Source organism: Marmota marmota, unplaced genomic scaffold, assembly GCF_001458135.2.
Source record: "Marmota marmota marmota unplaced genomic scaffold, marMar, whole genome shotgun sequence".
Lineage (NCBI taxonomy): Eukaryota > Metazoa > Chordata > Mammalia > Rodentia > Sciuridae > Marmota > Marmota marmota.
This window is the reverse complement of record NW_026000005.1, coordinates 23668553-23740641: the sequence shown is the minus strand read 5'-3', so window position 1 is coordinate 23740641 and position 72089 is coordinate 23668553.

The window sequence follows — 72089 nt, the reverse complement described above, 5'->3', positions numbered from 1 at the left end:
ATCTGTATAGATGTGGCTTTTGCTTTTTATAGTTTATGCAATACCATGAGTATTTCTCCATGTCACCAATAGTATTTAAAAATACTATTTATTTAAATGGCTATGCAGATTTCCATCCTTTGGACACATCGATTTATGTAAACAGTCCATTAATACTAACATTTAGATTAATTCACGTTTATTTATTACTGTACCACAATATTGGAATTAGTACTGTCATATGTCAATCTGATTATTTTCAAAAGGGAAAGTCTTAGGAGTGGGAATACTTTGCATAACATTCCATAAATATTTCAGGGCCCTTTACATACAGTATTGCCAAATTACTCCTGCTGACAGTATTTAGGCGTCCCATCTCCCCAAGCTATATCATCTTCTTCCTTTATTTATTATTGTATTTATCTTTATGTACATTTTTTGTTGTTTCTTTTTTGTCATATATATAATCAATATGATTCATTTTGATAAATTTTTTAAATGGAATATAATTTGCTCAAATTCAGTCCCTAGTTCTTCCTCTTTCCCTCCCTTCCTCCCTCTCCCTGTTCCCTTCCTCGGTTCTACTGATATTTCTGATATTTACTTTTAGATTTTTTGATTTTTGTTAGTGTCTTCTAGGTATACATGATGGTGAAATTCACTATGCTATACTCATATATGTACATAGAAAAGTTAGGTCAGAATCATTCCTCTGTTCTTCCCTTATTTCTCTCCCTGAAGCCCCTTCATCTAGCTCACTGGTCTTCCTTCTTTTTTTTATGTAAACTATCCCCGCCCCCAAACACACACACTTTTTCCTTTGTCTCTCTTTCTTGTTTTTTCTCTCCTTATTTTGGACTAGTTTGTACATACCAGAGAAAACCTTTGACCTTTGGTTTTCTGAGTCTGGAGTTTTCACTTACTATACTCCCCATTTCTATCCATTTACCACCAAATGCCATAATTTCATTCTTCTTTATGGCTCAGTAATACTCCATTATGGATGCATACAGCATTTTCTTTATCAATTCATCTGTTGAAGGGCACCTTTGTTGGTTCCGTAGCCAAGCTCTCATCTGAAGAGAGTCAGTCCAGCATCTAACTTTGCTTGTTACTGCTATGTAGAATAATGGTGTTAAACTATCAAACGGTAAAAAGATATAATATGATAGAGCAAGCAACATAAGGAAAGAGTGGTTATGGGGGTGTGCAGAAAAGAGTCAAGGGCACATATGTTTTAATTTTGTAACTCTAGGATCTGTCACATTCTCTAGCATGAAGAAAATGCTCGTTAAGATTGTTAAACCAAGGAGTACAGTTTCTAGCCTGAACACAGGCTGGTAGGGATGCTCTAAATTGGAATGAAATCCACCCTGGCTCTGTCCCGTAAACAAAGCCAGTCCTTCCTTGACCTGTGGACATTGAGCACTCATAAATCAGTCCTGATTACAGTGGGCCCATACACAATTCAGGATAATCTCTTCATCTCAAGCTCCTTCACTTAATCACATGTGCAAAGTCCCTTTAGCCATGGAAGGTAAGGTAACATATTCACAGGTTCTGGAGATTAGGACTTGGACATCATAGGAGGCCATTGTTTTGATTACCTAAACACCTCATATGATTGCCATAAAATCATAAAAGTTATTAAATAATTATCTATGTAACTTAATGCTCAACATATAAGAAATATGCAGTACATGTTGGCTACAATTTTTACTAACCTTTCTCCCTCCTCTTTCCCTACTCCCCATGCAAAAGACTCTCGATGTACTCATTTGGCCCAATCTTCTTCCCTCTATCCCTTCTTGGAAAGAATTTTACAAACAAAAGTGAAGGATCTGATGTAGATCTATTTCAAATGTGGTGCATTTGAAATGCTCCCAGGGAAAATTGATGAAAATGTTTAGCAGGCAATTGGGGAAAATTGGCTCAGGGCAGAGATTGAGGTGAGATATAGATTTTGGAATCATGGGTATTATTAAATTTATAGGAGTTGATGTAACTGATGAGTGTATAAAACAAGAGGAAAGACTGAAGTTGGATCCTGGGAAGCCTCAACATGAAAAGCAAGGAGGGAGGAATAGGGTTTCCAAGGAGACTGAATAAGGGATAGAGAGGTACCAGAAGATGTGGAAAAGAAGGATGCAACCGAGACTAATGTGGGAGGAGATTCCAATGAGGAGGCGTTGGGTGGCAAAGTCTAACAGGAATGAGGAAAATGAAGACTGAATATGGTAGATACGTCAGTCGTCTTTTAGGATAGAGTTTTAATTGAGTGGTAGATGCATTGTTTCTTGTGTCAATGAATTGCAGGAGTAAAGAGTTGGTGTGGAATTAGGAAAGGGAGGCACCATAAAATGTGGTTGTTAAAGAAAGAAAAAGATGTGGTTGCAGCTTAAGTGATCATTAGAAAAGAAATATTCATTTTAGAGTGAAATAAACTTACATTTACAGGCCCTGGGGAAGGATCCAGTAGAAAATCAGATACTGATACTACAAGCTAACGGTGTAATCATGGGGCAAGTTTGTCAGAGTTGGAAGGAGTTTGGATTAGGCAAATGGCAGAAAGAGGTAAGGACAGTAAAATAATGCGAAAGTCTGAATATAAAAAGGAATAATTTTAAAGAAGTCCCCAACTGATTGTTTCTATTTTTCTGTGAGGTTGGAGGTAAAGTTGTCTGTTGAGAATAAGGTTGGCAGCATGGAGGGCGGATAGCATTGGGTTTGAAATATATATAGTTGTGAATCAGAAGGTGAACCAACTAGGATCATCTAAGAGTGGTGGGCATGGTAAGGGTCTACATGGAGTTTGAGAACCATAAATTTCCAAGATTGTCCATGAAGTGGTGATACAGTTTTCTCTAACAGTAATCTAGGGATAAGTGTGGTGAGAGGGAGAGTTAGGGGGAAGACCAGAGAACAGAAGATTTGGAGAAGTGTGTAGCTGGTGTGATTAGTAATAGGATTTTGTTTCTTCACTATCAGTATTCATTGAGCTGCCCGTAACATTCCCAAATTTCTGAATTACTAGTGGCCTTCAAAACTTGAACTCACACCTCAGCTCAGTCATCCATACACTCAACCTCCATATCATTTAAAATCACTGCCCCTTAAAGCTTTTGTTTCTGAAATTACTCTCTATGATTCATGGGTTTAATATTCTTCCTGTTTCTTCTTTCTACTAATTTTCCCTTTGTCCTCTCCTTGACCAAAATTCAATCTCCAGTCTCCTAACCCACTCCTTTTCTTTTGAGATAATTTACTTTACTTTCCAGTTTATTATCTGCATTTAGACTTCACACACCTCCACTCGTGCATCTATATAAATACCAAGAAGAAATTGATATCCCTTACTTCCCCACATCTCTTTCCTAGAGGAATATAGTTTAAGAGTGAATATCAGGCTTTCAGTTATTCTGCAAGATTCATACTATTTGAAATAATTCTGGTCCTGCAAGAATGATTAAATTTCATGGTAATTCCCAGGGTTTAAGTCTATTTTTGAGTGGATCCAGCTTGGGTGAGCCAACATGTGAAATGAAGATCCTGGTTCTGATTAGCATCACACCTACTCATTCCTAGCCCTGGACTTCCAGAAGGTTCACATCCTCTCCCTGACTTTTATGTATTACTCTTCTCCATTGGGAGAACAGAAGCACTTCCTGTCAGCTGAAAGACAGGCTGTTATTTCACTGGGACTTAGTATTAAGTCAATTGTGGGAGTGAGATTCAAATTTTGCACTCTGAGTTCCTATCAGCTGTGAGATTACAATGGATCCTAATCTGGAAAAAGAGTACTTGGGAAATCTGGACCTTCATTTGTAAAATTCATCTAACATAAACCCACTTATTCTCATATACTTTGTTTTATATAATAGAAAATATTAGTTCTTATGTTAACAGTAATTTGCAGGATTCTTAAAATAAAAGGGAGCTGGTCTTTCATAATTCACAGGAGAAGGGATGTTATGATAGAAAGCTTGACAAATGTGAGTTCATACCTTGTCTCTTTATATGACTCTGAATAAGTAACTACATTTCTCTGACCCCAGTTTCCTACATCTCTTTCATCCCAATAAAATGGCAATAAAAATACTTACTCCGTATGATTCCTGCTAGCATTGTGTATAACAGTGTCATAAAGGGCCAAGGACAGTGGCTGGTGGTACTTCTGCTGTGCTGTCTGTTGTCAACTCATCACCACCAGCACCATACCCTCCTGAGTCTGGGAACTATATTTCCCAGAATCCTTTCCCTGGAGCAATTCTGAGTCACAGTTTGTTAATGAGCATCAGACATAACAGGAGCTCCCTCTATGTGACCCTTTGAAGAACTCTTTGCCATCCTTTACTGGAGTCCTGGTTTCTGGTTTTACTTTTTTGGGTAGATTCTGTGGCTTCTAGACCCTCCTGCAAGTTCTGATTATGCTATCCATGCTGGTGCTTTGTTTTAGTTACCTTTTCCACTGTTGTGACTAAATCACCCGACCAGCACAACTGTAGAGGAGGAAAAGTTTATTTGAGGGCTCATGATTTCAGAGGTCTAATCCATTCCATAGAATGTACTAAGGCTGGCTCCATTCCTTGGGGCTCGAGGTGAGGCAAGAAATCATGATGGAAGAGTGTGGCAGAAGGAAGCAGCTCATGTGGTGATCAGAACGCAGAGAGAGGGATCTCCAGATACAAAATATATACCCAAAGCCACACCCCAATTCCCACCTCCTCCAGCCACACCCTACCACTTCCACTCAGTTAATTCCATCAGGAATCAATCCACTGATTAAGGTAAGGCTATAACCCAATCATTTCTCCTCTAAACCTTCTTGCATTGTCTCACACTTGAGCTTTTGGAAGATACCACATCTAAACCATAACATACTTCAAAAGAGTGGTTTGAGACTGTTTCTCCCAAGAAGGGTCATTTTATGCATTAACTTGTCTGGGTTAAGGAATTCTCAAATAGTTGGTAAAACATCACTCTAGGTATGTCTATGAGGTGTTTCTGGAAGAGATTAACATTTGAATCAGTAGACTGAGTAAAGCATGCCACATTCACCAATGTGAATAGGCATCATTCCATCTGCTAAGGGCTCTGACCCAGCATAAAGGTGGAGGAAGGGCAAATCCTTGCATTCTTCTTGAGCTGGGACATTGTCTTCTCTGGTTCTCAGGTCTTCAGACTCCAGGACTTAGCCCAGCAGTCTTCCCAGTCTTGGGCTTTTGCCCCAGATTGTGGACTACCCTTTGACCTTCACTGGTTCTTGGGTCTTCAGACACAGAAAGAATATACCACCAGCTCTCCTGGTGGAAATACCCTGACCTCTCTCTCTTCTGAAATCTGGACTGCCTGTTAAATGAACCCAAGCAAGTCTCACTGATGCTCAGTTGAACTCCCACAGCAGAGAAGAAAAGAGTATGACCTTTGTTTAGTGGTGAGAGCCAAAAGGAGAATAATCAACATTACTTTATAGTTTCCAGATAGCAGATTGTGTACTTCTTGGTATCTCTAATTGCATGAGTCAATTTCCAAAATAAATCTCCTCTTACATATTACATCCTATTGGTTCCGTTTCTCTGGACAACCCTGACTGATGACACATTCCAGTTCTGCAGTTTTAGGCTTGCAGCCCCAGTTCCCCCAGCTTGAATCAATTATTCTCTTAGTCAATCCTAGATTGGTATGGTACCCAAAATGTCCCTGGGAAAGTCATTCCTACAATTATGCAACTCTAGGTTTGGAAATAATCTCCCTAAAGCATTCATTCTTTGCTTTAAAAAAATTTAAAGCTATTGGCTCTATTTTTTCTTATACCATTCCAAACTTCTTTACTAACTTTCAAAGGCAGATTTTACACTCTGTCAAAAAATCAGAGTTTAAATTTATTTAGCCATTTCTGTAAAACTTCAAATATGTATAATTGTCTTAAAATGAGACTTTATTGATATTTTATTTGCTTCTGCAATTAATGTGACAAACTGAAATTTGCTGTGATTGCCTTTGCTAATCTATGATATTATTCCAGTTCATTCTTCCCTTCATAATATACTGAGGATTCATCTCCTGTTCAGAGGTTAACTATTAGCTTTTCATCTATTTCTCTTTAAATTATCATGCTGCATACATATTCTAAAGCTATAATTCATGGATGAGAGTTAATAATGTGGCCACTCAGTGTATTTTCTCATTGTGAGGGCAATCGTTTTAGATTGGTTTTGTTTAACAGTGGAATGTTTAATTTTGTACAAACTCCCTACTAGTAATAATTAGAAAATCAGGATCTCAGAAGCTGGGCTTGGGTGGTAGTGGGAGGAGGGGAGACATAAGTCAGATAGAGATGATTGTTTATCTCTAGGCTGAGATGGAAGGCAACTCAGAAAACCAGGGCTTCAATGATGGGAGAGAGCAAGATGACAATGACTGATGTTTACCAAGCACTGATGTCTCAGTCCTTGTTCTAAGTGATCTCCCCATAATATTTGCTTAATCCTCAATTGACAAGGAAATACAGATTATTATTAAGCTCCTGTACCAGTCAGGGTCCTAATAGAATACCAAAAGCACATGCTGATGAATCATGAGAACAATTTAGTGAAAAGACTATTTGCAGGTGTGTTGGTAGGGTTAGGGAAACCAATAGGAATGGGCAGATATCAGGGATAGCAGAAGAGTGGGCTGCCCTAGAGTAAAGGGAAAAGGGCAGGAAGAGTGCTCTGGAGTCCAGAGATTGCTAAAACCATGGAGGAAGAGCTACCACCAGGGCTGGTCTCATAGGACTGTGACCAGGGGCAGCTCTGCAGTATGGAAGAGGCAGGGAGAAGATTAAAAAAATACCCTGACTTCTCTCTCTTCTGCACCTGGACTGCCCATTGACTGAACCCAAACAAGTTTCACTGATGCTCTTGTTAGGGGTTGGACTCCAAGGGCAGTGAAAGAAGGCATATGACCTTTATTTAGTGGTGGGAGCCCAAAGGAAAATAACCCACATTACAGATAAAGAATTGAGGCTCTAAGATTTAAGTATTTTTTTTAAGGTTGCGTAACTACAAAGTGATGGGGCCAGGATTCATACCACCATATCTCATTATCTGAAAGGATTGCTTCTGCAGTATTCTGCAAGAAAGCAGATTGATGGGGTAGGCATATGCCAAAATCTTTTTATTTAACAGGACAAAAAAGGCAGAATCCAGATAGGGGAAGCTTATGTCTGAAGGTATAGCTGAATTCATCAAAAAGAGCAGTTAAGTTGAGAGGAACTGAGAAATATTCTTTTTCTGACTAAAATTTACTTCACTTGCAGAGGAATGTATTTGCACAGATTTTTTTTTTAAAGATTCCTATGGATGTGCTTGTATGATGCCAAACATGTAGATTTAAAAAATAAATTTAACTCAAATCTTTCTCAAAAATCTAAATTTTTGGCAGCAAAATATTTTAATGTTACAGTGAATTCATTAGCTAGTTCTTAAAATACTTAGATTGGAGGTCTTTTTGTTTTTTTACAAAAACTCATGTGCATTATCCCACTTAGTCCACACAACAATCTTGCCCTCAGCATTACTATTCCAATTTCGTAGATGTAGAAGTGGAAGTTCAGAAAAACCTAATGACTTGCCCAATTTCCAAAAGCTAGTCTATGGCAGGTTCAGTTATCAAAACTCTGATCTTTTGGTTGAAAGTCCCATGTTATTTTTAATTCATTAAGCAATATCCTCAGCAGAGAGATATTATAAGTCTTTAACAAACTGAAAATACACACATACACACAAAAACAATCCTGCTATCATGCTTTTCCAGGAATTCAAGGGACTATATTTTCTTTTCATTTGATATTTCCATATATTCCATATATGGACAGGATCATGAGGAAGTGGAAACCCAGTAGGGGCCACAGCAGAATCCAATGGCATAAAGAGGACCCAGGTCCATTCACAGCTCTGCACACCTCATACTGAACCCTGAGTTTGAACAATAGCAATGGTTGGTGCTATAATTAGGCCAGGTCTCCTTCTCACCAAGGAAATGGTCTAAAATCCAGAGCTAGGTAAACACAGGGAATGGGCTTCAAGAGGAAATAAACCCTTTCACAACTAGCGTAAAACCTGGCACATAGTAGACTTTCAATATGTATTACTAAAATAAGTGAATAAAACATTCCAACTACAACTACATATGAACCACCAGACCACGTATAAACCAAGATGTGGTCATTCCCAAAGCAACCAAACACCTCGTAGTTTGTCCATCTATTGGGGCCAATGTGATATGTGTGTAAAACCTTTTGAAGTTTAAAGTATTCTATGAAATTAAGATGATATCACTGAAATTATTGCAGTCAACGCTACTGCTGTGGTCTTATTTGTTCTCTTCATCATTATTTTTTATAATCACCGTCATGTACACTCAAGTAAAAAAAAAAAAAAAAACTAGGTGAGCATATTACACATTACACATGTGCCCTTCTAGTCTATGCTCTGCACTTCTATGGCCAATAGACGACGTCAGTTTCCTTACTTTCTGGCTTCCTGTTAGGTTTGGCCAATGGGAGGCCCAGCAGGAGATTAGAGATCATGAGGAGAGAGAGGTCAGTGCACTACTTCCTCCATTATATCTCAGCTTCTTTCCTTTGGGTCAATCTAGTTTGGCTTTGTGGCTCTAACAAAGACCACTGCTATTATTAGGGGCTGACTCCTACAGCTACAGGTTTCTCCACCTTGAGTTGCTGCTCCTTCCTCTGCTTTCTTTAAGAAAGGATGGTAATGGCTACCTGCTTACTAGCTCCCGAGTGCTTCACTACTCCTTGTTGAGTTCCCTGAACCACATCTATACTTTAGTAGCCAGTCCCTTCACTAAACTCTTTTCCTTTTCTCTCCAGGAGTCCAACTCCTGCCAAGAACTTCAGTGAGACTTGCTTGGGTTCAGCCAATGGGAGGTCAGGTTGCAGAAGAGAGAGGGGGTATTTTATTTCTTAATCCTCTCCCTGCCTCTTCATACTGAAGAGCTGTCCATAGTCACAGCCCTCCAAGACCAGTCTTAAGGTGGTCCTTCCTCCATTGTGGTTCATTCCTCCATAGCAATCACTGTGCTCTGCTGAGATTTGCCATCTGTTTCCTGCAGGACCATGACTGAATACAGACAGTATAGGAAGAGAAAAATGAAAGAATCTGGGAAGATGTTTCCCTCCCTATACATCAACCTCTCTGCCTCTTCTCTCTGAAAAGCTCCTGGAAACATTACTGTCCTATACAATGGAGCTACCCACTCCCGTCTTATGGCATAGACTGCAGCCTCTGTCCCAGTGTCTATGCCAGTGGCAAGGACTCAGATGACAAGACACACAAATTAGCAGTCTGCCCTATCATTGGAAGACAACTCTAGAGAGAAAATCACTTACTCTGTGTCACCACCAGGGAAAAGGACCATGGAAAGTGGATGAGTAAAGAGATGCAGACCTGAGAAAGAGACAGAGGTTGAAAAGAGAGAAGAAAAATTGGTAAAAGGAGGGTAAAGAGTGGAGAAGACAGCAAGACCATCTATTGACATTAAAATACAAGCCATTAAAAAACAAAGGGAATGTAGGACTAAAACATCTTCACTAGGAAAAGCACTTGAGATGCAAGTCTGCTTGATGCACAGGTGTAAACTGTGCCCATAAACAAGCCAAGAAAGGTGAGGCTTGGTTGAATTGGGCCATCATCGTAGCATGAGTCCAAGCAATAAAATGTAGTCTATTCATTCCAGGCAGAAATCAAATATTGGATTCCTAATAGATGATTAAACTCACTATTCAACTAATCTATGTGAATTTTCCACTTTCCATACAGATACTAACATCACGTTGACATAAGTAGTAGCTGGATAGTTTTGCAAAATGACCTTGAAATTATTGAAATAGCAAGAAACAACTCGGCTCTCTGCCCCCAAATGCTGCATCCTATTTAAGCTCTTCTGATGGAATGCAAGGAAGGAAAGTGAGATCTGCACAGGAGACCCCCAGGTGATCTGTCTATAAGAGCTCTTTCATGTGCAGCAGCACAGTTGGGAGTGCACTTCAGAGGCTGATGACATTATTTAATTATGCTGCTGTTTCCCTGGGTTCTGTGTGTTCACTGAATGGTAAGTTAATACCTTGCCAGGTGGATGGGCAGGAGGGATGTACAGAGGGAGGGGTTTCCTGCAAACATTTGTACTATATTTAGCCAGCTCATGTAGAAGACAAAATTGATGAAAAATGATTCAATATCCTCCCAAATTACATCATGCTAATTGAGGTTTAGGAAATCAAAAAGGATTTTCAAAAAAAGTTTAGAGATCTCTTTTATATCTGGATACTTTTGTTACCAGAATTTCAACCTTGGGTTTGGGTTTTCCTATACATGTTAGTGAATGAAAAGTTTACAATAACATTAAATGTAGCTTGAGAAAAAGGAATCTAAATATAAGCATTCCATATCTTGCCATCCTTTTAAACTTGTCTTTCAAGGGGTGTCTTTGCTTATTTCTCAGTTCCCTAATCTCTAGTTTATTACTGTGCTCCTATCTTGTTGGGCTGTCTGGTGCCAATTAAGGAAATTTATGCTGCAAGATGGGCTCCAATTTTTAATATAATTGTTCTTATATCACAAACTCTTCTTGATATTTTTCATCATTTTAAAGCCAAAATGGAGTCTAAACATTTTAAGAGCATTTAATTCTAACACATACATATTCTTCATTTGAAATTGGAATTGATTTCCATTTTGTGCTATTAAAATAAATGTACTATTCCCAGACATTTAAGGGCCTTATGGTTGCTTGATTTCTCTTCTATATCATCTTTAGTTCATCAACCCAAACATAGCTTCTCAATCATTTTAGGACATAATCCATTTTTTGCACATTGTTATGAATATGAAATCAGATGCCAGAGTGACATTTATTTCTCTATCCTTAAACTCCCGAGTATCTGGGATGAAAGTAAAACCTCAATGGAATCAGTTTTTATAATAATCTCCTCTGTTGTTACCTTCAATCTCTTTAATTTGAGGTGCTGGGGGAGTCATTTAATTCTCACTTGTACAATTAATGGAACATTAATAACAATAGTATAAATAATATTGAAATAATAACAATACAAATAGAAGTTAATATTTACTGAGGGCTGTGACAAGAACTGCGAGTTGTCTCCAATATCGATTTCTCTTTTCTTTCCTTAGTAATAAGTCTTCTGGTTTTCAATTGACAGCTGCTCACAGTAAAAACATTTCCAATGTCCATCTTGACCCATGATGACCTTGGGAAAGGCAACCACCCAGCACACAGTGACAAAATGGGAAAGCCTCGAAGTCCCCACCCGAGTAGGCCATACAACCCTGTTTTGACACCTGTTCACTTCTTAAATACTGGCTTTTTTAAAGCCTCTGCTTTTTAGGATATTTCAGTTACTTGTACTTAAAATTGACCCTAAATAGTATAAATAGTTCCTCTAACATTCACACTTAGCTGATGCTTTACTTCTTTTAATTTTAATATCTCTAGGATATAGTTTGTCCCATGTATGTGGGCAAATGATTTGCCCATGATCCTATTGTTGTTGAGTGAAATAAGCTCTCTCTGTTCTAGTCTGTGCTCTTAATCACGTTGTCTCTATGGAGCTAGAAGGATCCTTGAGAATTGATGCCCCATTTTTATAAATGAGGAAATCAACTTTTAGAAAATGAATGTAACTTGCTGACAGTTTCTCATTGAGTAAGTATCAGTGCTAAGACTGGAAGCCAGGTTCTGGCTCAAGTGCTCTTTCCTTCACCCGACTGTTTCTGGACAGTCTTACCTTGGCTTCTGGGACAGGGTTCCTACCCAAGCAAGAAAAGGATCAGCTTTGGAAACTTAGCATGGAAATTTGCTCTGCTCTGCCTTTCCACTACCTGCACTATCTGCATTGTCTTCCCTCGCCCAAATATTCACCTGTCCACATTTCTAGTAATTCAGCCCAAACTTTCCCCCTCTACCTTATGCCTGAATTTTCCCTAGAGGAGAACCTAGAGGTTGTTCCAGACCCTGGCTGAATGCCCTATTCTCTGACTTTGCTGGGCATCCATCCCTATTGTGCCTGGTGCTGGACCTCATCTCTTCAGTGGATCTCTACCTGCTACCTAATGTCACACTATCTTGCTCTTGACCCACATGGGATGAAGGGCCCCAGGGAATAAAAGAGCATTAACAGCCCCAGCTTTGAAGGTGTTACTGCATTTGGGTCATTTCCTTTAAAACTCTCAGAATTTTAATGAAGTAGTGATAGGGCCATCATAATATTTATTGTCCAAATTAGAACCCTTTGAGAGAACAACAGGAAGCTGGGACAGATAGCCACTTGGGGTGGTGGTGATGATGAGGCTGATGCTGATACAAAACATTGGTCACACTCTTCTCCGGGCTGTGTATGCATCATCCCATTTGATCTTCCCAACAATCCTATAGCAAAGGAATTTTATTCATCCTAGTTGGCAGATGAAAAAAATTAGATACCTAAAATAAGTCCCTTGCCTAAGATCAACCAGTTAGCCATTCGGAGTGCCAGAGTTTGAGCTCAGGCTGCCTGGACTGGGTTCTAGCTCTTAGTCACATGATACTGACTCTTTGCTATCTATTCCTAGAGCTCTCAGTCAATCCTCACAGCAGGTTAATCCTGTAGAGAGACACTCTACTTTTTACATTTTGCCTACTACTCTCTTCTGAAAAAAAAAATTGAAGCCTATATAAAAGCTTTTTTTTTTTCAATGTGCAATGAGCATTTCTATATCATTATCTACATTCACCAATGATTGAAATTTTGTCATATTTGCTTTTCTGCATGTGTATTTTAAAAAATTTCAAAGCAAGTTGTAGACATCATTCCACTTTACTTCTAAACACTTCCGCATATGTTTACAAAGAATAAAGATCTTCTCCTAGTCACCAAAAGATCATTACCATGCTCAATAACTATATTGTTTTTTAATACCTTTATTTTGTTTATTTATTTTTATGTGGTGCTGAGGATTGAACCCAGTGCCTCACATTTGCTACACAAGTGCTCTAACACTGTGTTACAACCCCAGCCCAAGAACTATATTATTGACATAAAAATGTTACCTATATGAAGGTCATATTCAAATTTCTTCATTCATCCCAATGTATTTATAAACTGTATTTTTAAAATCTTGAATCAATGAAAAATAATGCATTACATGTAGTTATTTGTAACATCTCTTATATAGATTTTATTTTGTCCTAATTACAGAAAAAAAAGCGGGGGAGAGGGTGCCTAGAGGTGTGGCAAACATTGCTAACGCCCTGCCTCACAACACCTTGGCACCTGCCGCTTCAAGTGGACACTTAGTAATGTGAAGACAGCCTCTGGCCTCTGGCCTCTGTGCCTCTGATCTCTCAGCCTCAGGGCCTTCTCTGGTGCAGGGGAGCTTGCTCAGCTTTCTCACAGGGCAGTCTGAAGAGCTGGGATTTCAACCGCCCCAGGGACAATTCTCAATCAATGAAGTTCACAGGTTGATGCACAAATACCCCAGCTTTGTCCTCCTTGAGATCTGCCTGATTTTCCGAACACTACCTAAGAGGGACCTGAACCCCAGTTCTCTCCATATGGAACTTGCCCTTCGACATAGTTTTTAGGTCTTTAGCCCCCTCCCCTGTTCCTCGCCTACTCACATGTGCTTCTTCAGATTACTCCCCAAATATACTGCCTGCACCCAAATCCTTGTTGTAAGATCTGCTGTTGTGGGGAACCTAAACCTTGGTTGTCTGTCATCACACCACTCTAGCAACAGGATTTGTACCCAGGTGGCCTGGCTGCAGAACTGATGCTCTTAACACCTAAATCAAGCATCATTTCACACACAAATTTCCGTAGTAGGTTAACTCATTTTCGTAAAGTCTCAAGCTGAAATGGAAATGTAAACTCATGTTTGACTCATTCCAAAACTCCCAACAACAACAACATCTTATAACCCAATAGAGCTTCAAAAATATACAACATGCCATAAGGTTAGCAGAGACTAGATTACTTTCTTTCAAATGATAAATTTTAAACTTGTCTTTATTAAAGTGAAGATTTTCTTCACTAAAATCTATAATGCAACAATTATTCACCAAACCATGATTGAGACCTCATGGCTATGTTGGTTAGGAAGTAGTCTTTAATCTTTACCCTAAAGCAAATTACAGTATGGTGATTGCAATTAATTACTATAGTAATAACACGTTCATAAAACAACAACAACAACGTTCATAAAAATAAAACATTAATAATACCCACACACATGCACACAATACTTCTCTCAATAGAGAAAATTAATTTGTTAATTTTCTCTCTTTTTTCCCAAAATTTCTTTATAAATGTTCTTACTAAGACCCTTCTTATGCTTTATTATAGTTGTCTATTTATTATAGTTATGTATCCCACTAGACTCTGAATTCCTCAGGGACAGGCATCCTGTTTTATACACGGTACCTAGTGTCAGTTTTAGCAAACAGTTGATAATTTATCTATTTCTTCCATGTGACCAGGGACTATGCAAAGCATATTTAGTCTGCAAAAAATCCTATGGCATAGGACCTATTATTATATTCATGTTGCATATTCTTTAATAGAGGCTGGTGAGAAGGTGCTATGTTTGCATAGCTAGTAAATGGCAGAACTGGGATTCAATCCTGAAATTTGATGTGACCCTTTGCTCCTTTCTACACCGTGTGTGACCCTGTAACTGAACTCTTCTAAAACCAGAGATCACTGAAAATGCTTCTGATCATTTTAAAGTCATGAAAAATATTGCCATTGCCAAGCCTCTCTGTGTGGGATGCACCCCCCAGCAGATGAGACAGCTGCCTTGTCTCAATTAACCTTTACCGCGATTGAGTTGGGTTGACATTAGCTCCCTAAGCACCTCTTCAATCACTCATTCATTCATTCATGCATTCATGGGTTTTCATTTCAAATCACTCCTTTGTGAACCAAGTTGGGAAATTCTCATTTTCACACATCACCTATTTTGATGGATTCTGCTCGGTTATTTTCTATTTTCATGATTGACCAGCAGCCGTTTATACATTTTTCCAACCATCATCTCCTTTGCAGCAGTGGGCCTTTGACCTGTGATTGCTTTCGAGGAGGTATATTACCAGTTGTTTTCCCTTTTTATTTTTTTTTTCCACCGTGGTTCCTTGGTAGCTTCAGTTTTCAAATGAAATTGAACAAAATGAATCTTTGTCACTTCCAAACCAATGAAATTTCAGAATACACACACACACACACATCTGTATATATTTGTATATACAAATCCATATATGTCTAGTATGTGTGTATATACAGAAGAATACTTGTATACTACACATACATACTATATATATGTACATAATACATAGCATATATGTATATGTAGTGCATGTATATATATTGTTACAATATATAGTATATAAAAATATGTACATGATGTGTGTGTATGTATATATATATATATATATATATATATATATATATATATATATACATCACATAAAATTTTACCTTAATATTNTATATATATATATATATATATATATATATATATATATATATATATATCCAAACATTCAGCATCTTCATTAGTACTGATGGGCAAAATGTTAGCCATTGACTGACTTTAGGGACATGCCAATCATAAATCATAGACATTCATGGTAGGGTAGCAAAGATGTTTTTGTAAATAAAGTTTTATTGAAACACAGCCATACCCATTCATTTATGTATTATCTGTGATTATTTTGTGCTACAATGACAGTGTCAAGTAGTCACAACAAGAGATCATATATCCTGCCAATCTAAAATGATTATCTGTTGTTGTTGTTGTTTTAACAGAAAAAACTTTGAATAGAGAAAGGGGCATAGTTATATACTCTGAACCCTAATTCTGCCATTTAATAACTTGGACAAATTCAGATATATCACAATTTTTCTGAATGAGAGTTTTCTGATTTGCAAATTTGTTAATAATGAAAGAGGAAATACAATGAAACTTATTTGTAATGTATAAACTTTTATCAGAACAACTGTAAAATATTTGTGGAGAGAACAGCATTGTTGACATTATTATTTAGCTATTATGGCACAAATTACCCCCCAAATTTGTAGTTGAACCAATTAATAATTTATTCTTTTTCACAATTATTCGGGTGAATTAGTCAGCTTTCATCACTGGGACCAAAATAACTTATAGGAAGAAAAGTTTATTTTGAGCTCCTGGTTTCAGAGGTTCAGAACATGGTTAAGGGACTCCATTTCTCTGAGCTTGAGGGGAGGCAGAACATCATGACAAAAGGGTGTGGCAGAGGAAAGCTTCTCAGTTTATGGAAGCCATGGAGCATAGAGTGTGACCAAGACGCCAGGGACAAAATTCAAACCCAAAGGCACAACCCCAGTAACGTATTTCCTCCAACCACACTCTACATGCCTGATTACCACTCCATACATTAGTCCTTTCAAATTATTAATCCATCAAATGGATTAACCCACTGATTAGGTTACAGCTCTCCAAATCTAACCATTTTAGTTCTGAACATTTCTGCATTAACACATGAGTTTATTTTTGGTTTTGTTTTTGTTTTTGAAGGACACTTCATATTTAAACCATAACATCGTGTCAACACCATGAGTGCTGATTGATCTTGACTGAACTCAAACAATGAATTTTCTGGGCTCTGATGGACTCAGCCACACATTTTGTGGCCAATTGGAGGGTGGAATATTTTGTGCTTGCCTTTCTCCTCTGCCTGGAAACAATAGGCTAATCTAGACAATAACAGGGGCCCCAGAGAGCAAGCCCAATTGCATAAGCACTTTTAACAATTCTCCATGAATCACAACTGACTAACCTGTTGACCAAAATAAGCTCACAAGGTCAGGAGCAAACACAACAGAAAACCACTTACTACAAGACCACATGGCAAAGGGGTATGGACACGGGGAATAATGAAGACTTGAGATCCTAATGAAATGTATTGAAGCTATTATTTGAGGAAATGAGATTTCTCAGACTATGATGGTGAGAGTAACAATTGGCACAACCTGTTTGGGCAACAGTTTGGTAGCATGTAATAGAAGCATTATACATATGTGTAGCATTTGACTTGGGGTCCTTATTTCTTAGAATTTGTGCTAGGCAAACAAATCATCCTGTATATAAATAAAGATTTCTCAATAAAGATGCTTACTATGACATTACTCATACTGGAAACAAATGTTCAAAAAGTGAAATCATGGTGAATAAATTATTGTCTATCCACATCATATAATAACATGAAGCCATTAAAAACAAGGATAAAGAGGAATTATGCTGTGGGAAAATAGTCATACTATTTAACACATCATGTAGTGAAAATGATATGAAAGTTTCTATATATATAATGCATAGAAGAATAATATTAATAATATTAAACCAGTAATAGTTTCTAAATGTGCGAAATAACAATAGCATTGGAGTTTTATTTTTTTCTTTGTAATATTTTGGGGTTGCTCAAATTTCCCAGTGTTCAATATTACTTTTGTCATAAAATTATTTTACACAAAACAAAGTAAATCTTCTTAAAAAAAAAGGCATGGGAAAGAAGTATAGCAGAACAATCAGCATATATGCCATGGGTTGCCAATTCTTGCTTTCAGATTTTTTCTCCCAGAGGCATTATAAGATAATGTGCACTTCATCTATTGATTGAAAATGCATTTTATTTCAAATGAGTAACTTGTTGGACAAGAATCATTTATAGCTGTGTAGCTATGCATCAATTGTATTGCTCTTGTTTAAGTTATTTATTGTGAATTAGAATTATGATTATTCTCTCTCTGCCTAAACATTTTTTATGTATAACTATTCCCTTGCCACTTAAAAGCTTATGTTTTAACTTTGAAACACCTAAGTGAATGCAGTTTGCAATACTATTGTCAGTTTTTATACTGAAAGTATTAAAAGTAGTATAATTGCAGTGTTGGATGTATTAGAAGCACACTAGATTTAGACTACATATATGACTCATCTAGATTCTTTTCTCCTCAATATTTTATCTACTTCTCTATTATATTTCATGTTGTTGAGCCTAAGAAGGTTTATATCATGGAAAGAAAGTTTTCCCCTCCATAGCCATCTTTGCTCAATAGAAATGTATCCAACAAAGCTTTAATTGTATTTTCAACTGAACACTACTATGAATGTTCATAGATGCAATACAGCACTGAAATAGTTGTTAAGAATGTATGGAAGAATAAGGCAGTGCCACTCATCTTGACAGTCATATAGTCCACCTGTTTAGAACTCAATGATGATATTTATGACAATAAATCTGATCATCATATATGCTTAAATCTTTATACTTGCATATGATTAAAAATTGACAGTTGTGTTTGTTTAGCAAAATAAGTGGCATATCCACATTCAACCCTTGAAGCATATGTGTTTCAGAGTCTTCCATGGAGAAAAGCATCCTAGAAATACTATGCTCTCTTTTTAATGCACACCAAAAATTACAAAAATTTGGATAATCACAAATGGTTTTATAGGAAACATGTTTAGGGAACTGGCTACATAAATTTTGGTATTATCATATGGTGCTATGCAATGGTGAAAATAAACTAACTAGAGCCACAGTATCAACAAGGATAAATTTCATAAACAGAATGTTACAAAAAAGCAAGTTGCAAAAGCATATTTACAATACCCTTAAATGATTCAATCCATGTGAAGTTTAAAACATGCAAAATAATAGTGAGTATTACTTAGAGATATACATTTAGTATATACACATAGCATGTCTATATATTACTACTCATGGTCTATACATTAGGATTTAGGAATGATAACCCCTAAACTGAGCAGAAGGATTATTTTTAAGGGCAGAGGGTAGACTGCATTTGAGGAAGTGTTTATATGGGGCTTCAAACACACTGGAAATATTTTAAATTCGTTACTTGGTGAGTGAAATGGAATTTATTGTGTTACTTGTAGGCCTTTCTATATGTCTCAAATATGTTATAATCAATTAAAGAATAAATGTTCTGGATGGCCCACATAGATGCTACTAAATATAAGCATGACTGTAAGACAGAAAATACTTTCATCAATAGTAGATTCAAAGGTAACAAATGGATTTAAAAGAATTTACACCGTCTGTTGAAACAAAATGCTTTATGGTAAAAACTTAAACAGAGTTTTTAAGAATATGAACTCAGTTTGACTATGTAGACCAAAGGAGATTTGTCCATCTAGAAACCTATTTATGCTGACACAAATATTCATACTTGAAGGCCCTAAAATTCAAAATACTGCTTTGTGAATATTGGGGAAAGTTTCCACAGAGAATTTAGTGCTGTTAATCTCCTGCCACATTTGTGCCAGGTCCATTAGACCATTTCAGGTCTTGTCTGTTTTTATTACTTGTTATATTTCTAGTAAAGTTAAAGCTTTTAACACTGCTTGGGTGCCTATGAAGTTGATGAATTCCTCTGCTACTGATGGTGTCTCATGCTGATCCTCTAATGGGTGCATTGAAATATAATCTGCTGGGTTATTTTCTTTCCCTGGCCCATGCACAATTTTATAATCATCACCATGTAGATAGTGTAAACCCCATCACTCAGAGCACATTGCTGCCTTGAACTGTGAACTGCCAAATATTGTCATGAGTACCTGATGATCTGTTACGACAGTAAATGCTGAGCCATAAATGAATGAGAGACAGTATATGAAAACTGGGATCGCTGGCAGGCCTCAGTTAAACCCCCAAGGAGAGTTGGGACACTCTTAAAATCAGTCTTGCATTGAAGAGAGTAAGTGCACTTTCACCTAGGTGGAACACGAGATATATTTTCATAGATTTAAGAAAGCCTTCATAAATCTGATGATTGAGACTTTTTTTTTAACTGTTAGGTAATGGCCTGTGAGTTTGAATATTGCAAAGCATGCAAGAGTTATTACCTTCATTTTCATTTGTCAAGTGGCTGAGAATACACAAAAATTATTTTACAGTGCTTGACATTGACAGCTTCCCAGTCAACACAACAGCAGAAAAGCCATATTTCTGACTGACTGCCCCTTTCTAATTTCCTAAGAAACTAAGCCTTGCTTGGTCTTTGTGACTCAGCTTCTCTATCTATAAAATGGATATGGTACTATTTTCTGTGTCCTGGATGTTCTAAGGAGTAGTTCATGAGCTTAAAAGGAATTTTTAAAATGCAAAGAATTGAATGGAAGCCTTGCAAACAAACTATAAAATATCTAAATTTTGATTTTTTCTTTTTGACAGTAAAGCTCAATTATATGTTTATTTTATTCAATGCTTTTATTTATATTTTTCATGTTGAAAATGAAAACTAAACTTACTCTACCAAATGTTCCATAAACCTTAGGGATTAAAGCAGCTTTTATGTATCTTAATGAGTGCTAAAGATAATAAAACACTTGTCATTTCTAAAAAATTTATCTTATTTGTGAAGCTCTTTGATGTGGTTTAAAAACATGAATGACTTTTCAATATTCTTCTCTTTCAAAGATAATTTTTTTTCAGTGAAAAATTTAAAGGACTCAAGATTTTAAAAAAATTACTTAGTGCACACAAAATGTTCTCAGTGTGTTCACTCAGCATGTACCCTTGTGCCTAGCTCTCATCCCTTTTATGTCATGTCTCAATCTTAATTACAAAGTTTCTGGTCTGTTTATTTCTAGTGCTTTGGTACATACAGCTAGAGTCACACATTTTTGTATCCATGACCTTCTAAGGTTCATGGCAAGGTGGTCCTTTGAATCACAATGTTCTGTTCTTTCAGCATCTCTAACAATTAGTTAAGTGAATATATACAGCAGTTTAGTGAACACCTATTATATTCCAGACATTGTACTAGGTATTTACATATTTCATCTGATTTAGCTTCTCCTACAACTCAATGAAGTAGACACTGTATTCATTATTGTTTCCTAGTTGAAGAAAGAAACTCAGAAAAGTTAGTAATTTTTCCAAATTTACTAATAAGTGGAAGAGGCAAGATTCAAATTTATGCCTGTTTAGTAATTTTTGACTCCTCCTATTTTTAATATGTCTATAAATCAACTATTGTGGTTTTAAATATATCGGCAATTCTTTGACAGTTCTTCTTTCAAAAGGTGGAGTTAATTCCCTCCACACAACTTGACAGAAGTGACTATGTGGCTTCTAAGACACCTCAAAGACATTACAGACAGCTTTCTCCTTGCTCTTGCTCTGGGTTCAAGCACTGGGGGAAGTCAGCTGTAATTTTGGAGGATTCTCCACAAGGAGCACGAGCTTACCTGTTATGTGAATGCGCCATCTTGAAGTGGATGTTCCAGCTCAGAAAAGTCCTTGGATAACTAAATCCTTGAATGGCTATTGACCATGGCCTTATGAAGCATCCCTCTGAGCTAGGTACCTCTGAGCTAAGCTACCTAGCTAGGCTACTCTCAAATTCTTCACTCACAGAATCTGTGTGAGGCTATAAATATTAATTGCTTTAAATTGCTAAGATTTGGGGTAATTTCTTATGCAATGATATACTAGCTCATAGAACAGATAGCAGAACTAAATATGTGAAGTGATCATAACAATTTGGAATCCTAGAAAAATTTTAAAACAGTTACTCTTCCAAACACTTAGAATCAATTGTGCAATTTCAACTCCTAATATGGGACCAGTTAATTTTGAAATAAGTGGAATTGATCAAAACTTCATATGGAGCAAACAGTATGATTCTTTAAAAAAGAATCAATGTTTGTGTAGTGTTGGGGTATATTAATGGAAACAGAGTCCCACTTTCTCTGCTGTTATATATATTATGGTCAGACCACAGCTGGAAATCCAGTTTTATTCTGGGGACTCTGTTTTGAGAAGCACCTTGACAGCCACATTTCCTGGGGATGTGCCCAGGATCATGGGAGGCTGGAAACCATGTCCAGTGAAGTACTGCTTAAGAATCTGAGGCTCTTTGTTTCAGAGAAGAGACAATGAATAGGATTTTGCTGGCTTCAACTCTTTGAAGTATTAGAACACAGAGTTGGAGAGAGTTTGTTTTTCCCCTTGAGACAGACCTAGAGCCATGGGAAAGCAGGCCTGGGATGTCCCTGCACAGCAAGACTGGAATATCCAGGAGGAGATGGTGCTCACACTCAGTGAGGTTCTGGAAGGGATGACTACTCTCGCTGGGAAGTTAGTCTAAAAAAACCCAAGAGCTCCAGACATAGTGGCACATGCCTGTTATCCCAGGAACTAGAGAAGCTGAGGCAGGAGAATTGCAAGCTCAAGGCCAGCCTTGACAATTTAGCAAGACCCTGCCTTAAAATAAAATGAAAAGGACTAGGGGTATAGATAAGTGAGAGAGCACTTGCCTAGCATGTGATAAGGCCCTGGGTTCAATCCACAGCATTGCAAAAATATAGATGGATGGCTGGAGAGAGAGAAAGGAAGGAAAAGAGAGGGGGAAAAGAAAGATATGCAGACATAAATATTAGTAAAAAAATTAAATTAAACAAGCAAACAAAAATGAAAGCCCTTTATGACTGCAATTCAGGGACATTCGAATCCATTTTGGCTGTTAGTCGGGGTGGTAGAAGTTATCCTGTACTATTCATACACTCCCTCCATATTTCCAACTTGGTCCAAGGACTTTATGATTTTTATACAATGCAGGTAAAGGACTATCTCGTTACTGTTGCTTGTAGGTCAGGGTATGTTCACTCTTCTGGGAGATGTCTGCTGCTTGGGGTTAATTGACAAAGAAATAAGCTGCCCTGTACCTTGCCAGTAATTCTCCAAAGCAAATATACACTGAACTTGTTGAAAGTTTTACCAAGTTCTATCTTATACTTTATTTTTATTTCTTTATATAGAATTCAAAATGTGCTCATGTCATATATGCTTTTTAGTGTGATCTTTTTTTTTTCTTTTTTGATTTCCATTCTCCTCCTTTCTACTCTATTCACTTTAGACCTCATTATCCCAAAAGGTTATTCATGTTAACAATCCAGTATACACACCTTCCATGCACATACACATCTAAACTCCTATGTGCAAATATATCGATATATACAGAGGGGACTTTTGGTGTTGTTTTATGATGTGGAATAATATAATACATAATTTCCTGTATCTTGCCTGTAATGTTCTCATTGCCCTTTGCAATGCAAATGAATACTCTTTTGCCCAAGGTATAATGACTCTTGTTTTTTTACAAACCAATACATGCTTTTCCATTGTTACTTTAACTTGTATTTCCCTGACTTATTTGTAGTTTGAGAATTTTTGTATAAAGTCTGCTGCCATTTGGATTTTACTCTTGTGTGAGTTGCCCATTTGTATCTTTGATCCTCCTGCTATTGGGTCTTTTTCTTGACAGTGTTAAAGAGGCTGTAGGTTATTAATGTCAGTCCTTCTCTGAATGCTAGTGATTAAGCAGGCACTTGTAAGCTACAATAAGACTGAGGAATGTCTTGTAAAACTCTCACTCTCATTCAGATTCCTTGGGAATTCTTGTGTGATACCAGAGTGTTGACATATTGAACAAATGGTGTTGCCACGGTCATCTTCTCATTAAGTTACTAATAGAGCAAAAATGAAAATTAAATAAAAATAAAAGGTAGAGCATTTTTCTTCTGCATACTAAAGCTCATTTTAGATGTCATCTGGGAGAATGTACCCACTTGTTTAATTTCAAGAGGAATATATAACCTTCAGGTAACATCACTATAATCTTAGTTCTTGCAAGATAACACTTACCTTATTTTGATGAAGCACTATAGGGACTTATTGGGTCATTTAGGGTACTAGTATCTCCTTGATCACTATTTTTCTAAATGCTTTATTAGAAGACACACATTCTTCCCTGACTGAAGTGAGAAGAATTAGAGAGGGAACTAGGAGAGAGACTGTTCAAAATCATCTGTCTCAGATTCAGTGTAGCAAGATAGCAATAAGTAAAAAAGGAAAATTGCACAGTAGGGTAAGAAAGAAAGATTAGTCAGGAGTAAGATTGAACCTATAAACTTGCTGGAAATGGGCTACAAGTCTAGTATTGAGCTTTCTTGCAGCCAAATAAAAGAGGGAAAAGCATTGCCCATAAACTTCACAGTGCTTACATGTTAAATATTAATCTGTTGCCCAGGAAACAACTCCAGGATTCCTATAATTTGACCAGAGATCACTTCCCGCCCCCCAACCCCCCACAGGGCTTTTCACAGGAGACATATGCTTGATCCTTGTCTTTTCCTGAAGGGGAAGCTGACCAAGATTGTTCTCTTAGTTTCTTCTAGCTCTCGTATGCTCTGACATTTTGCATTATGGTGATGGCTTTTGTATTTGTTTAACTTCTCAGGTATCATCCCATAAGATATGGACTGTAGAATGTTCTTCTGATTTCAAAATTTAGTTGTGTAGAATTTGTAGAGCTAAATATCAAACTAGATGAGCTCTCCTTAAAGCTTCATTAACATAGTTCTTTGTAAGTACTTCTTGTATTCTATATCCAGGATCTATGGATAGTGAAGAACTTTTCGTATCAAAACACTCATGTTCAATCATTATTATTGCATGAAATAACCACTGCTCAATGCTACTGTTGATATAGCAATTTGCTGAGTTGTCATTATATGGAATAGCTCCAACAATATTTTTAATTATTGACTATTGAGAATAGTTCTACATTTATAGAAAATTGAGCAGATAATACAGAGGTCCCATCTACTCCCTCTCTCTCAATCTCCTACTTTCTCCTATTACCAAGAATTTGTATTAGTGTAGTACATTTACTACAATTGATGCACCAATTGTTATTTATTATTAACACCCATAGTTTTTATTAGGATCCACCCTTTGTGTTCTGCAGTTCTTTAGGGTTTGTCAAATGTGTAATGTCGTGTATTTACCATTATAGTATCACATAAAATGGTTTCACCCCCATAATTTTAGGTAAGATGGCCCCAACAGTGTTTTAACATTTTAAAATATCAATGGGGCTTTCTCATCCATGCTCAAAGATAAAAAATATAAGATGCATGACTGCCCCCCAAATATGACTACGTATTTTAACTTAGTATATGGCCAATATATCTTTCTTAGTGTATTTATTTTTGTGGAACTATGTTGTCATTTTCTATAGACATAAAATGTTGAGGGTGCTCAATCCCATTAATAATTTATTATTTCAAAAGATCATTTAGCTTAGCACCACATTCTGATGTTATAAGATGTTTAATTAAACATCTAAGACAAAGCACCTAGACAATCCTTTTCTAGGAAGCACTGTTATTTTTCAAAATATTTGATGAAGTCAACAAAATGAAATAGTCCTGTGAAGTCCTGTGAATTTTAAAGTGCTGTGGATTTTCACCCAGTTGGAAGCATTTCTGTCCTAGAACTATGAAAGCATTCAATGATTATTTTATTTTACCATATGTCCCTTAAGTTTATTGTGCATACAAATAAAGGAACTAAGACATCCTGACATGTCTTTACTGGATGTTTCCATGCTGTTTCCTGAGGTCACAGGGGCACCTGGGATCATCAGACAACTGAACACATCCTCAATGAACATATCCATATGAGTCAAAAGAGATATTTATATTTATTTGTATGTGATAATTCATTTAATCAACAAATATTTATAGAGTCCCTACTGTGTTTTAGATATTGGGTTAGACATAAGAACAAAAGACTCCAGGGATGCGAGTGATGAGACAGATAAGTTTAGAGGCAATTACAAGAGAAGATGAATGTGTGTGAATCTACTTTAAGGCTCAGGGGTAGTTAAACCTCTCGTTTAGTAGCTGAGTATGTTTAGGTTAAGAAAGGTCACATACCAAATGAACACCAGAGCCAGGAATAGAACTAAGTCAATCACACCCACCCCGCCCTTTTTCTTAAATGACACTATATTGTTCTGAAAGATGTGTGATATCTTTAATATTTTAATTTGTTCCAACTATATTCCTTGGGATAATAGTAGAAGACATAAGATGCTTATTGAATTCTTGTGAAGTTTAATTTAATTTGCCTTAGATAATATTGGAGCTAAAATTGTTAGCTGAAAGACATACATAAGGAGGTCTGAAAACCCAAGAGTATTGTTGTTGCTCTTTTCCAAGTTTGCTGCAGATTAGAATTTCATCACTGGAACTAAAAGCATTGGGGACATGTTGAATTACTTTTCTGATTGTATCTTAAAAATTTTTCAACAGCTGAGTTTATTTTAGGCATTAATCTTTGAGACTGCCTTGAGAAAATACAAAAATAAAATGTTGTTCAAATAACAAGATCTTGTAATGAGTTCTGAGGGTCACCTTTGTTCAAATCTAGCTCAGAAAAGACAGATGAACCATTGAGCAATTGAACTGTATCTGTTAAAATTGACCAGATAATATATGTGTCTCCTTCTTCCTATCTCTTCATCTGAGTGATTCACACCAATGCAAATTCTGACCTACCTCTATTATTCAGTTTAAGAAGAGAAAGTATAAAAGATATATTAGTGCATGGTGCTGGATCAGTCACTGTCCTGATTTTTATCTCTGCCTTTTCCATTCTTTAAAATTAGATTCTCCATTTTTCTTAAACTTTCATGTTTCTTCATTTTTATCATACAGCGCCAATAATTTCTCTACATTTGCAATTAAGTCAGGCTGTAGAATATATCAACTATATTTTTAATGGTATACATGAAATTGCACTGTAATATCCCAAAAGCAGAAAACCGATTTTATTAAATTACAATATATGTAGAACATTCAGGGATGCTGGAATTATAACAAATGGTACACCATCTAACATATGGAATAGAATGTTTTCTCAATAGCTTAAAAATTGCTTTTATAGTATGACTGTCATAAAGGAGCTTTAAATTGTATTTAAAGCAAGCTAATAGAGTGGAACATGAACTTGGAAGACATATAATGTTACAAGCTAACCAGGTTCTAGGGAGCTTTTCCTCTTTGTGTGTGTCCTGCATCTAAGGATTAGCCTTTTTTTTTGCCTTTTACAGTTCACAATACTGCTTTCAAACAATTATCTTGTTTATGATCACACAAGGGATATGACTCTCAGCACCTTACTTATTATGCATATGGTGCTTTGTCCTCAGGGGGCTGAGTAGGAAGGGAACTGACACCCTTGGATGCCTACTATGGGACTCATTTCTGAGAGCTCCTCTTCAAAGAGTCTTTTGGAATCTTTTTGTTACCAGAAGATGTAAATGTTCTGAACATGAAGCACTTCTCATCTTAATAAGAACCAATCAAGTTGGAAAGTGATGAGAAAAGTGGTAGGAAAAAAAAAATCATTCCTTTTACTTATTCAGATCACTGAGAAAGAAAAAGCAAAGTGAACTTAATCATGGCAAAAAAAAAAAAAAAGTATCTTTCCCAACAAAAGTCTGGAAATATTTCCGAAAGCTCTCCTTTACCCCTGGACATAGAGCACAGTAATTTATCTACACATTTAAGCAAATAAGCAAAGTGTAATCCTAGTAGCAGACACTGTCACTATAGTGCTTAAGCACACCAGGAACCACTAACTGTTTCCTCATAAGATACTTCCTGCTGACAGTATTTGCTGGCCCTGGGAGCATGTGGACCCAGTTTGTGAGTTAGACTGAAAGCACTAAGAAGTTAATGTCCCAGAGGGACCATCCACCAAGGAGTAATGGTCGGTGGTAAATGTATTAGTGTGGGTCCTCTGAGAAGTGGACGTTAAGAGGATATTAAATAAATACACAGGGGAATTACTGTGCAAAAGAAAATAGGGAGAGGGATCAGGAAGGCTAGGAATAACCTCAGATCACAACACAAGTCTGACCTGGAGCAGATGAAGAAAATATTGGATGAGTGCACTGTATACTGCGGTGAAGTCTCAACTATCAGCAGAACTGTCAGGAAGTCCTTGAGTCACAATCAGCAAGAAAGGCGGGATTTCCAGGTCTCCCGGGTGCAGGTTTGCTTGACTGTCTCCAACCCTCTCAGTCACTGATCAGGAACAGCCCATGGGAAGTGTGGCCCAAGTTCACAACTGGCAATGGGCTTTGAAGCCTGGCCACAGGGCCTCGGTCAGTTAGCTCTGGTAGAATTTGATCTGTACGATGCATTCTTTTTTTTTTTTTCTGATCAAGCTGCAAACTTCAGCAATTGCTGGTACGATGCATTCTTCCATCGGCCACACAGGATAAAAGCCAGGCTCTGTGAGGGGACAGATCTGAGATGAGCTCATGCAGTTGCCCAGTGGGTTTCTGGTATGACTGAGCCCAGGAGTCCATTGGAGAAACCCCCCTCTCATTGGCTTTTCTTGTCTTGTTGTTCCACATTCTCACTGTGTTTCCTGGGGTCACCTCCCGGATAAACTATATGCTCCTAGGTCCTCCTCTCAGGGCCAGCTTTTGGAGAAACCCAAGCTTAAGACAATGCTTTTTAAGGACCGTTATTTACTGAAACTCTGCTTACCTTGAAGCAGGCCCCTCTTCTGTGGCAGATATGGGTCAGCATTTTTGTGCTGAATTCTGCCTTCATTCCTGATTTCATAATTTCTAACCCCACCCAAATGAGTTTGAATAGTCCTCAACAAGGTATTTCTTCAGAAACAATTAGTTTTTTAAAATGTGTTCTAATTTGTTATACATGACAGTAGAATGCATCTTGACACATCATACATAAATGGAATATAATTTCTCATTTGTTTGGTTGTAGGTAATGTAGAATCACACTGGTTGTGTAATCTTTTATGTCTACATGTGCATAATCATATGTAATGTCATCATTACCCTATGTTTCTTCAAATTTTTTGCTTAGAACTGGTTTCTTCCAACTTTAGTTGCACAAGAATATGGTTACTTAGGACCAAAATAATCATGCCAAAATATCCACAGAAATATTCCATTTTATCTTTGAGAGACACACATGGCCCAGGTATGGTTTGCCTGATGGTGGGGCCATGGTCTGACATAGCAAAGAGAGAAGTATTTGATTGTCACCCTGGGCCCATCACCAGAGCCTGGGAGTATGATCTGCTTCCCCACTCTGGCAGAGTTGAATGAGTTTTGAGTTTTAAATTCTGCCTTATCTTGAACCCTCTACTAGGAAAACAATCAGTCAAGTGAACAATTCAGGGGTCTAGTCCCTGAAATCTCAGGTTGGGTTTCAAGGTAAGTTTGCCTGAAAGTTACAGTGGCAACGTGGATAAGTGTGCTACATTGTATACTGACCCTCTGGTGGAGGCCATGGGAGTCACCCAGGCACCTCTCAGCTTCTCCTTCTGCTACCCTGAGGGAGTCAGCTGGCACTGTGCTGTGTTACTACAGAGGACATTCCTTACCCCTTCCCATAATGGTGCGCTTGCTGCAGTTATGTTCTTACAGAAGCTCCTCCTTCCTTTCTGAGCCAGTGGGTCACCTAGCACTAGAATTGAGATGGCACCGTCAATGGCAGCTCTCCTGAAAAGCCTCTGATCCTAACTCTCTTCTGCTCTTTTTTCCCATTTCAACCCCAAATAGTAATGGGGGAGTGCAAGAGTTATGGTATAGCTGAGGCTTTATGATTCAAATAAATCAATGCCAATCCCTATCATCATGATAGAAGTATTTCAACACCTCAAATTAGGAAGAATATTACCCCAGGGTAAGGGAAAATTGTTCCCAAGAAAGGACATTTTGTAAATATGTAAATGTTATACTAACATTTACATATTAAAAAAAACTTTCACAACCAATACTAGTCTGTGAACCTGTGTTTGGGAACTAGTAATATGAAATATCAGTAATGAATCTTTATTGTGTGCTCACTATGTACCAGGCACTGTGCTATTGCTTTATAAGCAGTATCTCATTCACACAATAACACCGAGGTAAGTCCTGTTAATGCTTCCATTTTACAGCTGAATAGATGGAGGCAATAAAAATAAGCTTATCCAAGATTATACATCCAGCAAATAGCAAAGCCAAGATTCAAGCCCTGCACTTGAACTCCAGAGCCTACATTAAAATGCATCTAATTTAATTCGATGATTCTTAAAGTGCAATTTGAGAACCAACAGCGTCAGCATCACCTGGGATTCTATTGAAAATGCAAATTTTGGGGTCTCACTCCAGGTCTATTAGATCAAAAATAAGGTGGGGCCCAATAATTTGTGCTGTTAAAAGACCTCTTAGGGATTTCAAAGAATCTAAAATTTGGGAACCACTGCTGTAGGTCATTCCAAGATATGCACAATGTTAATAACACAGTAATTATTTTCAACTTATTTTATACCTCTTGGGGAAAAAAAGACACTGTATATTTCCTCAGGATGGGACCGAGTCAAGTTCTTTTATTCTGCATAGTACAAGTGATACTGTAGACCTTCATGAGGCTTATTAAATTGGAAGGGAAATGCTACCATTTGTCTTGAATGACATAAGTTCAATTGGGTCTAAAGATGAGATGCTAGATTAGAGAACTTCTTGAGATTCTTTGCATTTCTGGCACCCTAATATTGCTCCTGTCTCTCATTGCATGTGTCTGTGATAATCAGGAATTACATGAATATAAAACTAATATAGTATTTTGCTTGCATGTGCGATAATCATTAAAAGCACAGCATGAATCATAGCAACATATGGCATTTAAAAATAAGGTTTTCAATTGTGCCAGGAGATGCAGAGCTCATTTTGTTTTGCCAGAGAGCGTGTAATACTGGTAAGTAAAGGTTTGAAGAAGTGGCTTTCTTTGGAATACATTAGAAATATTTTTTTTTCTCCTATGCACAACATTGGCGTTGTACTTATCTTACAAATAGCGAGATCAGTCAGAGAATTCTCAAAACTTGATTTTCACATAAAGCCCTCTAGAAATATGCAGCATTATTATTATTATTATAAATATTATAGCCCAGAAGCCTTGCAATCCCCATAACTGAATTACATTTCACATGGTAGACTCCGGATATTACATGTGATTGAGCACAAACAATATGCTTTGAAAAATATCAAGATATACAATTATTAGAAGAATTTAAAGTGCATAGGTATTCTGCAGTTTCTTATCAAAGATTTAATTGAAGACTTCCTTTATTTTCCTAACTCAATGATGGCATTATATGCCCATCACTGAAAAGGAGAGATAAACAAATTTCATGCTCATTTTTAATCTCTTTACAAGTAACAGCATCCTTACCCATCAGGCTAAGTTATCATACATAATTTGTTAGATTATTAAGATTTAATAATAACTATTCACAGCAATCCAAAGGGTACTTTACTATTAATACTGTGCTCCCAGGTAGTTCTATTATCTTTCACTAAATATAATTGACAATATATGCCCAAAGAGTTCTTCCAGCAGAAGTTTCTCTAGTGAAAATGAAATTTGTTAAATTTCATTTCTCCATCTTATTCTTTTTACTATTTTTCTCTTTTTTGCATAAGCTATGTCTACAAGGGGTAACATGTTAGGAATAATAATTTTTATTGAGATTGCTGGTCATTTCAGGAAAATATTAAATAAATGAACAATTTTGCCTGAAGACGTATTTGTCTTATTTATATGTCTTTGATTTTGGATGCAAGCTACAGAATTAGTTCTGTTGATGCCAAGTTAAAGAATTCTCTCAGTTGATTTTAAAGAAGAAGGATTTTGTTATAGGGTCTTGGAATATTTTCCTTGAGAGAATGGTCAGGACTCGGGAGTGGAAGGGCAGAGTAAGGAGCTGATGTGGACTCCCCCTGCCTTAAGACACCAGGGCTTTGGCTTATGTTGCACACCTTTTCTGTCCTCCTTTCTCTCTGCAGAGTGGCTTTCTCAAATTTCCCTAATGTACATCACCAAATCAGATGCCTTCGGGACTGCCACCAGCCCATATGGCACTTACATGTCAATTAGAAATAGGTTTTCTTCCTTAATAAACTTTGATTCCATCAGTCAGAAAATTGTCACAATACATTGATTTTTGTAATAGCAAGACTTTACTGCCAGATAAATGTAAAAATGAACACGCAAAAATTCCAACAACGGCAAATGCAAATGGCGTCCCCTTAGATGTGATGGTCTGATGCAGTGCACAACCTGCTCTACTGTACACAGTGCTTTGGATGCCATGACCCTGGTTTATATCCTCTCAATTGAAACCTGGATCAAAAAGGAAAGGATAATCAGGCGATGGCATGTTATTGATATGGTGGGAGTCTGACTAGCACCTCTATTTTATCTAGAGGAGGTAGGTGTCAGGCACAAACATGACTGCCAAGTGGGATAACCAATCATCCCAATTTGCCTTAGCCTCTGAGATCTTGGGGGACAGGTGGAAGAGTGAAAACTGAGCAACACCTGGATACACCATGAAAGTTTTTACCATTATATCGAAGACCAACTCTAATACATTGGGAATAGTTCTCAACAAGAAGTATAGGTGAAAAGACACCCAAACGGGTATAATACATATCATCTGTATTATTGTTTCAGTTGAATTATCAAAGCTAGTTTGTTATTTTGACATTGCAGAGGCTCAACCCTCTAATTCTATTGCTTTTGGCCTTATAAGGCTATCATAAAATATCCTGGTAATCTTTATTTGTGTATACTAGGATATATATCACAGTGTTATTTCTTTTCTGTTCAAATTCTATTTCAGCAAAGGAATTATTGTTCTATATTAAATTTGGGGTTTTTTGGTCTTGACATTTTGCTTAGGTTAATGTTACCATTGTTTTTTCTTAGGGAGTTTTGAAATGTTCTGTTCTTAAAAACTTCAAGAGGAAAAAGAAAAGCATTTGTGGACTGGGTTGTAGAATTTGTTATACTTTTTAATGAGGACGGATATTCATACATGACATCTAGATAAATAGTACAGCATTCATTTTCTCAAATTAATGTTTTCATCCATTCTGGTGTTTGACACAGACAAAAATGTGGAGCAGGAACAGGCTTCTTTTTTGTGACAGAGCAATAAAGGACAATGGTTATCCTTGGAACTCTACTCCCCCCAAAAAAAACAAAACTTAATTTTGATTTATCATTTCTAACTTTTGCGTAAAAGAAAGCTAGAGAGAAGCAAAAATAAAAATGTCTTACTTTCAAATAAAATTACTTTCAAATTGTATTTTACTCTATAACCCACTTCAAGACCTACAAGAAGAGGACTTATTGAAAAATCTTAAATACCTACTGAAAAACTTAATTGACCTGATGCTGAATTTTTGAGTGAGAAAATATATTTGGTAGACAAATGAGTCAAAAGTGAACTTCAATTCCTGTTGAGGGACAAGGTAAGTCATTGAGGGAGAGATAAGCAGAGGAAGGGAGAAGGATGGAGACAACATGAGAGGAGATGGTGAAGAGGAATGAAGAAGAGAGGAGATCCCCTCAGGATGAACCAGAATAAGAGCTATTTATTTATTTATTTATCTATCTATCTATCTATCTATTTATTTATTTTGGTAGAAGAAGCTCAGCAAAACCAGAGACAGATCCAATCCCAGTCCCACAGCATACCAACTGTACCAGTGGTATCACCAACTTCCTTTTCTTCTGTGAGCCTCGATACCTGATGAATAATATGTAGATGACAGTGCTTCTCCTGTGAGGCTGTGGTGGAGGTTGGACACATTATGCTTGAAGGTCTGACACTTACTGTTTGCTTCGAAAGTAAATTCTTTTGCTTATTCTGTAGAGTGTTTTCATTGTCTTTGAAATGCTAATTATATGGTGAACTGTTGCTTTTCCAATTTAATATGATTGAAGTCATTATTTATGGACGTGAGATGCTTTGTTTGGTTCGAGAGGGGGAAAGGTATAATATTTTTCCTCACCTGAAGTTCTCAAAATCCTATTCGAATGAGAAGTGGACAATAGAAGTGTGTGCTTTTTTAATGCAGAGTAATACTCCATTGTGCATAAATGCCACATTTTTTTTTATCCATTCGTCTATTGAAGGGCATCTAGGTTGGTTCCACAGTCTTGCTATTGTGAACTGTGCTGCTATGAACATCGATGTAGCAGTGTCCCTGTAGCATGCTCTTTTTAGGTCTTTAGGGAATAGACCAAGAAGGGGAATAGCTGGGTCAAATGGTGGCTCCATTCCCAGCTTTCCAAGAAATCTCCATACTGCTTTCCAAATTGGCTGCACCAATCTGCAGTCCCACCAGCAATNAAAAAAGAAGTGTGTGCTAAGGCCCTTGACTGGAGAGGCTTAGAGAGGTGTCTTCAAGCTCGGAGATGAGCCTCAGGAGTATTTCTCAAACTTTGGTGGGCATGCAAATCACCTGTGTATCTGGTTCCAAAGTCAATTTTGAGTCAGTAGTACAGGGTGAGTCCTGAGATTCTGGGTTTCAAGGAGCTTCCAGATGATGTCAGATTGCTGGTCAGCAGACCGACATTTAGAGGCAAGCAGAGAAGTTGTTCTCAACCACACTGGCACATTAATGTCACTTGGGGAACATTTGAAAGATGGCTGATGTTTAGTCCTTACCTCTGAAATAGTCTATTTCATTGCTTAGGGAGTGGGGCAGGCCTCAGAGTTCTCAAAGCTCCCAAGGTGATTCTAATGCACAGGCTGGGCTGAAACCACAGCCTTAAAGGATATGCTGGAACTTGCCAAGAGTCTTTGGCAGAGGAGACTGCTTTCCAGAAAGAATGAACAGCATGTGGGAAAAACATGGATGTGTGGATCCAAATGATATACTTAGGAATTGCACGTCATTCCATTTGAAATTGTGACTGGAACAAAAGATGGGTGGGGGTGCTGAGAGGTGAGACTGGGTGGGCAAACTATATTTCTTTTTTATTTTTTAACTTTAAATCATATTGTTTATCCATTCATCTATTAATGGATTGGGATCCTTTTTAGTTGAAGAGCAATAAAGTGTAAGGGTTAACCTTGGAAAAAATACTTAGGTCGTTTCTACCCTTTGACTATTGTAAATAATATTGCTTTGAACATGAATTCTATTTAGAGATCAGAAAAACATGTGGAACTTTAAGAAATCATGGCTGCCTGGTCATTAACACAGGACAACCAAATTAAGCTCTCTGGAGATGAAAAATTACTGTGGCTTTAGACTTCCCCAAGTGATTCTCACTGTGCACCAAAGTGTGACCTGCTGATTTGCATAAGGCTAGTTGAGTCTAAGTCTCAGGTGCAATTCCTGTAAGAGTTAATTACTTTAAGAATTAGCATAGAGGGCTGGGGATGTGGCTCAAGCAGTAGCGTTAGCGCGCTCCCCTGGCATGCGTGCGACCCGGGTTCAATCCTCTCAGCACCACATATAAACAAAGATGTTGTGACCGCTGAAAACTAAAAAATAAATATTAAAATTCTCTCTCTCTCTCTCTCTCTTTAAAAAAAAGAAAGAAAGAATTAGCATAGAGGACAATGATTGGAGAGATTGTTGAGAGAGCCTGGACTCTGTATCCAGACTGAGAGAGTGTAATTTCGTAAGGCCTTGGACAGGCTTTAGAAATTCTGATGTAAGGAACCTGAGTTGCTTACTGCTTTGCTTTTTGCTGAGCCTGGCTTTGAACTCCTGATCCTCCTATCTCAGCCTCCTGAGCCCCACTGGGATTAAAGACATGAGCCACCATGCCTGCAAGACCACATAGCTTGACACAGACATTGCACATCTTTGGAGCATTTTGATACTACTTATACATCTTTAATTGCAAGAACCATTTTTCTATAGGAGAAAGAAATAAGAGGACAGAGGTAACCCAGAAAAGCTATTCACCATTATGGAGAAATAATACAGGCTAACATCAGCCATATAACACTGGAAATAATAGTCATGCATATATCAGTAGAGAAGAATCTTGGGGACTCCCTCTCCTACTTTCTTATTTTTTAAGTCCTTTCCCTATTGTAATAATTACTACTGATATTTGAAGAATTTTACAACCCGATTGCATCTACTAGTAACTTACAAAGAAAGAGGCATTAAGATGATTGAGCATTAGTCTCATATTCTTTCTGACCCTAAAACTCCGTATTGTACGTGGATCACAAATGTGTATCACATAGATACACATTTTGAGACTTCATCAAGTTGTGTCCGCATTCATTAAGCCAAGGTTTATTTTATGAGATAATCCTTTAGATCACAATATTTAAACTCTGAAGCATACATAACGTTTTTTTTTTAGAATTAGAATGTTTCTTTTTATGTATCTTGTTGTCTCCAGTAACACTTTCAGGAGTGTTGATCAATTATCCCACACCTAGATGCCTTCCTAATGGAGTGACAATGTATCTTCCACATCTTCATGTTCATGACAATAAAAAAAGCTTTCAAATTCATCCAACCTTCTGAGTTACTGCACAGCAGGGTTATTGGTATTTGATGTGTCAGACATGAAGAGAATTCTATGTCTTTCCGAGCATGGACAGAAATGCACTTCACTTAAGTGTAAAATTACGAAGGATATAATTTTGCACTCAAACTTTGATTACAATAATTCTTTCAATTAACGTGTCCTTGTGTCTTGTTTACTTGGGTCCACATATCTGACAGTCTTCTTTTTCCATAAGGGAACAAAAGGGGGCTGGTGATGCGGCTCTGTGGTACTGCTCTTGCCTAGTGCGTATGAGGCCCTGGGATCAATCTCCAGCACTAGGGATTAAAAAAAAAAAGGGGGTGGGGGATGGAGAAAAAATAGAATTCTGCCTAAATACAGCTTGGAAAATAAAGAAGAGTTGGCGGTTTTATTACTCTTTCTTGTTTTCATTACCCTCTACATTTAACTCCTGTATTTTGACAGCTTCAAAAAAAAATACTCTCAAGACTTTGCTGTATTCAAAAAAATGAGAGGTTCATGGGGAATTTTAATTTCTGGATATCATACAAGGACATCTCTCCCTTTTTAAGGACCTCCTGAAGTAGTATGGAATGGTAGCTACCTGTCAACATTGGGTGTGTGTACAGTGTTTATCTTCCCCAAAGTCCAGGGACCATCTATTCTGGGTTGGGGGGTGGGGTCCAGTCTTAGTCCAAGCATCTATAGCAGCTTTTATATGCTATAATATAGCTTAGATTACTTAGGTAGGTTAACCAATCATATTTCGGGATTAAAACAAAACCCAAACCAGAATGATCTATGAATGGATCTGGCCCTCTTTAGAGGGACTTTCAGGCAAATCTTACCAAAACGAAGGTGGAATCCAAACACCCACACATGTCTTAAATGATTAGTGACTTACTGATATTAAAGCTAGAGGGATAAAAAGACTCCATAGGTGATCTACTAGTAGACTTCAGGGTCTGGAAGAAAGGCAGGTCTTGCTGTACATGCAATGAGAACCGTGCCTCGGTTCTTTGGGTCATAATAGAGCCTCATTACCTTAAGCTGATTTTTATTATTGGGGAATGAATGAGCTGGTCTCTCGGTTTGAGGAGAGGAGCAACACTGCCATTCAACCCTTTCCCTGGAGTTCAGCCAGCAGCTCTTACCCAGCTACAGCATCATTGTCCTGGCATTTGGTTTCGAACAATAGTATTTGTACAAGTATTACGGCTTACAGCAAGGGAAAAGATCTTTATTTTTTGGTCTCTTTTCTAATGAGAGCTTCTTGTCAAAGCAATAAATACCAAAAAATTATTAAATTTTAAACTAATAAGACCATCAGAAACATATCTTTCCAGTGGGATTTTTCAGCAAAAGTCTCAGTCAAGGGCCAGCCTTACTATTCCAGCAAGTCTCCAGCAGACTTGGTGAACTTTTAAGGTCTCTCTGCAACCCATGTGGTGCTTGGTAGATATTCATACCATCATGCTTGTCAAATTTTTATTGCCATTCAATGAATGCAATGGATGATAAAACAAAATAAATTATTTAAATAATATTAATAGAAGCAAAAGCAGCACACATATATATATCGTTGTTGGAATAAGCAATTCCTTCCCATTAGCATTAGTTGCTTTGGCTGCATGTCACACTGTATGTTTATCTGATTCTCAGGTTTAAAGATATTATTGGACAGCTTGAGCCTTTTACTGGTCTGCAAGTGTTATGTGGCACCCTGTGGGTGCATGTGATCACAAATCAGCTAACCTCCTTTTGTCTTTGCTAGGACTTTATCATGCAAACTCAACAAGTTTCATTTCATGAGTAATTTTCTCCAGGATGTGATTGTAATTTGCTAGAGTTTTCTTGTTACCTGGGCAGAAGCTCACAAATGGATACTGTATCTTCATGGATTTACCTCTATCCAAAACCAGGCTTTCACGTGTTGTAGTTCCATAAAGCAAAGCCTCTTATTTCCTCGGAAAGAGTAACACTAATCAAACTCCTAACACATTGACATAAAAATCAAAAGATTAATTCTCATGAAAGTTCAAACCACCTCAAGGACTAGATGGTCATTTTTTTGGATGACACATCCTATTATGTTAGGCAAACCTACATAGGAAGAGCACTTGATAATCAGAAGGTTAACTTTGTGACTTTTCAACACAACAGAATAGTATGTATGATCAAAGCTTTATGCAACAATAGCTAACATTTGTTGAGTGCTTACTATGCATTAGGCACATTCTAACGGGTTTCCTTGTTTTCAGCTTCTACTGTCCTTGTGTGTTAGGCAGTGTTCCAAGTGCTTTTACATTGCAATTTATTTTGTTATTCATGAGAAAAGCATTATTGACATCATCTCATTTTATAGGTGAGGAAACAAGCCTAGAAGGGTTGAGTAATTTGCCTAAAGTTACCAGTAAACAGCAGAACTGGGATTTGAACGCAGGCTTAACACCCGTATATATCCAGCAGTTATTCCCTCTGCTCCTTGGGGATGCATCTGGTATACTTTCACACACTGATTGATGGAATCCTCCTGTCATGACAAAGGAGAATTAGAAAATGTTGCCTCTCCCATTTCCTTCCTAGATTTTGGGGCTATGCTATGAATCTCACAGTGTTGACCCATGCCTTCTTAGTGGGAATATATCAACCCCACTAAACAGAAGTTGCCAATCCCTGATCTTGCTGCAATCTTCCTGGGCCATATCTGTTAAGGTGACTTTTCCATGTGTCTGATCTCACCCATCATGTGCTGACTTTATTAATCTTCCTCTCAGAGTCCTGGGGATGACCCTCTGACAGTACGGTTCGCATGGTATTACCTACAGACAATTTCAAAAGTGCTAGGAAAATATACATGCAATGAAGCAGTGATTAAAAGTCAAAGGTTAAGAGATAGAATAGGGATAACATGATGAACAAAATCATAATATTCTTCATAATATATAGCCCTGGATTTTTTGCTAATATGATTTATAAATGTGGCTCTGTTATTATATATCTTTATCTGAGCACCATACTTAGAGGTTCACAGCTAGTAAGAAGCAGTTATTGAAAGCTGAGATGTAAGAGATAGAAAAAGTAATGGAGGTACAGACCATACATAAGCCAAAGATACTGCTTGCAATTATTCCTTCACCTCTCTGAGAGAAAAATTGCAAATATCAGTGGAGTAGACACTTGACAATGACAAAATTCTGTCAATAGCAATTGGTGGATGATGTTCATCAATGCACTTTTGGTACCCAGAGGCTGTAGATGTGTCTATACAAAAGCAATAATTCTAAACATCCAGGAGCTTCCAAACATTTCAATATTTATTACAATCTGTAGGGAAAATAAGGGGTTTTTCAATGACTCTCATATTTAATTAGGAGATTTTGAAATTGTGAGAGTAATATTTTACTCTATATATCATGGCTTAAATGGCTTGTATACATTAAATATTCCATTTTAAGTCTCTATAATAAACTGAACTTTGATTATTCCTGTCATTATTTTGCAATTTGTATGATAACTATGGCTAGATGTTTTAAGTAGTTAGCAGTAAAACACAAAAGATATTTTGAACACAAGTAAACCACATAAATATCCCTATTGGAAGAAGAAATGACTACATTACAAATCACAAGAAATATCAAACTTGAGAAAAAATTAAATAAATGTTTGTGGAACAATTTGTAAACAGTACTATAAAGCTCAAGAATGACATTTGGCCTGTATAATTCTCTCTGGTTGCTTACAAACTCTGATTTGCTGAACTCTGTTCTAATTAGTGGATGCCTTATTCTGGTTGATTGACTTCTGCCAATTATTAAATATTTTGATTACTTTTTGAATCCATTGTAAAATATTTGTGATATTACCTCTGCTTCAACCCATGCTCTAGCAAACTCCAAATAGTCAAAGGGCTGCTATAAAACAACACTTTCCCTAGCAATCAAAGGACATACTTGGGTTTATTTATATTCCAATTAATGTCATAGAATAAATAATAAAAAGAAAGTCACAAAATGGAAAACTTAAAATCATAGTTGCAAACTTAAAATCAAAAGCTTATTTGTATTAGTAAATAAGCACCTAGTTTTACTATGTGGCAGCCATTGTTTTAAACACTTTACATAAATTGATCCACTGAATCTGTCCACAGCAACACTGTCAGATAGGTATGATTATTATTGCCATGATAATGATAAAATAATAATAAAGTCACAAACTTGGGCAAACTGTTCAATCTCGAATAGTTTGCCCATGTTTATGACTTCATACATGGCAGAGGCTGAACTCAAATCTAGGAATTTGGCCCCAGAACCATGCTTTCAATATTTGTCCTTTATTGTCTCTGTTATAAAAATTGGTAAAAATTCATATGAACATAGACATTTTAAAAAACCTCAAAGGGATGAGCTGAGATTTTGTACATGAAGAAATACATACTTATAGAAATAAATAATCATAGGAAAATCACAGGCTTTGTTGAAATAGAGACATAGGAATAAAAGTCATTTGATGACTTTCTCAAATTAGCAAAAATGAATAAAGGCGAGAATGCTGTTTTTATAGGTGACATGGGAAATCAGACATACTGTCAGTGGTGGTTGGCACGAGGAATTGATGAAGCTTCTGGAGAATAGTGTGAAATTGGGTTCTGAGAGATTTTGAGTGATAGCTCATTTCCCGTTCATGGAGGAATTCCAGTTTGGGAAAAATGCCTCAAAGGAAATAACCTAAAGCAGAAAGAAATAGGTGATATCTTTTAAAGATGTTTGTGTCATTGTTATATGTAATAGTGGAAATTTGACAATGACGCAGTTGAACTACAAAAGGAAAAGAGATAAATAAACTGTAGTGTGCTAAGAACACAGAACATTAAATGGGTCTTAAAATAAGAAGCATAGAGGCTTAGCCACGTGTCGAAATGTGAGTGGGAAAAAAATGAATCTGAAAATAGAATAGACTCCAAGATAACACACACACACACTGATGGCAATGAGGAGAAAAAAATGTAATTTGTTTAAAGATTATAAAAAAATGACATATTTAAAAATTGAGTTTTTATTAATGTGTGTTTGCTTCTTTATTCATCTTATGTTACTTGAATCCTCAATGGCTTGCTCCTTTGTGTACTAGAAAACAAAAGGAAGAGAAAAGGGAACACATTTCAAAAACAGATCTGTTTTGTCTAAAGGGAATTATGCTATATATCTCTGATATAATCATGTATGGGGCTGCCTGGGAACCCCGTCTGATAGCAAACACTAGGATAAGGGCACTTAGGAAGAAAAAAAGAAGAAAATGCATGTGAGGTCAGGAAAAATCATCTGAGCATTCATCATAGTTGGCTGAAACAGGCAAGAACAACCCCACCCATAACCAGTCACAAATGGCCTGCCAAGTGAAAAAGTAAAATAGCAGCATATGCTGGAAATCTTGCTGTTTTCATGATATGTAGAGACTTAAAAAAATTACACACACACACACACACACACACACACATTTCCTTCTTTTACACTGCTGAGAATCCAGCCTACCATTTGCTGTTATCCTTTTAGACTTTTTCTGGGCAAATTTTCCACTTTCTTCTCACCCTGCATAGTGCATCCAGGCTGAATGTGTCTGTCTGATATTTCAGAAATACCCTTGTTCACCCAAGCCTGCCTCTATCAATTCCCCGCCTCCTCACCACCACCATTTACCATGTACTGGGCGCTCTACATAACATCAGATTTGCTTCAGTTGGTGTCATTATGAATATTAAAAATAGAGTTTTGAAAGAAAACACATAGACGCCTCCGTGCTGTGCATTTCTCCAAGGAGCACAGGATAATTTCTCAAATGCAACCCCCTTTTCATCTTGCCAGCAATTTGGCAGTTCTCAAAAGGTTACTGCTCTGAATTTGTTTTCTTTGTAATTTTGCAGTCCATTTGTTCTGCCTTAATGCTGAAAATCTATGTAAGATCTTGACCTCCATATGCCATACACCACTAGATTTACCCTTTTCTGAGAAATTTTATTCTATACTAAAAATGAGAAAAAAGAATGCATTTCATGATTTGTTAAAATGGCAGATGGGCTAAATGTTTAAGGTTAAAATCAAGGGGATCTTCAACCTTAGGTAGGACTTAATTACCTGCTTTGCTTCTCAGGGCTGGTGTCTTGAGAGTAAGTATCTTCCAAAATTTCTAAGACACATTTAAAAAAAGAAAAAAGAAAAAAAAAACTTACATCCGAAAAGAAAAGTGCAGTTAATCTACTAGAGCTGTTAGTTACCTTGCCCTGAAGGTAATTCCACCTCTATTTTAATGGCCACATGAAAGGGAATGATTATAGGATAATAAACCGAAACTAAAAAAGTGAAAAGTCAGCCCTACCTACAAAATAATGGGGAGATAAGTATTTAAGTAAAAAGTAAACTTTTTTTCTGGCCATTTCCTATGCATTGATGCCTGGAGTTTTCCCAAGTGTTCAACAAGATGCCACATTCCAAAATACAGCTAGCAGAATCTTAAGGCAAATTGCCCAATCCCAGGAGATTTCTCTCTGATGGAAGGAGATTAAATAATTAGAAAACAGTAAATGCTAAAAATATGTGGCCATAGGCATTTAGAAAAAGGAGAGAGCTGCTGGGCTGGAGAAGTGGGATGTTTCATAGGGGAAGCAGGGTGTGAGTTGGGTTATGAAGAAGGAGAAGGCAAGAGGAGAGCAAAGAGGGATGCGAGGAGGGAAAGGCCGTGGTGTGCCAGGAAGAGCAACAGCATGGCAAGGCCCAAGAAGGTCGTGAGTGGGGTGAGTGTAGGCACTGGCCTAGCTAGATGGAAGACCCAGGTAGAAAGTGGCTGAGAATGGAAGACAGTTGTAGACTCAGTGTGGCTGGCACTAGGAAGGAGTCTCTGTGACTTCTCTAAGTCACTGAACTACTGCTACTAATTCTCTAGTCTCTGGACTCCTCTAGGAAGTCCTGCTAGGGGGATGGTGGGGATAATGAGACCGAGGTAAGGCAGATGTTCATCTCACTCAAGAAGGCTTGGGTTCAAAGTGTGCTGTTTTCTTAGAGAAGAAGAACAAAGGAGCAGTCTAAAGAATGCTCTGAAGAAGGTAAGAGAAAACTGGGTGAAATTCTTAATTCATGGTTGTTATGTCTAGAAGTGTCAGGGAGCAGGTGGTATTAGGGATTTTGCATTTAATCTTATACTCAAGACATTTCTGGACAATTATATATATTTTAACAAAGGCATTATTTTTATAGCAAGTTAAAAGTATAATCTTGAGATTGACAAAGGACTTCCAAAGTAATGCCACTGCTGGCAAATGGGTTAAGTGTAGAAGAGAGCTGGCCTGTTCCTGGAAATGTGTCTGTGCCTCTGGGCACACACACACATGTACAAACACTCCCCTAGATCTGATATGACCTAGACCTCAGTGAACTGGTTTCTGTCTCCCAGAACCTCATACTTTGGAGTCCTGGAACTGTTTTTCCTCTTGTCTGTCTGTCTCTGATTCTTCTATGCCAGAAAGATTTGGCCTTTGCTGCTGCTTCTCATTTGTCAAGCTCTACTTGAAGATATTCTGCTGAGTCTTCCTCGAGTTTCTTCCATCTAAAGTCACCCCTGTCCTTTGCGTCCTGCCAGAGCAATGCGGGCTGCTGTGATCCATCTTCCACACTTGTCGAACTTGGTGAACCTGACTTGCAGGCAGAAGTGAGCCAGTGCTGGTGGATTGGCCCACTGCCAGGACTCTGTTGACTGCAGCCTGGTATGGATTAATGTTCAGGGAGCTCACATTCACTAACAGGCTATCAGGCTTTCCAACTGATTTCATAATTTATAGAAGTGATAGCCCTGCCCCTATAATATAATGGTGGCATCACACATACAAATTAAGAGGCTGCAAACTAAATCAAGCCACAGAACCTTTGCAGGCTGCATGTGTGCCAGCTGGTCAGCAAGAGCTTTGTGACATATGCAGCAAACAGTGAAGAGGCAAGGAGGTATTTTTCTGAACTCCAGCATGTATATGCATGGATTTGCATTAAGAATGTTCTGGGGTTGGATGCAGTGGTGCACGCCTATAATCCCAGCAGCTCCGGAGGCTGAGGCAGGAGGATCCAGAGTTCAAAGCCAGCCTCAGCAAAAGCGAGATGCTAAGCAACTCAGTGAGATCCTATCTCTAAATAAAAATACAAAATAGGACTGGGGATTTGGCTCAGTGATTCAGTGCCCCTGGGTTCAATCCCCAGTTGCCACACCCCCCAAAATAAATGTTCTGGGGAAGAGAAACCACATTTTATGGGAATGTACAGAGGGTTGCAGAAAAAGGGGTTCGAAGTAGTGGTTTGGCCAATGATCACCATGGAAGAGGAACTGTTTTCTTTAAAATCAGGTTGAAGATCTTAATGCCCAACCAGAACAGAGCAAATGATATGATAGTAGGCAGCCTTTTGTGTATCACATCTGCAAATTTCATTTTTGAAACTGTCTACTATTCGACCCCTCAAAAGGTTTTTTTTTTTTTCCTTAAAGTTCTGAGCTTTTTAAGAGAAGTAACATGTCTATGACACAATGAAATTTTAATTAATGCTTTATTTCATCAAAGCATTAAAAATAATTAAACTGGAAAAAAGTCAAGAGCCTTTTTGCTTTAAGGTAAGCCTTTAACTAAAGCAAAATCCAAAGATTTGTTTTTAAATATCTTTAATTCATTTATTTATTTTTATGTGGTGCTGAGGATCAAACCCAGTGCCTCCCACGTGCTAGCCGAGTGCTTTACCGCTGACCTACAACCCCAGCCCCAAAATCCATAGATTTTGAACAATGAATGCATGTATATTTTTGGCCCTAATTGTAAATATTTTGGTACCTTTAAATGACATGAAAATCTGGTTAAAATCTGGTTAGACTTTGGTTAAAATCCAAATAGTTGAGAAAATTCTTTTAGTAATTTTATGGTTTGGGAAAAAATTGTCTTGAAAGAATTATTGTACTCTAGGCATGGTGGCTGGCACATGTCTATGATTCCAGTGACCCAGGAGACTAAGGCTGGAAGATCACAAGTTGGAGGCCAATCTGAGTGACTTAGCAAGATCTTGTCTCAAAACAAAGAATAAAAAGGGCTGGGGATGTGGTAGAGCTCTCCTGGGTTCAATTCCCAGGATCTAAAAAAAAAAAAAAAAAATGCACCGTGTCAGGTGTTAGACCCTAGAGAAGACATAAATGTGTCCTATCTTCTTAGAGCTCATGTTCTAGTGGAAAAGACCAAAATTAAAAAGTAAAGAAACATATTCAATAACCATACAGTGTGATACTTCATAGGCAATAAACAAGGTTTTTAAAGAAAGCTCAGGGATGGAGGAGGGAGTGATCAGGGGAAGACTTCTCTGAGGTAGTGATATTGGGGCTGTGATTTGAAGCATGCCAATGAGCTAGGAAGAACATTCTAGGCATAGGAAATAGCCAGCTGAAGCAAAGAACAGAGGCCAGTGTGCTAGAGCTGGAGATAGTAGAGTAAGAACAGTAAGGGAAGCCCTGGCCAGCTTTTGTGGAATCTTTTAGACTATTATGAAAATTTAAATTTAGTTGTAAGTGAAAAAAGAGCTATAGGAAGTTTTTTTTAATTAGCATGTATAAATTGCATATATTAATGGAGCTCCATGTGATATTCCAATACAGTGTGCACTGATCAAATCCAGCCTCCCTTTATTCACCCACTTATGAACATCTTGTAATCACTATTATGCATTTAGTTTAACATTTTTTTTAACTTTCACATGTGAGAGAGAACATATAGGATCATGTAGTCAGATTTAAGCAGGAAAGTGATCTGATCTTATTTGCATGATCCCATTAACATGGACTCATGTGAGGAAAACAGATTGGAGAAGACAGGAATTGGAACACAGAGAGAGACTCCAGGGGAGGTTACTGAGGCAGTTCAAGAAAGAGAGAATGGTAGGAAGTGTGATGTAGTGGATCATTGGAAGATGAAAAGAAATAGAAATGTTTGAGTATGTTTGCAGGTGAAACTAACAAGACTTGAATCAATACTGGACTAGAAGAGAAGGAGGAAGGTTGATTCCTTGGTTGTTGTCTTTAGTAATGGTGGATAATGGTGCTATGTCCAGGGTTGGGAAGTCTAAGTGAGGAACAGCCTTTACAGAGGAGGTAGATCAAGAGCTCTAGTTTGAGATCTAGGTTTAGATTCCTATATAGCTTCCAAGTGGAGATGTCAGACAGGAAGTTGGATATGGAATTCAGAGAAGTCTGTGCTTGAAATATAAATAGAGAAACTACCAGCAAGTGAATTTAAAGCCAAAGTTAAGATGAGTTCACCTAGGGACAGTGGGTAGATAGACAAGAAGATTTAAAGTGCTTCAAGAAAGAAAAGGTAGGTAGAAAAATATCCAGAAAAGGTGAAAACTAGAAGATAGAAAACCATAAGTGTACGGTATTTGGGAAACAGGAAGGAAAAGTGACCTACTATATGAAATGCTGCCGAGAAGGCAAGTAAAATGAAATGAGAGGAACAATCATTGAGTTTATTAACTTGGAAAAGCACAATTTCAATGAAGAATGAAGCTAGGTAGAAGTTAGATGAACAACAAAGGAACAATAAAGTTAGAGACATAGCACAAGTAGTAACTCATTTGAGGTACTTGGGTGAAAAGAGGAACAGGGAAATGGGAAGCTGCCGGAGGGGAATGTGAGGTCATAGGACTGCATTCTTGTTCTCTTTAAAACAGAGAACTGGTTAAATAGGTTATGGTACAGCCACACAGTAGAACCACACAGCTGTAAAACAGAATGAGGAGGCCAGGTATGGAGTAAGACGGAATGATCTCCAGCCAGTACTGAGGAATGAAAAAGGTGAACACAGAACAATGTAGGCAGCAAGCTACTTTTGTTAGTAAAAGGGGGAAAAAGAATATACACATCTGTTGAGTATTTCAAAAGGGATATGCCAGAAGGTGAAAAGACCATTTACAGGGAGGAGAACAAGGTATCCAGAGCAAATTGGGAAAAGAGAACACTGAAAATCTTTTAGTGCTTTTCAAAATTTGAACAATACGAATGTACTACCTTTTCAATAACTAAATGAATACATGCTGATGCATGTTCAAACTGTCAAGTGGAGAAAGTGAACCATTTGTGGTGCAAGAATAAGGGATGATGACCAAGGACTGAAGTCCAGTAAAGAGAGAGAAGAGAGTCCTAGGACTCCTTTCATCAGGAACATGCCAGGACACTGTGTCCTGTGTAACAGAAGACAGCAGGAGATTTGTATAGTGGATAGTGGGAAGGTGAGGTTGTTTGTTCATTAGGTGTTTATTTTATGAATAAAGGAAAGGGCATCAGCTCAGAGAATCAAGAAATGAAGATGTTGGGAAAAATCTAATGATCTCAAAATATGGTCTCTATGCCCTCGGGAAAAGAATATAATATCTATATAAAATTGGGTGGTCCCAAATTTACAGAGAAAGCAGTGAGAGCAGTTATTTAGTGTTTTCCAGTCACGCTGAGCTGGCCATGGGTATGTCCAAGGAGGAGGTATGGTTGGCCTGTTACCATTCCAGTATGACTGAGGCCAACCAAGGCAGAAATTGCGGGTGTTTGCAAAAGAGGGATTCAAAGAGAGAGCTTGGAACTGAGCTGGATAAATTGGAGGGCAAAGATCAGGATAGGGGCATAAAAACAGTTAAAAATATGTGGTTTCACATCATGTACAACATATTCTACATATATGCAGTACAACTTCCCATTGTTCTGCATATATGTAGAATATGTCAAAATACATTCTACTGTCATGTATAGATAAAAAGAACAAACTTTAAAAAATTTAAAAAAAAATGTGGTTTCAACAAATTGGTGGTTTCTCTGACAAGGAGATGAATTCTTGCCATAGGGATTTCAAAAGGAAGTGAGGAGGAAGCACAGGAAGTGGTGTCCAAGTATGATGTGTGACACAATGGATGACACCATAGATCAGAACACAACTAAGAGAAGAGGTAGCTGAGGAGGAAGAAAATGTTGGTGGAGATGATGAAAAAACCCACAGTCTGGTCTGGGCTATTGAATGAGTCCTTGGGGAAAAATAATGGCCTATGTAGAGCAAGATAGTGAGCTGAGCACTGAAGTATTTCATGAAGATGGAGGATGGAGGTGGTGTCTGTTCAACAGCTGAAGAGGAACAATGGAAGTCTTGAATTTCATCTGAACTGAGGTACATGTGTATCAGTTAAATTTTATTTTTATTTGACACATGATAATTATACATACTTATGGGGTACATGTGATAACTTAATACATGTATACAACGTGAAAACTGGAGTATTTACAGGAGGCGCAATAAATGATTCAAAAGCCACAATGTGGCATGGGACCTAAGGAGTGGTATTTAGAAAAAAGAAAGCACAGGAGCCTCTGCTTGAAGGATGTGCGGGGAAGCACCATCCTCAGGGGAAAATAAGACAAAATGGTTTCAGAAATCCTGAGAGAAGAGTTTGAGAATGCAGAGGTGTTTCCTGAGGGCAGTCATTGCAGAGGGCACAGTGAAATGTAACCGATATACATCTCTTATCTTTAACCTCATTTCTTTTTCACTCAGCCAAACATCCACACCTTTGCACCTGGAGTGAAGGCTCTTATCTTTTGACCTGGATCCCCTGGCTCAATACGAATGTGCCAAGTGGAGGCCTGCCATGACTCCTTCTTGATTTCCCTGTGTTGGAGGACATTACCTAGCAACTCTGAGTGTTCTGAGTGGTGACCAAGTGTAGCCCCAGGGAAAAAAGATTCCATACTAGCCACGTAAGGAAAGGATTATATCAAGAAACTGTAGCCAGAAGTTGAACATAACATCATTCTCACACACAAGCAGGTATAGTCAACCTGCCCTGTATACCTAGGCCTCTCCTCTTGCACAGGGGTAATTAAGGCACTGTAATCCCTTAGGTGGAGTAGCCACTAGTGGTCTACACTGCAGAGGGATGAAAGTGTAATTGAAAAGATGAAGGGGAACAATGAACCAGGTCAAACAATTGTTCCTATGTTTTAAAAACAAGGGGGAACAAGAAGGAGGTTGATTACCTATTTCTGGAGTTGTAGAATCTATAGTTTTATAAGGTTTCATGTTAGCATGAAGGTTCCTTCACTTAGAAGGAAAGGGACTTGGGAAAGCTTTATAGAATGCCTGGGTATTTATATATGCAGGAGCCTGAGGCACTGAGGAAAGGTGCTTGACTCACCTCAGGATCCCAGCCATCAAGGAGTTTTATTTTAGAGAATTTGAGATTGGATCACCTAATGCTTTCTGCCTGATTCAGAGTGAGAGCTAAAGGGTCTTTTAGAAACTTACCATCTCTTGCCAGGCATGGTGGCACACATCTATAATCCCAGCGGCTTGGGAGGCTGAGGCAGGAGGATCGTGAGTTCAAAGCCAGTCTCAGCAATTTAGAGAGGCCATAAGCAACTCAGTGAGTCCCTGTCTCTAAATAAAATATTTTTTAAATGGCTGGCAATGTGGCTCAGTGACTGAGCACCTCTGGGTTCAATCCCTGATACCCTCCAAATAAAAACTTATACCATCTCTCCCTATACCTCTATACCTAAAACTCTGCAACTCTAAAATCCCAAAGAGACTTTAATACCAAGGACCTTGCTTTGTCACTCACTTCCTGAGCTTCCATACATATCTACCTGAGAACTTTGGGGACTGGTCAATCTGCTGGTTTCTAGCTCTAGTTTCTAGTTATAACCTCTCGTATACAAATCTGAGTTTCACCTCTTTTTGAGCCATCTGTCTTGCTTCTCTTTTAAGATCAATAACTCACCTTTAATTCTGGCCAACTCTAGACAATTCTAAATTCAAGTAAAACCAGCTCAGAGAGTCTCCACTGGTCTTTGGATGTTCCTAGGAATATAGTCTTGGAATATGCCTTGCCTTCTGTTTTTTCCAGCCCTGTTAATGATGCTGATAGGTTATGCAGAAGTAGTTGAAGTTTTCTTCTCTTTCTCTTTCAACACATAAACAGCTGAAGTTGGACAGATCAGAAAATTGAACTTGCTATAATGCCAAGATACAAAATATAAGAGCAAATCAAGGACAAGGTGTTGACTCATTACCTCAAGTTAAAACTGAAAATATTTAAGCAGTTATTGAGGGAAGTTTTGGATGGGGTAAGGTAACAAATAATATCACAAGTCACAATCCCAAACACCATAATCCTGAATGTTGAAATCTCAAAAGGTCGAAATCCCTGAAGTCTTCCATCCCCAAAATCATAATCCCAAGAGATTAAAATCACAAATATTGAAATCCTGAAAGTTGAAGTCCCCCAAACTGTAATTCTTGTTTAAAAAAAAAGGCTGCATTATAGTATAAAACCAAATTTTGGAAAAGGGATTAGTGCATTTTCAGTTGTGTCTAGAATAGTTGCATCATGTTGGGGAATGAATACCTGGAGATCTGGTAAAGCATTAATTTTGGGTGTGTCTGCGAGGGAGTTTCCATAGGAGATTATCCTGTGAATCTAAGTGGAGTAGGTGGGGAAGATCTGCCTTCAGCATAGATAAGCCCTGTCAGATCTGTGGGAAACCAGGAGAGAACAAATACAGAATCTGCATCAGTCTCCCTCTGAGAGCTAGGACAGAGTTGTCTTGCTGTCTTAGATATCAGAACTCCAGGTTCTCTGGTGTTTGGACTCTAAGACTTACACCTGAGACTCCCCTAAGGCTTATTTCTTCACAAATATGGTCTGTCTGCTCATAACTGTTACACCTGTGTGGCTGTTGTTAGTATACCTGAGTGTTTATGCTTGCAAAAAATATATGTTATTATTGGCCTCAGAAGTATTCTGTTCTGTTTTTACATTTCTCAAATGAACTTCCTTAAAATATAAATAAATGTCTTTTAAAGACTTTTAAAATTATTTTTCCAGAATGATTTGGGGAGTTTGGTCTTTTGGGATTTTAAACTTTGAGGATTTTAGACTCGGGGAATTTTGATCTTTCAGGATTTCAGATTTGATATGATGGCACTCTGGATTGTGTCTTTCAGAATTTTGGCCCAAAGTGGGGTATGACTGCAGGGTGGATTTTCCACCAAATGGTGTGGCACTAGCTCCTTTTGGTTTAGGGAAGAGTAAGCACCTATCAATCAGGACATGTTGGGGATGAGGAGAAAGGAGACCATGCAAGAATGGACCTCTGCATGGACTCAGAAAGATACCCTAGCACTTTAGGCCTTGGAATACTAAGGCACAAGGATGCCCAGGTTGTTATGGATTCTACAGACACTGCTCTGGTGCCATAGTGATAGGACTTTGTACAGCTGATTACACAAAGGATTGAATGATAGCATCTCAGCCTGTTGCTAGGGACTAATTACATCAATTTTCTTCCTCATGGATCAAGAGAATGTGTGACTTTAGGCAACAGGATGATATAATTGTTCTAAAAAATCGGTTATCTTCCAGGCACACAAGGCCTCTCTTCTTAGTTCCATCATTTCCTTCAGACAAAATGATTTTATTGATTGATGATTGATTTATTGTCCTAGGGATTGGACCCAGGCTCTACCAATGAGCCACATCCCCAGCCAATTTTATTTTTATTTATTTATTTATTGAGACAGGGTCTCACTGAGTTGCCCAGGCTGGCCTTGAACTTGTGGTCTTCCTGCTTCAGCCTCTCGAGTAGCAGGGATTACAGGCATGCACTACTGCACCAGCAAGACAGAATGATATTTAAAAATTAAAATACAGCACAATTCAATGGGAGGAAATTGGGCCTGTATCATTGTAAAGTACTCAGCCAGTTTCTGCAGTGCTTGTGTAGTGACGCACATGAAGGTGCTTGGCTGGTTGGCAGCTTTAATGAAGACGACAACCCTTGCTGATCTCAGCTATCAGACCAGCTCTGCCCACAGGAAGGCTACTCTAAAAAGGTACTGCCTGAAAGCCAACTCTGTTTTGGGACTCTTCTTAGTGCTTGTATAAATTCTAATTTCTCACTATGCATTTTATTTTCTGTAGGTTCATTCTCTCTGATTTGGTAAGACTGAAATGTCAATTGACATGACCATGATTTTCACTAGGAGGATATGTCGGTAGAAGGTATGTGTTCTGATTTCCATTTGGAATCTGCAGTGAACAGAGATTTAAATGCAAGGATTCTAAATTAGGTCATTGAATCTAAAAATCACATGATTCCCATTACAATCAACTAGTGCCCTATTTATACATCTCTAGCCAGGTAATAGTAGGATGGATTCCAAAATTACCTCACTAGACAGCTACCTCTTGGGACTCCTGATTTTTGGTTCAATTTTCCCTGGACACATAAAAATTGTATAGCTGATAAGATAATGGGTCTCGTGTGACAAAGAAAAACATGACACTTGGTTTCCTCAATCTATAAGCTGTTTGACTTTCTTCATAAGAAAAATCAGAAAAATCCAAGGAAACCCCAGTGTAGCTCGTTGACATTTGACAGTCATGGGGCATATTTTCTGATTCTAAGAGTTCCCGACATCAAGTACAGAAGTGAGGGAAATAGCTTGATATTCAAGATTACCATAACCAAACCAATATTTCCCTCAAGAGTGAAAAAGAAAGAGAGCCACTTAATAATACATGACACAACTCCCACCCTTGGCAAAGCAATATTTTAAAACTAAAATTATATTGTAATTAGCCTTTCAAAAATGTGAACACTTCAATATAGGAGTCCATTAATAATCCAACTGCTGCTGCAAAGCGTGTTCCTCCCACACAAGAAACTTAATTAAACTCAGCTTCTCATTCCAACAATCAGACAGTCATGAGGAACAGGTGGCTCCCGACTTACAGACAATGGAGGGATGGATCTCACTAGGACTTCATGCACTCAGGTGAAATGATCTAAATGCCTTTCTTGCTCGCTCTTCTGGCAATTTCTATTTCAAACCCAGATTTGCTTCTACTTTACAGGATTTAAAGTTCAAACACTACCTAGGACAATTCTAATGAAATTAAATGTTAAGTTTATATAATTGTCTGGGTCATTTTTCATACAAAGTTCTCAACAACAATGAACAACCCTCCCTTTCTTACAGAAGTGGAAGATCAGAGAAGTGCTAAGAATAATTACCTACTAGAACAGTCTGATTTCAAGGGCACTGACAGAAGACAACTAAAGGTGATAGTCTCTTAGAATCTTTTCACTAATAGGTGCCATGAATTCAAAAGCCTATAGAACAAGGAGGGTTGCTGGAATGAGGGAACATGGCTGGGTGCAGGGGTGGTAGAGACATGGCTAACTGGAGAAAGAGTGTCCTGTCCAGATGGGCAGTCACCACTTCACCCCAGCAGGTCCTTGCCTGGCCTTCACAAGGATTGGGGTGATCAGCTCAGAAGAAAGAGGACATTCCAAGTTTTAGGTAAAATCTTTGAATATCTTAAAAATTGCCTGTAACTTGAACATTTTAAACTATAGGTGGGTCAAACCAAATATGTAGGCCGACAGTCACTCTTGGAGACCACTATAGATGAAGACTTTGATCTGCTTTGCCTCCTAAGAAGGGGGGTATTTAAATTATTGGTATAAATCCATAATTTGAAGGGAGACTTGAAGAGAGGGGGTGTCTCACCAGTAAGTGGGAAAACAGGTCATGTGAAGGTACTCGGCTACAGAGGAGGCAGAAAAGGGCCTATTGCAATTAAAAGGTGAAAATCACAGAGATGCTGGGGAAAAATTTGCACAGAAAAATAAGCTAAGGTCCACCTCTGTGTTTGCTCTACTCAGAGTAAATTGTAACAGCACTGTAACAGCACAGGGATTTTGAAGATAGAAGGCGTCAGCACTCCTGGGCACTCAGGCTTTCACAGTCTACACAGGGTCCAGCACAGTTAAGCCCCCAGGGTCGACAAGTGGTGACCTTCTCTATAAAGCACCTTTATAGTCTCTCTTCCTTTCCCTGTCTAATTTTTTTTTTCACTCCTCTTTTGGTACTTCCTAGGACCACCTCCCAAACCACTCCAACTCTAATCTGTGTCTCAGGTTCTGCTTCAAGGGAACCTTGATGGAGACCCTGCACTATCACAGCATATCTCCTGAGATCCTGCTAGTAGCCGAATTTAGGCCTTGGGAGCCATTTTCATATGACTTAAGTGTATGGTGCTGTGTTCTCTCATCTGTGAAACTGGGATCATGGGATCATTCTGGAAAAGCTGCCATTGCAAGCTCAAAATATTGTGAAGATCAAGTAAGATGATGTTCTTTAATGTGCTTCATATGTGGAATGTGTTCCACAAATGCTAGTTTTATAACTCTTATTGTTATTAAGACCCAATCATGGTATTTCTCTAGGAGCAAAGATAGCATGCGTGGGGGACAGGGAAAAGGTGCTTTTCTGAACTGTGTGCTAAGTCTCAGATAAAAGTGTCTGGTTGGACATGGCAGCTTTTATTAGATGCTTTCAAATTTATGACACCGCAATAAGCTCTATCAGTCCATTGAGGTGGCACTGTGGAGGCATGTACTATTCACAACACATTTAATGTGTTTGGAAACTGAATTATTGTTTTCAGGACTGGGGGAAGAGGAGAGTGGGGACAGAAGGCATAAAACCACAGCTTGGAAGAAAATTTCATCTGCGTCAACTACAGTGACTAATTCCAACAATGAAGTTTTTAATGTCTTTGACTATTTATAGTAGAGACTAATGGATCTTTTATACCTGATTTAATGGCCATTTAAAGAGAAAAAGTGTAATCACAGCACATTCAATGGAATAAGTGATATTTACAGATTGAATGATGATTAACCATAGAAAAAGAGGGAAACATGTTTTTTTCTAGCACTTTTGACAGTTGAGGTAACTTTGAGCTGCAGTTAGAAATAAATAGCTTTTCTCGCCTACACATATGCATATCTGTGTATGATTGTGTGTGAGAGACAGAGACAGGGAGAGACAGAGACACAGAGAAGCTGGAAGTTTTTAACACTGCAGGCAGCAGGCATACACTTTTGTTTCTTGCCTTTTACTGCAGCTAACCTGTTTTTTAGAATTTTCTTTAGTAGACAGTGGTTTTAGGTGATTCTTCTTTTCCCACACTGCTACAAATGCTTTTATTTTCCATAAACATAGGCATACCTTTTAAGAGGAAAACTCTCCAACAATCCATCAGTACTTAAGATGTTTCACTCATTCCACAAACTGCTTCTTGCTTGGATGATTTTTAGCAAAGTATTTTATGCAAAAGGGAGTCCTGTTGAAGCATTTAAACATGAAAACTCTTCAAAAGATAGCCATATGTCAGTGTTCCTCAACCTCAGCACTCCTGAAATCTGGAGTTGGATAATTCTTTGCTGGGAAGGAGGAGGGGGCTAGCCTGTGCAGCATAAGATGCTTAGTAGCATAATTGGCCTCTATGCATCAGACGCCAGTAGCATCCCACCAACTGAGACTACTAAAAATGTCTCCAGACATCAATGATGTGTGTGTGTGTGTGTGTGTGTAAAACCATCTTTGGTTGAGAACAACTGTACTGTGTGTGAAACATGAGGATGCAAAATGTATCTAAGGTTTCTCTCACTTTGGACTCATGCGGAGCACATACTTGAGAGACAGAGGATTTGCTGTGACTGCTAACTCTGCCAGGCCCTTGTGTGGTTACTTCTTTGGTCAGGTAGTACTTACTCTCATAGGACTGTATGAGAATTAGAATTGAAAGATAGAGTTTATCGAGCACTTATTGTGTTCTTTGCCCTGTTCTAGGTATTTCAAATAAGTTAATTCATTTAATCCCAATTAACAATCCTATGATGTAGGTACTATAATTATCTCATTTTACAGTGGAGGAAACTGAGATGCAAAGAGTTTGAATAATTGACTCAAGGTCATACAGTGGGTGAATGGCCAGAAATACCAACACTGTGGCGCTGTGGCCTTTGAGTCTCCCTCTCCATCTTCATACTGTCCCTCTATGATTAAGTGCATGTGAGTATTTTGTAAATGTCAAAGGTTAAAGCAAGGGAGCTTATTAATGACTTTCCAATGCATGCCCAGACCAGGCTTTCTAGGGCCAAAATATCCTAAGCAGTCGAAAAGGACCCTGTCTATTCTGGTATTTTCTCTTCTACTTTCTTTTTATATTGAGACAGGGTCTTGCTAAATTTTTGAGGCTGCCCTCAATCTTGCGATCCTCCTGCCTCAGCCTCCCAAGTCTTTGAGATTACAAGTGTGCACCACCACCCTGAGCTCTGTTCTGATATTTTCCATTTGAATTGTGCATGTCCATATCTACAGATTTGAATTCTCCATATTCTTTAAGGCCTAGCTCAATGCCACCATCTCCCAGGAGCCCTCCCCTTAATTCTTGCCACAAGTGTCCTAGTCCTACTTGGAAGGCTCTCGTGCTTTATCCCTATTCTATGGAGCTCATCATATATAGAAATGACATGTATATGATCTGTTTTCTTGTTAGCAGAAAACCATTCACCATGGCCAACACAGAGCCTATTCATTGTTCATATTGAAAGTGAAAGATTTCTAAATAAATGAATTAAGTAGATCACTGGATTGAATAATGTTAATTTTTACCTGTAACTATGTACCACGATCTTATAGGTGAAACATTTGGGGTGGGAGAAGTCACCCAAACAGAGACCTTGGACCCTCCCATCCTGAAATACAGCCCAGATACAAATGCCATAATCATCTCTGTAAGTAGAAATTAGCTGAGCCAAGTCACTTGCATAAAATAATGACTGCATTCTGCTGGATGAGCAACTGGGTACAAAAAGGCTCCTAAAAGTCCTAATCTGCCTTATGCAATGCTCTCCTCAAACCAGGGTTCATTTTCTCACTATTTTTTTAAACCACTGCTGTTGAGCATCACCTTGTACTGATTGATGATTCGCCATAGATGTTGAAAAATATCTCATTGATCAGATTTTACCAACTGACCAGGCAAGAGATCATGAAAGGAGAGACCGGCTGACATGGGCCTGATTACTTTGCTTACAAAAGCTTTTTGTAGCTGTCATTATCTGGGATTTGCTCCTGTATTCTACAGTGTCAATTTCTTAGAGAGATTGAGCAGGGCTGCCAAAGGCATTCTTCTTTGTCAAATGTTTTGCTTATTATTGAGTTTGTACCCAGGGAGACATTTATCTTTTGTGGAAGCATTGCTGCCACACTTGCTCTGATGCCAGGTTCAGTCCCAGTGATGTTTAAGGAGGTCCTGTTGGAGCAGAAGGGATGGATGTTGAGTGAATGCAAGTAATTAGCTCAAAGATGTGTGATCGGAAGGTCAGCATAGTAAACTGCCAGAAGGATTGAGAACCGGAGGCCTTGCTCAGCTGGGGCTGCCCAAAGTTAGCTCACTTGAGACCACTGTATATTCCTTACACACACCTTTGGTTGACCTTTATTCCACACTGTGCTTCTAAAAGAGGTAATTCCACAGGGATACTTTACTAATGAGAAGCCATAGCTGTATTTGATTTATTGGTGATATAAAAGGGATTTTATCACAACCTTACTGCATCCTAATCCAAAATATATTAATATCATCATAGCACACACAATAGGATCAGAGACTGTGGCTAAAATGGCATTGTGTCATGGACTATTTCTTCACTTTTCTATCTACTTTTACAATAACCTTGGGATCCAATGCCTCCCTAAAAGCAGCGCCAAAGTCTGTATCTATTGCGTTGTCAATTGCTAAGTGCTACATGAGACTGTATTTTATGATGCAAGGGGGAGAAAGAGTGAAATTTCTACTTCTGATGCAAGAGGCAGAAATAGCCCAAGTTTGATGAATGATCCATGTTTGAGCATGCAATCAGAAAAACCTTCTTCTCACTTGTAAGATGAGCAAGCATGGTACGGCTGTAACGGTAAGAATAAATATCTAACTCTTAAGTATCCTGATCTAAGGAACTCTGCTTGATTTTCTCCCCCCAGGCATGGTATTGAGGGGAACAAGCTCAGAAACTTGACAAGTTTTTTTGTTTTTTTTTAAGGTTTCTTGGTTGCATTCAGCCAACTCTGCGTCTCTCTCTGACTTTTCACACCATATAAATTCAGAACACAGACCCTATTTTAAAATATCTCTTCAGAATAGAAAAATAAACTTGCCTGTACATGGAACATCTCCAAAGAGAGAACATGAACAAACAGGTTTCTAATTTCAGGTGGAAAGGAGACCTTTTGGCCCGAATCTAATTGCAGATAAGAAACTCTCCTATCTAGTTCATAACCAACTACCATCCAGTAGTGACTTTTTTGAAGTACACAAATTTAGATCTGGTTATTTATTTACAGAGGAAATGGATAATTAACCATGTACAATACAGGGCTGCATTTGCAATCTTGGCTTCCAGAAATCAAGTAGCTGAGGAAGTTTTAGTCATTCTCTACACCCTTGGATTGTGCTGTCTTCCAAATGAGTAGCATTAAACTGCTTTCTGTGTAAAAACTGAAAAGCTGAAGAGCTGTACCCTACGATGCTGAGTGGGGAAGTGCTTGTGTGACAGCTTCCGACCTCTGTGAGAGTTTAATCCTTATGAACTTGTATCTTTACCCATATGACTTTCTATTCCACAGAGCAAGAGTCTGACTTCTGTTTTATACTCTGCTGGGTTTTGAAAATTGGAAGCACATTGTTCAATTAAGAACCAATTAATGTGACATTCCAGCACAAAATAAGTGTTAGGCAAGAGGAACCCACTGCAAACTAATCAGTCTAAGTTTCACTGCTCATGATCTGCTGTTTCTTAAAGGCATAAAAGTAGTTTGCATTCATTCCACCTCCAGCTCCTGTAACTTGACTGAGTTCCTAAACTACGTAGGATCAAGTTGAGTCAAGATCACTCGACAACCTTCCCAGGGTACCCCAGTTTCTGGAAAATTGTGCACAGCAAGGCTGTGCTCTTTCTCTCACATTACTACCAAGTCACCGCTTTATAGCTGATGCTTCTATTTGCCATGTGACTCAAAAGATAAATAGCAACCAGAAACTCAAAGGGCATACTTGGCAATCCAATCCTCTCAAGCATAGTTTGCGTCTGTGAACTTTAGTTTCCTCATCTCTTAAATGGAAGAAGCAGAATCTATTAGATGGAACCAAGTTACTCTGCCACTCACTGCCAGAGAAGAATAAGCCCTGTTTTTTTGAATAAATGCCAGCCTCAGCAATTAGTCCATCAACTTAAATTCTTCTCGCAGTTTCAATTAGATGGAGAAAGCCTTCCCTGGTTTCCACTCAGCCTGTTGTGCAACATTTCTGCAAGGCTAACAGATGTCTTATTCCACCCCAGAGAGAGTTCTATTTCAGCTAGCCTGCATTCCTAGTTCCTAAAGCACTCCAGGATCTAGTGGGTGAAAGGCACTCATTAGCATCATAAGATGATGTGTGTTAGTAGTAAATAAGCCATGGTAAAAAGGCAGGCAGTGATCACACTCTTGTTAACAAGTCTTCCAACAGTCTAGCTGGATTCACTCTATACCGAGATCTGGTTGAATATCAAAGAACTTGGAATGCCATCTTTTACAAGGAATTTTTTTTTTTTAATGTCAAGATTGAGAGAAAAATAGAGAAACTAAAACCCCTAAGATAGAAGTTCACAGTCTGTCAGTATCATCTCCCACTTCAAGATGAATGTGCCAGGAGATATTCCATACAATTCTTTTGGCAGGTTTATTATTTTTTAACATCATTTAAGGCAGTTGTCCAAATAATATTCTAAGAGAAAGAGCTTCACCAAATTTCTACTGCGTCCCAGAGGGCCGTATTAATTTCTTTCCCCCCACCTTCTCCATGTCCTTCTCCATTTTCTCCTCCAGTCATTTCACCTCCTCCTGCTGTGCTATGTTCAGAGCCCTCAAAAACAGCTTTCTGTTGCTTATTGTCAATTTGTCCCCCTGCCCATTCTTTCTCTTCTCCCTTGTTCTGAGCCAGGGAGCCTGACCCTGGGGCCTCCCTCTGTCAGATTTCCCTGGCTGGCTTCAAGTCAAGGGCAGACCAAAGTGAGCCACTATTGTGACAGGGCTTGAGCCTTCTGGGAAACTGAGACAGTGCAAAGACCACACCCCCTTCAAGCCCCAATTCTTGCAATTAAGTCAAATATTTTAGACATGTTGCATGAATTTTATAGAAAGGATAGGAAAAGGGAAAGGGACACTCTCAAGGCAGAGAGGGGCTCCTCTCAGGAGTGGGACAGTGCCTCTTCTGCATTCCAGTTCTATTGGGGGATCCCAGAGAAGTTTTGACTTTTGACTAACAGGAGGATAACATTAGACTTTCAAATTTCTACTCCCATGACAACTCTAGGTCATGGGAGAAGAAAGACTCTGTTCCAGCACTTCCACTTTGGCCCATGCTGACCAGTTCTAATTGGATCCTGTTTTAGTTGTAGAAGGGCACAATACTATTTATTTATTTGTTTGTTTGTTTATGTGTGAGTATCAAACTCAGGGCCTCACACTTACTGGCAAGTGCTCTACCACTGAGCTATAACCTCAATCCCTCTAATAGGATTCTTTTTCTTTTTATTCTAATTTGTTACATATGACAGCAGAATGCATTACTGTTCATATTACACATATAGAGCACAATTTTTCATATCTCTGGTTGTATACAAAGTATATTTGTGTCTTCATACATGTGCATAGGGTAATGATGTCCATCTCATTCCACCTTCTTTCCTACCCCCAAGCCTCCTCCCTTCCCTTCCCACCTCTTTGCCCTATCTAGAGTTTGTCTAATCCTCCCTTGCTCCCCCTCCCAACCCCACTATGAATCAGCCTCCTTATATCAGAGAAAACATTCGGCATTTGGTTTTGGGGGATTGGCTAACTTCACATTATATTCTCCAGCTCCATCCATTTACTTGCAAATGCCATGATTTTATTCTCTTTTATTGCTGAATTATATTCCATTGTGTATACATGCCACATTTTCTTTATCCATTCAACTACTGAAGGGCATCTAGATTGGTTCCACAGTTTAGCTATTGTGAATTGTGCTGCGATAAACATTGATGTGGCTGTGTCCCTGTAGTATGCTCTTTTTGGATTTTTTTTTTTTTTAAAGAGAGAGAGAGAGAGAGAGAGAGGGAATTTTATTATTTTTATTTTTTGGCGGACACAATATCTTTATTTGTATGTGAGGATCGAACCCAGGCCGCACGCATGCCAGGCGAGCACGCTAACACTTGAGCCACATCTCCAGCCCATCTTTTTGGATTCCTAACCATAAATTTTTACAGAATTTTTTAAGGAGGAATTATCCTTATCTCCCTCAGTTTTGGGATCTGATCTGTGTAAAGGGTCATAGAAATCTCCCCCTTCAGGGTAACTTGGGTTCCTCTTATGAACATTATTTCAGGCCTGCATTTCTCTTGCAGATAACAGGTAGTTTGCTGAGGAATGTGACATATCTTGTTCACTTAAGCCAAGCAAGCCTGCAGGTAAATTGTTTCTCGGAAAAGAAAGCATGCAGGGGTCAGCACAATGGGTCCATCTTATAGAATTGTTCTCTGAATCTGATGTTCAAATGACTCACATCTGCCTGTCCCCTGTCAGTTTGGCAGTGGCTTTAACCCTCTGTAACCAGAGCTCCAGCTCTGGTATTTGTCTCCTTGCCCTTTCTCTTGGAGGCCGTAGTGGATTCTGCTGTCGCTAGTCTCTGGCTACGACCATCTTATTTATTCCCTCACTCCAGTTCACACTTCTGCAATCACTTCAGAGAACCATTCGAGTTGGATCCTAAGTCTTGACAAGACTCTGTTCCTGCACCTCCCACCTCCCACATACACAAAAGGAAGGGAAAATATAGATACAAAACCATGTTGAACCCATGTGGGGCTTATGGCCTGATTCACTGTCTAAGTTTTCTTCAAGTCTGCATATACAAGCCTTTATTTCTGTTCTTTTTAGTGATATAAAGACACTTCTATTGTGGAAGAATGAGTCACTGAAGAATCCTACTTTATTTTGGAGCTTTGTTGATATAAAAGTAAATAGGATAACTGTTTAAAATGGTGAGAAAATCATAATTAGCTTGACTACTTTAATGAGAGTGAAATATTAGCCAAAATAAAATTTCAATCCATTTATATTTTTATAACAAATGTCTTTTATATTTATTTATTTTAAGCTGGTAATATTAGTAGCTCTCTTGAGGATTAAGCCTAATTTCAGTATGCTCCCAAAGGAGTCCTATTAATTTAAAAGGCAGTAAGTATTTAGTGAGAGGATTCAACTTTAGGAAGTATAAATTCACTTTCATTGCATTACAAAGGACATAAGATACTTTTTAAATGGTAACCAAATATTTGTAGCTGGTGTACTTCCTTTCTCATTACAGTGTTTGTCATGAAGATGAATTAATGTTGTGCCATTTTCTGTTCTTATTATAATCGTGGTTTGGAGATGAAATATTGGATGTTTAATGTCTTTATGAATTACAGCAGAGAACTGTATGATGTTGACCTTTTTAATATTCTGGCTTCTGACTGGCTGGCATTTCCACTGCTCCTCCTCCTAAAACTATTCCTACAAATATGGAAGAAAGGTTGAGGATAGGTGGCCAATGAGAGAGCAGAATATTAAAAAGGTCAACAGAGAACAGTCTTTTCCATAAATTAAAAAAAGTATTAAGACATTAGAATTCAAATGCTATAACTCATGAACAAAATATGCAATCGATAGTTGTAAAAAATAACTCTAAAATCTTCTCCTGATGTTGAAAAAGGCACAACATAATTATTCAAGGTTAAAAATAATCTCTTAAGTATTTTATAAAAGATTGAGGATTTTATTCAATCACAAAGTTACTAAAATGAGACATAATAATTTTTCTTCTCTTTCCTTCTGGTTAAAAATTGTATTATTTGTTCTGCAATAACACAAATGCTAACAGATAATTGTAGACATGGAAATTGAGATTGTGTGATTACAAGGATATTCAGTTTTAGAATAAAGAATTCTTAAGTTAGATGTTGATAAAAAAACAAAAAAATATTTAGATTTATATTCACTATTTTATCTGATATATTTTAATTGTTCAATAAATATTGACCGATTGAATGTGTACACGGGAAAGGTAGAACAAACTGTCGAATTATAAGAGGTCAAATTATGGGGGGGCGGAATTTGTGGCTCACTGCAAACAACCACCAAGTAAGGGTTGTTAAAGTACTACTAGGCTTCATAGTTCACTATCCTGCCTTTTATAGTGACTGTTCAAGAAATCTGTCTGGATGAATAAGGGAAGAAAAGAAGAGGAAAGGGGGTGGTATGCATACCCTGTGAATTGCAGGGACACCCATCCACTCCTTGTTAATCTGCTCAGCATTTTTGCCTTTAGTGATAATTATCCAGCCCTAGCTATTCCCCGTCCCATCCTCATGTGGTAGTCACATGGTCTTTGTTGACAAATCAAGTCTCTTTTTCTCCATATACATTTTGTGTGGGGGAAGAGCCCTGAATTTAGCCAGGGGCATTGGGAACGACAATGGGGGATGAGAAAGATGATGCATGAGAAAGTGGCTGTTCCCTTTTTCCTGGATCACTGGCTATTAAGGATAGAACGTACCCAGAATTGCTAGTGGCCCTGTCTGCTACCAACAAGAGAAAATCAGCTGGAGAGGAAGACAACAGAGGGAAAGCAAAATTAATAGATGGAGAGACAGAGAGGAAGACATGAGACACCAATTGGATGCCTGGATTGGGCCCTGTTTAAAACTAGTGCCACCTCTTGAATGTCATTAGTCAACTAATTAGTTCCCTTTTTGTTTACATTAATTTGAACAAAGTATCTGTCACTTATAATTAATTGAAAGACTCTTAACTATGAAATTATTGTAAAGGGTTCTAAAATTCTTATGGACTTGGACTGCAAGCATCAAATGATTACTGAATAATACATACAACTATTTTTGAAATAAATGTGAATGCTTTGATTAATAAATTATGAACGTATATGAATTCATAACAACTTTTTGTCATTATTTAATTAGTGTATATTAAACCTATTAGTATGCAGACTCTGTAAAGATAGTCTACATTCAGAGAATATTTTCTTATTCAAACATATTGGAAATATCTATACAAGATATCTTTATTCATAATTAATCTTCAATCTATTAGTACTATAGTTAATCACAACTAGTGCTCATAGAGCTGTTTCTCTAATCAAAGAATATGAATGTGGGTCTTAATCTGCCTATGAATGTCATTAAATGTTCACCATTATTTACAATACACAGACCACTCTACAAGGTGTAAAGGTGAATCTAACCTCATGGCTGCGTTCAGGAAACTTACAATCAAGGGAGAGAACACAAAGCACATACACATGATAGGCAAACCAAAAAAAAAAAAATGTCAAAATAACTTTTAAAAGAATGGTGCCAACTACAGTTTTAAGGAATTTAAAATCCATCTACCTTGCATCCATAAGAATGCCAAAATGGTAAAATAAAAGAACCTAAGAGGAGTAAATGAGAGAGACAGGGAAAGAAAGAGAGACAGTTTATGACAATTTCTTCTCTTCCATTGGGACAATCATTAGATCCTTACCTGGAAACTTGTAATTTCTGAGCGAGGGAGGCTGCTATCTGTCCTGGCTTATGTCATTCCCTTTGCCCAGCATGTCCTTTCCTATAGGGGACATCTCTCAGTCCCACTCTTCCCTGTACCTGTTTAGAGGCTCATCTCCAGCATTATGCATTGATAAATAATATTGCTCACCAGGACTTCTTTGCCCTGCTCTCTGTCACTGGAAGCTGAACTTTAGGGACTGCATCAATTGAGAAATATGGCTCCCTAGCCAATGGGAGGCATCTTTGGGAGACCAGAGGATGGAATGGAAGTAAGAGTCAGGGTGTTTACTCCCCTGGCTCCCTCCCTGTCGGTCACTATAGGTTGCCTACAACCTTCTACTGAAAGCCACAGATACTTTCTCTGAGTTCTAGTAGGGCTCCTTCCTCTTTCCCCTTTCAGTTCCATGGGTTGTCTCACTATCCATTGCCAGTTTACTTTACCCTACCCACACTGTTTCAAGTCACCCCTTCATTAACTTCCCTTTCATTATCACCTCTTAAATTCTGCCTTTTTAATCTGTCTGCTGACCCTTCTTGATGGCCAGTTCAAATGACCACTGCTTCCTTAGTTTCCCCTCTTGTCCTCATGTTCCCTGGAATCTTTGTCCTTGTCATACGGCACTGGCCACATTTGTGACTATAATCATGTCCTGTATGGTCTGGAAGCTCCTTGGGAGCTGACTGTGCCCATTCCCCAATCCCAGGTTGCATAGCAGGCACCTAAAGGCTGAATGAATCAATGAAGACCTACTATTGCCCTAAATCAAAGTCAGGAGAGCAGACATTAATATTGGAGTAGTTGAAATGTCACAGTGTTCTAGAGGATCTTAATACTTCCTTCATCATGGCCAACTTTAGTCAAAGGTTTGATCATTCGAGTGCATCAGATTTAGGAAGTCAATTCTTTATCTCACTTAGACTCTAGTCAATTGGTTCAAGTTTACCATATTCAAGAGATATGGATTGTTACAATAAAATTATTCCATAATAATAGTTGATGATAAAATTATAACTGCCAAACTAAAAACTGTACTATTTGATGACAAACCCATAACAAGCTGTTTTCTCTAATTTTAATTTCAAATATTTTCAACATGAAAAATCTTTGAACGAATAGAATATCTTTCTAATTGCCACCTATATTTGCTATTTGTTAGCGTCTTTCATGTTGAGTATATATCAACTGTGTGTGTGTGTGTGTGTGTATATATATATATATGTATATATACATATATATATACATTTCTATATGCATATACATATATAGATATATACATATATAATTTTTTGATGACTTATTTGAAAATAAATTTCAAACATCACCAACACTTCAGCCTATACACTTCTGCAAGTTTTTCCTAAAACTAGGCCTATTCTTCTTTTCCAGTATCATTCCTAAGAACACTAGCAATAAATCCCTGATAGCAGCTAATACAAATTGATACAGTGTGTTGTCAGCCAGACTTGGGGAACAGGGCCACCTTTGGCCCAAAGAGCTGCTTTGGTTTAATCTCAATTTTATCTGGCCTCCAGCATCTTTTCTAAACGTCGATATCTGTCAGCTTCGGCCGCAACTGTTGAGATCAACAAATTCGACTGTGTGTGTCTCGGACAGTCCAGCATAAAGGGAGTTCCTTCCGGAAGCTCCTTCTCAAGCATGAGGACCAGGACTGCTAGAGACTGAAGGAGGCAGGGGATCAGCAAGAAGGGGCTCTATACCTCTCTCTTTTTATTTCTCTATCTTCTTCCTAATCTAGGATATCTTACTCTGGAGCCCAATTGATTTCTTTTTCTTTAAAAAGAGGAGAGAAAGATACAGATTAAAAGACGAGCCCCATGAGGAACTCATAAAAATAATAAAACTCATAAAATAATCCATGCAGCTCCATGACTCTTGCTGGGAGGCCATCCTGAACACCTTCCCTCATTCACACACACACACACACACACACACACACACACACACACACCCCTTTGTCTCTGTTATTCACCACCTTTCTTTCCTAGACATTACGGGGACCTATTGGGGGGAATGCATGGTTAGCAACCCACCACAACCCAACACAACAAACATCATTCTCTGAGAGTCAGCTCAGAAACATGAGGAGGTAGAGAAAGAAGGAGAAACTGTGTCCCCCAGTTCTGGGTTCTGTGCACACTGGTGGTATGCACCAGACAGGGTCTCTCTGGCTGAGCTCTTCAGCAACACCTGCATGGTGCATGATGCATTTCACAGCCCTTGTAGGATGGCTCCATTTCAGCTAGAATCAGGCAACATTTTACAGGGGAGCTAGAGAGAAAAATCAATCATCTAAATGCATTTCTAAAATATATTCTTACAACCAAGTAATACAGATCGCTTCCCAAGGATGCTTTTCCAGTTGCTCTATCATATGAAAAATACAAAATACCCTCCTAATTAAACTTATTATATTTGACTACTGAATGCCTGCACTTAGAATTGAAACAACCTCTTGCAAATAATTTGCTTATGGCTGTTGGACTTACTGAAGGACCTCACAAGATGTGACTCATGGTGCTGCTGACAGGCCATCCGAGTGCATTGTTAGCCCTTTCCAGCATGCCAGTCATGGGCGCTGGAGGAATATTGGTGAACCAAACCAGCAGTCATTTCTTTACAGCGACATAAAGAAAGAAGAAAATCTCCACTGGAGGAAAATGCAGTGATTTGAAGCATTCTAAGTTGAGTCATAAACGAAGCAAATTGGCCTTGTTACTCTCAAGGGAGTTTTAATTTAAAATGTAGTACTTAACAACCGACTTGAAAAAAACGGAAAATAATCTGCTCCACCTCTGATGATTGTTTAACTAAAACCAGGTTTAACTTCCTGTTGCAAGTTGAATTTCAGACATGCTCAGTTAAAGTGGTTAAAGCTAGTGGCTTACAGGGAGCCAGTCCATCTTCTGCTCTGAAGGGGAATTGTGTGGGTTTTTATATGGCAGACTGGAATCTCTTCCTTTGGGTGCAGAAAGTGCATTTCACCTCACAGGATGCTTTTGCTACCCTTTTCTCCAACTGCTCCTTAGGTTTACGCTCAGAATGGGAGAGCCTCCCCCAGCTTCCCTGTCCCCCTTTCCCACGGCCCTAGAATCTGTGGCCCTCATTTCCTGGCAGTGACCAGCTGCTGGGCTTCCTGTGTGTCCTTTGTGAAGGCAGGAAACACCGAGGAGGTGCCTAGAGGCTGAGGGCAGCTTTCCCAGTGGCATGGCCTCTGCTCCACCCCACCGCACCCCATCTTAGGCTCACTGCCAAGGAGTTCCTGGAAGCCATGTGACCAGACGTGGTCCCCAGACACATAAGAATCTCTCTACCCCCACCCTGGCTTCACAAACACCAGACTCCCCAGCCCGTTCTGTTCCCTTAAAACTAGGTGCGGAGTCAGGAAGAACTCACTAGGTGCAGAACAACTGAAAATCTATATTGAGACATTTGTGACATTCCAGACATAAGAAGGGCCAGGACTGCAGGCTTCACACTGTTCTGTTTCAGCCAGTGCTCTGGACAGAGAGCGGCCACAGACAACTTTAGCTTTTCATTGTTTGTTGTGCACTTTGCCATGGTCTCATTCGAATAACAGAGGGCAGGAACGAATCTGGTCAAGTTAGCTTGGCTTTATATAACAGAAGCTCCTCCAATGAAAGGGGCTTATGCGTTATATAAGTTTAATTTTTGATCACATAAAGGAAGTTGACATCAATTCAGGGATTTTGTAGCTTATCTCCTTACTATTCCTAGAGTGTGGGACTAGATCAGCTTTCAAGCTCCTTGGTCTCAGGATCTCTTTATATTCTTAAAAGTTATTGAAGTTTCCAAAGAACTTTTCTATGTGGATTGCTATATGAAAAATTAAAACAGAATTATTTTTACATATTGATTAAGTTCTTTTAGAGTTATTCTAAACCCATTGCATACTTACAGTGACAGATTAATAATAAAAATAATTATAATTTCTAAAGCAAAAATATCAGTGAGAAGAATGACATTATTTTATATTTTTATAAATTCCTATCTGACTTAATAGAAGATAATTTGAATCTTGTGTCTGCTACTATATGCAGTCCGTTGCAATGTATCGTTTTGGTTGAAGTATATGAAGAAAACTCAAGGTTTCATGTATATATGTGACTAGGAAAAGAAGAATCCTGTGAACCTTTTGAATTATGATTCTGTCTTCTGTGTGTTTTAAGTCTATGCTTTGAATAGTTCTGTCTTAAACCTCATAGTCTAAAAGAGCTGCTAGAGCTCCAGCCATTATATTCACATCAAGGTATCATGACAGAAGAAAGATTGAAAGAAGAATTGGTACCCTCCCATAATGCAGAATTCCTGGAGGGCACACAGCATTCCGGCTTACATCTCTTTAGCCAGAAATTTCACATGGCAACAGAAGCTACAAGGGAAATGTTTTTGTGGGAAATGATCAGCTAAAACTTTCTTTAAAAAAGAAAAGGAGAAAGGCTACTGAGAGGCAATTAGTAGTCTCTGCCACAGGAAGCATGAGTGAAAAGCATTCCGCGACCCATACACTTCAGCTGTGTTTCCATGGCTGCAGATGGTCAAAACACCACCGATCCCCCAGGAGCACCCTGCAAAGAAATTACTATTTGCTTTGCTAAATGATTGGTCTGTAGTGTTCAAGTGGATTTTAAAGTGTCTACAGAGGGGAAGGGTGTGGGAAAAGGGAGCAAGATGTGGGTTCCCTATGAAGTACTGACCAGCATCATGTTGTGAAAAGGAAATGAAATTCCCTACAAGAGAAAGACCATCCTAGCAAGATGTTACTGCAGCCACACAGACCTTTCTTCCTGTTTTGAAAGACTTTGACACTCTATGAACAACTGTCAAGGTTAGACTGAGTTGGGGGGAAAAAAATGAAAATGTTTTCTCTCAGCAAAGGTGACGTCCAGGATTTTTCCAGTTAAGGAGAAAGTGTTAAGAAACAATTTAAGATGCTTTTGCTGAAGGTTTACTTTGTGCCGGTCATGATTTGAAACGCTTTATGTGTGTTATTGACCCATTCCATCCTCATAGCAAATGTAAGGTCAAGACATCATTATTATCCCCATTTTTTATAAGAAAATTGAAGCACAGAGAAGGTCAGTAACTTACGTATGATCATACAGTCAGTAAAGGGTGGATTTGGCTCCCTAGTCTATCTTCTAAAACCACTGAGCAATACTCCTATCTATTCTGAGGAACTCAGACTGAAGACTAAAACATGTCTATGGCATGAGACTAAAATTCATCACAACACAATTTAGCAATACTGAAAGTTAGTGATAAGCCCTCTATTAACTGTAACTGGATGCTGTAGTTCATTTGCGTGTGTACTTCAATTTTCCTTGTATTGAAAAGGAGCTATTAGCTATTACTAAAAGACATCCCATATTAGAGTAATATTTCTGCAGAAGTGGTGTCAGTTCATTCAGATGCCTCCTGTATTCTCTACTTGCTCACAGTCTGTGGTTCCCTCCCACTTTCCATCCTTAACCGAGTGGCAGCTACCTGAAGCATGAGCAGGAGGTAATCAGCCTCACAAAATCAACCCTCTGCAGCAGAGGGTGCAAACGGGTCGCCAGTGGATGAAATTTTGCTATGGGTAACCTTGATTTGGTTCATAAGGTATAACTTCAAATTCATGGTGTAATTTTATAAACTGGATTTTTCTTTTTTGCCAAAATTCAAAACCAAGATTTTAATAGGAATCCAGAGGAGATGCTCGGCTCTTCTAGATAGGCTCAGTTCTCACAGGTTCAACTTGCCCCCAACACCCCTGGCTTCTCCTCATGCCATTATGTTATCTACCTGTCCCCTGAAGGTGTTTGCATTTGCAACCCTGTCTTTACAGGCATTCGACTTCAAATCACATTAAACTCCATCTTCTATTGTAGCAGAACCTGTTTCGAAATTACTCCACCTGCAATCCAGCGGAACTGATGATTCACTCACAGCGTATCTATATGGTGGGTTCTGCAATCAGTGGAGTCGTGGCTGTTAGGATTCCAGCTTCCTGCTGATAGAGAAATGATGGGATGAAGCCACAGGTGCCACAAAATGATAAGATAAATACCTGCAGTGTGGTAATGCAGAATCTGACACTTAGTAGGAACTCACACGTGTATTTCTGAAGATTTGATGGTGCACAGGCAGAGTTTTACTGAAGCAGCTGGAATTTCAATTCTGCCTCAATTATCAGTATTGTCAGTCATCGATACTATTTGCCAAATATTTCTGGATTTCCAACTTCAGACACACAGGAGGATTGTACTTTCCACCCTTGAGTCTGGGTGCGGCACATATCTAGCTCTGTCCCTTGAGTTGTGAGTGGCACTGACCTGTGTCACTTTGGGGCCAGATCATGTGATTGTCTGAACACGACCCTCCAGCACAATCTTTCCTCTGACATGGTGGCCCACGGTGTGGGAGACGGTGGCAGCTCCATCAGCCTGAATTTCTAGGAGCAACTAGAACAGGTAGAGTCATCTCCCAACTCATGATAAACACATTGCTTGAACCATAAATTAAATTTTGTTATCGTAACCCACTAAGCTATTTGGAGTGTTTTTAATTTAATTCATTTTAACAGCAGCATAACCAGTCCAGCCCCGATTAAAACAGTCACCAAGTGTTCATTAATAAATAGTAAGTTAAAATTCAAAAAAATAATCTGAATTCATTGATTCTGGCCATCGTCAATTTAGTTATGAAAATGCTTGTGCAGGCCATCCGCCTCCATGACTCACTGATTCCAGGTCCCTTTTATGGATCTCCCATTACAATACATGCACATTTCTCCAGCCTTTATCCTTTACCACTGAGCTTGTCAATAACAGGGGCTTTTCTTCTTGCTGAAGGAGAGATCCATCGAGCATCAAAAGACAGACGACCTCTGAAAGCAAATGTGCAGGTTCTTCCTGAGCTGCATTTTGTGGAAGCATCGTGCTCACAGCCCACAGAGGATAAAAACCATTTGCTTCCCAGCTCTGTAGAGCCTTGGCACAATCTCTCCTGTGAGAACATGTATGTGTGGTTGTAGCAGAACTAAGTCCCACGGCTCTTAGGAAAGATGGGGACCTAACTAATCCACTCTGCAGTGTTATCCCTTTGTTACACACTTCTTCCTCTGTGTGTGTGTGTGTGTGTGTTTTAACATTGCATCCATCATTGAGTTTACCTTCTAAACTAGGGATGCATTTTCTTGTTGCCGC